General features: G+C 39.9%; 1 protein-coding gene and 1 long non-coding RNA gene across 2 annotated transcripts; both read left to right on the top strand.

Annotated features, from left to right (window-relative positions):
- The first annotated feature begins 22,148 nt into the window (after nucleotides 1-22,148).
- On the top strand, nucleotides 22,149-29,222 carry LOC104094618 (calreticulin-3-like). Its single transcript, XM_009600582.4, has 14 exons — nucleotides 22,149-22,308; nucleotides 22,851-22,958; nucleotides 24,332-24,524; nucleotides 25,231-25,489; nucleotides 25,752-25,808; nucleotides 25,894-25,941; nucleotides 26,636-26,722; nucleotides 26,800-26,857; nucleotides 26,968-27,035; nucleotides 27,143-27,235; nucleotides 27,324-27,380; nucleotides 27,464-27,544; nucleotides 28,040-28,072; nucleotides 28,947-29,222. Exons 1-14 carry the CDS (start codon nucleotides 22,182-22,184, stop codon nucleotides 28,956-28,958), a joined length of 1,281 nt encoding a protein of 426 aa, XP_009598877.1. The 5' UTR covers nucleotides 22,149-22,181; the 3' UTR covers nucleotides 28,959-29,222.
- Nucleotides 29,223-29,941: 719 nt separating this feature from the next.
- Nucleotides 29,942-51,653, top strand: LOC104094617 (uncharacterized). The gene is made up of 2 exons (XR_011407936.1): nucleotides 29,942-30,997; nucleotides 51,333-51,653. It is a non-coding gene; the product is annotated as an uncharacterized lncRNA (long non-coding RNA).
- Nucleotides 51,654-72,089: the final 20,436 nt, after the last annotated feature.

Below are 72,089 nucleotides of genomic sequence, written 5' to 3' on the forward strand. Positions count from 1 at the left end.
TTGGAGAAACAAGTACATAGAGTACTTAAAGAACGGGAAGCTTCCATCAGATCCAAAGGAGTCGAGAGCTCTGCATACAAAGACAGCACAATTCACTTTGTTTGAAGACGACACACTGTTTAGAAAGACGTTCGATGGACCGTTGGCAATATGTTTGGGACCAGAGATACCGACTACATCCTACGGGAAGTTCACGAGGGCACTTGTGTAAATCATTTCGGTGCCGAATCGCTGGTCCACAAAGTAATCAGAGCAGGGTACTATTGGACCGATATGGGGAAGGATGCAAGGGAGTTCGTTCGAAAATGTGACAAATGCCAAAGGCATGCGCCCATGATTCATCAATTCGGGGAACTACTCCACTCGGTCCAGTCCCCATGGCCCTTCATGAAATGGGGAATGGACATCGTTGGCCCTCTCCCGTCGGCCCCAGGTAAAGTTCAATTTATTTTGTTTATGACTGATTATTTCTCTAAATGGGTTGAAGCACAGGCTTTCGAGAAAGTCAGAGAAAAGGAAGTCATAGACTTCATTTAGGACCACATCATATGTCGATTCGGGATTCCCTTTGAAATTGTATGTGATAATAGAAAATATTTCATCGGCAGCAAAGTAACTAAATATCTCAAGGATCACAAGATCAAAAGGATCCTATCAACACCTTATCATCCCACCGGGAATGGACAAGCCGAATCGACCAACAAAACCATCATCCAAAATCTTAAGAAGAGATTGACCGACGCCAAAGGAAAATGGAGATAAATACTACCCGAGGTTCAATGGGCATACCGCACATCATCGAAATCCAGCACCGGAGCAACACCGTTTTCGTTAGTTTATGGCGCCGAAGTTCTGATCTCGGTCGAGGTCAGAGAACCTAGCATCAGGTTTCGATATGCAACAGAGGAGTCAAATAACGAGACCATGAATACGAGCCTAGAATTGTTGGACGAAAGACGTGAAGCCGCTCTCGTCTGATTGGCCGCTAAAAAATAGCGGATCGAAAGGTAGTGTAATCGAAGAGCCAATCTTCGACATTTTAACATCGGGGACTTGATGCTAAGAAAAGTTACCCTCAATACCCGAAATCTGAATGAAGGGAAGTTAGGTTCGAACTGGGAAGGACCGTACCAGGTTCTCGAAATCATCAGAAAAGGATCCTACAAGCTCGGAACGATGAATGGAGAATAACTGCCGAGCAATTGGAACGTATCACACCTAAAACGATACTACTGCTAAGGTACGACCCCTTCCATTTTCATTTATATTTTAAACTAACCCTTACAGGTGTTCGACATGAAGTCTTTAGGTCTGAAAGCACGCGTTGCACTCTTTTTCCCTTAGACCAGTTTTTTCCCAAATGGGTTTTCCTGTGAGGTTTTTAATGAGGCAACCATTGATCATGCTAACTTAGAACAATTCAACAGTATCCTAGGTTTCTTTACAATCAACCTCGAATACTGGGGGGCATTGCCCTCGAATGTCAACTTTGATGAGAAGAAATTACTTCATGGTAGCAAGGTCTTGATAGGAAAAATTTGTAAGGGCCAAACGGTCAAACGAACCGTGCTCGCGTAGTTTGCTCGAGCCTTGGCACAGAACAAGTACGCATGTATAATCATTTATAAAGAGAAGTATTTTTCTTTGCCGATATCTCATGCCTTAGAAATTGTTTTCTACTTTACAATTTCATACTCTCGATATATTATGTAAACAGGATTAAGGGCCGACCATAACCAGAGTTCGGATAACCCACGCTCGGGGATTGCTGTCCGAAAAATAAACGAGATTGAATCATTAAAACTCCAAGATCATAAGACCTTTTAGGCAACCCTTGATTTTTATAGGCCAAGGCCACCCCAATCGGGGACAGACACTTCGGGCAAGCTCGAAGTAAAACGAAAAAATAAGCCCAAGGTGCAAATCCCAAACTAAAAAGGCTACGGCCGAATTAACACGGTTCGGAGACGTCCGAATTCTGTAACAAAATAGACCTTTAAATTCCCTCATAAACTGGTTAAAAGGGCTAACCCCGGCAAATTCATAAAAGGCTACGACAATATCAAGCCTCGAAAACTCTAATGAGTACAAAATTGTTCGAACTCCCGAACAGTTCCTTATTGCATGATAAGGCAGTACAAGTTTTGCAAATACAAATGATAAAAAACTTTTTCAAGCCAAAAAGGGGAGAAAGCCATAAACAATCTTTTTACAAAGGCTATATCGGCCTAATACAAAAGCCTAAGGGCTGTTTTTGCTTTGAGTTCGAGAGACCATCCTCACTCAAATAAAAAACCTAAGGGTTACCTTACTTCGAGTTCGATCAAGCACTCACTCGATCGTAAAGCCTAAGGGATATACTAGTGCGGTTTCAATCAAATTGTCTAAACCTCGGACCTTAGAATACAACTTCATAATTTCATAAGGCAGAAAGGAAGAAAGATTTTATATATATACACGTCAAAAATCATTTACAAAGGCAACATGGCTCGATGAAATTAAAGGACATAGTCCTTTCCGGGAGAAGCATCTTCGCCCTCGAGGCCTCCTTCGCTTTCTGATCCGTTCATACTCCCGGTATCATCATCATCAGGAAAGGCCAACATTCTGGCTTCGGCTTCAAGCTCCTTACCATTCTCGATCTCGACTGTAAGATCGAAGCCACGAGCATGGATCTCCTCGAGAGTTTCCCTCTGAGACTGGCATTTAGCATGCTTGGCAACCTAGTTTGCTCGAGCTTGAGAAACCTCGACAACCTCCTTTGCTCGAACCTGAGAAGCTTCAGCATCGGACCGGTAGACGGCCACCATTGCATCAGCATTAGCCGTGGCTATTTCAACCTCTGATTTGGCCGCTGCAAGTTCTATAGCCAGTCTCTCTCGATCAGAAGTTGCTGAGCCCAATCGAGACTAGAACTCCTTGATTTTCTTGGCTTGCAGCAAGGCTTTCTCTTTTAAGCTTCGGAGTTTGGTCTTAGTTGAGGCCAGTTGAGTTTGGGCAGCTTCTTTTTCTGAGGCAAGGCGGTCCGCGTTCTTTTTTCCCTCCTCGGCCTCCGCTTTCACAACGTCCACTTCAACACGAAGCTGCCTTATCACATCGAGCTTTTGCTGGACCTGTGGGACTGAACTGTTAGCCATCACGCCCGAGTCAGTGTCATTAACTTTAAGGATTCTTTTTACCTGCTCGGACAAATCGGTTTGTTCTCTCCGAGCTGCTTTTTGCTCAGCCCGAAGTCCTTTTGCTTCTCCTTCTCTCTACTCACTGAGAAGCTTGAAGGCATCTTTCTTCTCAGCAAGCCCTCAGATTTCGACTTCGTACCGGCTCAGCTCCCCTCGGGATCAGACAAACACCTCGTGATGAAGCACAGAGGCCTACAAAAATAAAAAGAAGGAATTATACAAGGAAAGAAAAATACAAGTATGAAAATTAACAAAGAGAAATGAAATTACCCGATTCAGGGCCTGTTGAGCTTCGTTGAAAAGACAAGAAACTCCCGCCTCGTCCGAGCTCTTCTTAGGAGCCTCCAAGTCACTCAGACCGGTGACATCTTCTACCCCAACAAAATAACCACAGAAAGGATCTTCCTCCTCATGGGCCCCCTCCCCATGACAAATCTCCACAGCTTGAGCATCACGTATCATCGACTAGGAAAATGAAGGAAACAAGGGGAAATCCCTGATCTCTATTACCCCAAGTATAGTTTTTGGGTACCGCCTCCCTCTCGACGAGCTTCAAGTCCGGTTTCTACATCGGCATCCACCGCCTCTTCAATGGTCTCTTCACCCCGAGGTAAAGTATCTTCGGTTCCTCTCAGTTCGGAAACTTGGGCCGAAGTCTCCTCTTTGACCCCGTCGAACTTAGACGAAGCAGTATCGACTTCCACCGGTTCCGAAGTCTTCTGAATATTGATGCTAGCTCGTGCACGGGCCACCAGCCCAGAATCACCTTCTTCTTATTCTTCTTCTTCCTCTTCTTCTTCTTCTTCTTCATCATCATCCCTTAGTCTTTGGACCAACTCCATAGTCAGTGGGATTGTGTTCCCCTTGGGTTTACGAGCCGTTCTTTTCTTGGGTTTTTGACCCTCGGAGTCCAAGGCCCTTTTTCTTTTAATCACCTTCGCCGGTTTCAAGATAAGCGGTAAGGCTTCTTCATCACCGAACGGGGGTCTCATAGCCACATCCTTTTCGAGACCTACAAAATGAGAAAGTAAGTAAACTCATGTTTGAAAAGATGCTTGAACGATAGGCAAATCGGTAAGCCAAGAAGAAGGCTTACTATGAGTACGAGCCTCCCACCGGCCCTTTGACAAATCGCGCCATGCACGCTCGGCGTATGTTGATGTCAGAACCAGGCTCTTGACCTAGTTCTCGAGGTGGGGAACCACACCCGGCATCTAAGTAACGCCTGCATCGAAAAAACACTGATAAGAATAGATGAAGCAGTAAAAATAACAAAAACTAAAAACGGGATCATACTTACATTTTTTATTCCCTTTTTCAGGAAATGGCATGCTCTCAGCCGGGATTAGGTCCGAGGTCTTCACCCGAACAAACTGGCCCATCCAACCCCGATTTTTGTATTCATCTATACTCAAGGTGAACGCCTTGGTGGCCCGGCGTTGAAGCTTTATTAGTCCACCTCGGTAGAGTCGAGGTCTATATAATCTTACGAGGTGGTAGATGGTGAAGGGAAGCCCGTCGATTTTGCTCACAAAGAAACAGAGCAGTATCACGATCCTCCAGAAAGAAAGGTGAATTTGTCCGAGGGTCACCTAGTATTTCTTGCAAAAATCGACGATGACCGGATCGAGGGGACCCGATGTGAAAGAATAAGTGTAAACACTAAGGTACCCTTCCATGTGGGTAGTGATCGCTTCCTCCGGTGCCGGTATCACAACCTCTTTGTTTTCCCAATTGTAATATTTCTTCACCAGATCAAGAAGACTTTTGGGTATCGAGCATATATATATCGATACCTGCTCGCATCGACCAGCAACCGATGAGGTTTTCTCGACCTTAAAATCGTAATCAATAACCCCCCCCCCCCTCGAAAATAAGTTCCTTATGGCATGGCTCCACCACTGGTTTCTCGCCGGCCGGCTAAAATGAGGAAGCAACCTCTTTCTGCGAAATGGTTTTAGATGTTTTTGCCATTTAGTTTTTGTGAACGAAGGAGAATGGAGATTGAAGTTTTTGGTGTTTTAAGAAGAACAAGCAAATAAATTTGAAAACATGGAAATAGGGAGCCTTGGAGAAGGCAAAAAACTATGAAGATAGGAACAGAAAAGTTTCGAAAAAAAAAGTTTGGAATGATGAAGAAAGGGGCTATTTATCGTTTTCACAACGACAGTTCAAAATTGGTAGTGGCCAACCGTCGACTGACGCGCATTAAATACCTAGGGAACTGTACCGACGAGACGTTTCTGTCACTTCTACTGCTTATGTCACGACGATTACGTCATGATCTAAGGCTCAAATCATTTCTTGTCATTACTCTCCAAAAAATGAGGGGACTATCTGTATACGGTCAAAATCGTGCTTGCCTGATTTTGTATGGTTAATCGAGACCAGGGTGGCAGACCGATGTTCAATCCCAAGTTATATTGGATCATTACATGAATAAATATTTCCTAGCTCGTGATTCAGGGATCGATCGAGATCGAGACCAGCTAATGTCGAGACCGAGAAGGATAGGGATCTAGCGAGATCGAAGGAAGCCTGCTAGGTCGAATAACAAAAAGCCGAGGAATTCGTGACCAGGCGAGGATTGTGGCGGATATATCAAGTCAAGACCGGTTGATTAGCCAATCAGAAGATTTTCTTCTGTATTTAGCATTCTACCATATGTATAACTCATATACTATATAAAGGGGGTTCCAATCATTTTGTAAAGACACGCATACAAAATAATATATTACGTTTTCTCTCTTAAGCTCTCTTGTTCAGTTGTTCAGTTCTTGCTTGTTAATAATATACTCAGTTGGTTCGAGGGCGACCTAGCTCGAGGGCCAATGTTGCACGTTACATTGGTCTGCTTCATTTTACAGTTAATTTCTAATTTTAATTCTTATATTTCTTAGTTTGTGCCAAGTGAAATCACATATCCTTAAAATCACTTACAAATTTAATTGTTATCCGATTTCAAGAGTAAACAAAAGTAGATTTGTTTGTTCCTCAATATAGTAATATAATACATACTAAGTCTAATTAAATTTAATATAGCTGAACGTCTCTTACTTATATAATTTTGCTTATTGCAAAACTTGAGTAGACCTAATGCCCCTGCCCCCACTTATCAGCCGGAAAGATAGTAGGGGTATTATACTTTTAGCCCACGTCAGAAACTATTTATATTCGATAGCCGAAAAAGTGTATAAAATTTATATAATTTTTGTATATAACATACATAATGTATACATATACAAAAAATACATATTTTTTTGGCTATATATATATATATATATATATATATATATATATATATATATATATTCGGCTATTATTTTGAGAGCGGCTATACAATATTATTTTCTCAAAAAAACCACCCTCCCAAGTAAAAAGAAGAAATAATTAATCTTTTTTATTTATTTTTCCTATCTTTAGAGGTGACTTTTCTTATAAGTTCTTTCCAGGAAACTTCTCCAAGTATGTTTTATTCACTCGTACTTCTAATTCATGCTAATCGCAGAGCCAGTAATAATATGAACGTGAATTCTGGCCTCGGTAAATTCAATTTTTAGCATTAAATTTATTACGTTTGAATCGAGTTTAGAAGTTGATATTTGTTCAAACTTTCATAATTTTTAAATATATATTTCTCGTACCAATATTAAATTTAGTTGAACCTATTATTGCTACTGCTCCCGATATATTAATGTCATAAAAAGTTGACAACAATTACAAAACAGATTTTAAAACAATTCTATAATTTATGCAATGTTATATATTCCTGTCAACAATTATAAGATACTTTCCTATGATGTTAGTTTCTTTTTGAGGTTGTGGTTCGGATTTGTTATGCCTTTGATTCAATAACTTTTTAATAATTTTGTTAATATTGTATACGGGTGAAATCGAGCTCACGGTGCATCCTAGTCTCTGACAAAATAATCCAGGCTCGAGACTTGGCAATAAGGGACCGAAATCGAGCCAAAATCTCATCGGGCCAGAATCCGGGGACATGACGCCTGCCTTCCAGAATATCGTGGCCATGGTCCCGGAATCGGTCTTAGCCTCGATCGACTTCGAAGGACATTGTCGGACAATCCAGCATAGCCGACAATCTCGGCACGTATCGGTGAGGTTTGACAATCAGTGAATTAGAAGATTTTTTACCTTTCATAGAGTTGAACCTAAAATAGGACTCCCCTACTATATAAATAGGATCTAATAATTCATGAAACACATTGTAACACAACTCAAAAGCAATTATATTATTATTTTCTTTGTCTCGAGCTCTTGTTCTTTTTCGTCTATACTGGTCTCAGTGAGCTCAGTTCGAGAGTGGCTATTTCATTAAGGTTGAAACTATCCAACTCGTATTATTTGAATTTATTTTGTCTTTGTTTATTCAATAGCAACTTAATTTATCGCTTTGTATCAAATTAATCTACGTATCCTTAAAATCACTTACAAATTTAATTGTTATCCGATTTTGAGGGTAAACAGTTTGGCACCCACCGTGGGGATAAGGATAATAGCGAAAATTTGATACTAATTCCCGTAACACACTCTATTTTACACTTGTTCTTTGAAATATGTTTGATTCCAAGTTCAAATCGAAATGTCAAACCCCCAGTCTACCCCTCTAAACATGGATGCAAAGTCCGGCCACCATGGCGAGAACAACAATGTAGCACCCGGTAACGAGGTGCCCCCAGTCAATCTCAGCGGAGTTTCGATCGCAGACCCTATTGACGCTAGTTCGCATGTGGCCATTAACACAAATTTTCCTACCGATCCCGAGAACATCATGCGTAGGGAAGTACGATCAATTGCCCAGAATACGCACAATGGTGAAAACGATGTGATCAATTTATTGGTGATCTTCGAAATGTTACAGGCTCAACAGACAGTGATAGCCCAGTTGGAGAATCAAAGCCGAGCGCCGAGCAGGGTTGAGCCCAAGCCATCCCGGGAAGTCGCCTGCAGAAATGAACAGATCACGGAGAGGCCGAATAAAAATTAATCGGGGACTAACCCCGAGATCATAAAAATGCTCGAGGAATTGACAAAACAGATAGAATCGGGGGAGAAGAAAATCGAAGCCAATGACAAAAGGGTGAAAACCTACAATTCTAGGGTTGACCAAATCCCAGGAGCACCTCCGATATTGAAGGGCCTGGATTCGAAGAAGTTTGTTCAAAAATCTTTTCCTTTGAGAGCAACGCCGAAGCCGATCACAAAGAAGTTTCGCATGCCCGAGATTCCTAAGTACAACATAACGACCGACCCAAATAAGCATGTGACTTCCTACACATGCACCATCAAAGGGAACGACTTGGAGGATGACGAGATCAAATCTGTCCTGTTGAAAATGTTCGGGGAAGCTCTGTCCAAGGGAGCTATGATAAAGTATCACAATCTACCTCCTAATTTTATTGACTCATTTGTTATGCTTGCATATTCCTTCGTAAAAGCACACGCTGAGGCTATCAAGGTTGAGACCAGGATGTCAGACCTTTTCAAAGTGAAGCAGATGGATAATAAGATGCTCAGGATATTCGTGTCCCGGTTTCAAATGGAACGGATGGACTTGCCTCCAGTCGCAGACGATTGGGCCGTTCAAGCCTTCACCCAGGGACTCAATGCTTGGAGCTCGTTGGCTTCACAGCAGTTAAAACAAAATCTGGTGGAGTATGCGGCCGTCACTTGGGCTGACATGCATAATTGGTATCAATCAAAAATCAGGGTCGAAGTTGATCAACTCGGGGGCCCTTCCGGGTCTGTTTATCCCGTCAAAACAGTTGACAGAGTCAGGAGATACATTGATCGTGAACCAAGAATGAACAGGGATCGATATCAGCCATACAATAGAGACCGAAGGGGTAGTGGATCTGGGCGAAACCCCGTGAAAAGTGAAATATTAAGTGATCGAGGTCAAAAAAACTGGGGACTCATGAGCAAAAATAGTTTCGACATGCCCATCAGGCCGAAGGAAGCACCAAGGCTATCGGAGTACAATTTTAATGTCGCCATCACCGCCATCGTATCCGCCATTGGACATATCAAAGACACAAAATGGACTCGACCCCTATAGTCCGATCCAGCCCAAAAGTAATCTTAACTTAATGTGCAAAGATCATGGCACTCACGGTCACATGACTGAAGATTGCCAACAATTAAGAGAGGAGGTAGCCCGACTATTGCCGACAATGAAGATTGCCGACTATTCAATAACGGGCATCTCCGAGAGTTCCTGAGCGATCGAGCCAAGAACCACTTTAGGAACAGAGATTCTGGTAAACATATCAAACAGGAGGAACCTCAGTACGCCATTAACATGATCATCGGTGGGGTCGACATTCCCCGGGGGTCAATGCTGAAGTGCACCAAAGTATCTATCACAAGGAAAAAATGGAGTCGGGATTATGTGCCGGAGGGAACCTTGTCCTTCAACGACGAAGACGCTGATGGCATCGTGCATCCCCACAACGATGCACTGTTAATATCAGTACTTATGAATAAATCTCGAGTTAAGCCTGTGTTAATTGATCCATGTAGCTCGGCCAACATCATCAGATCAAGGGCCGTGGAACAACTCAGCCTACAAGATCAGATCATGCCTATGGTACGAGTTTTAAACGGGTTCAATATGGCATGTGAGACCACTAAAGGGGAGATAACATTACCAGTGAACACCGCCAGGACCGTTCAGGAAACAAAGTTCTATGTGATCGTAGGGGACATGAGGTACAATGCTTTGTTCGGAAGACCATGAATTCACAACATGAAGGCGGTACCCTCGACTCTGCACCAGGTGTTGAAGTTCCCGACGCTGGAAGGAATAAAAATAGTTTACGGAGAACAACCGGCCGCAAAAGAGATGTTAGCGGTCAACGAGGTGGTCCCGATATCCACACTTTTGACACCGAAGGAGCTGGGTTCGGTCACCAAGGGAGAAACTAAATAGCAACTACTGACATCGACTCCGTCCCAACCGGAGAAGCAGGAGATGGATGAGGATGACGACTACGGGGTTCCCAGGTCTTTCATAGCTCCCGATAATTTTGACGCTACCAAATCAACGGTCGAGGAACTAGAGCACGTCGTACTGATCGAACGCTTGCCCGATCGAAAGGTATACATGGGCACAGGGTTGAATCCCGAGCTCAGGAAAAAACTCATTCAATTTCTTATAGCTAACAAAGATTGTTTCGTTTGGTCCCACTTTGATATGACAGGGATCCCGCCGGAAATAACCACTCACAGGCTAAGCCTGGACTCAAAATTTCACCCGGTCAAGAAGAAGAGGAGACCCCAGTCCGAGGTCAAACATGCTTTCATCAAGGACGAGATATCCAAACTCTTTAAAATAGGGTCTATTCGGGAGGTTAAATACCCGGACTGATTAGCAAACGTACTAGTAGTCTCCAAGAAGGGGGAAAAATTAAGAATGTGTGTAGACTATAAAGACTTGTATAAAGCATGTCCCAAGGACTCTTTCCCTTTGCCTAACATCGATCGCATGATCGATGCAATGGCCGACCACGAGATTATCAGTTTTCTCGACGCTTATTCCGGGTACAACCAAATTTGAATGGACCCGGGTGATCAGGAAAAAACTTCCTCCATCACCAAATAGGAAAACCAATGGAGGTTTATATTGATGATATGTTGGTTACGTCCCTGCGAGTAGAGGACCATTTGAAACATTTTCAAGAAACCTTCAGCATATTGAAGCAATACAATATGAAGCTAAACCCGAAGAAATGTGCATTTGGAGTCGGGTCCGATAAATTCCTCGGATTCATGGTATCCAACTGGAGAATCGAGATCAACCCCGATAAGATCAAGGACATTGAAGATATCACTTTTGTGAACAACGTGAAGGCCGTACAAAGGTTAACTGGATGCATAGCCACCTTGGGACGATTTATTTCGAGGTCATCCGACAAGAGCCACAATTTCTTCTCATTGTTGAAGAAAACTAATTACTTCTCATGGACCCCGGAGTGCCAACAGACCTTGGAAGAGCTCAAGAAATATCTATCGAGCCCACCACAACTTCACACGCTGAAGACAGGCGAACATCTATACCTGTACTTGGCAGTATCGAAGATAACGGTAAGTGGAGTACTAGTCCGCGAAGAGAAAGGTACGCAATTTCCAATTTACTATGTTCGCGGGACTCTTGGCGAGGCCGAAACTAGGTATCCTCACAATAAAATGTTGGCGCTCGCTTTGCTAAGTGCCTCTAGGAAGCTAAAACCATACTTTCAATGTCACCCCATATGTGTCGTAACCACTTACCCATTGAGGAATGTAATGCATAAACCCGAGCTCTCGGGACGGTTGGCCAGATGGGTCGTATAGATCGGTGGGTATGACATCGAATATCGGCCTAGTTCCGCCAGTAAGTCTCCAATTTTGGTAGACTTTGTGGTCAACTTTACACCGGCCCTAATACCCGAGGTCGAAGGAGAGTTGTTGTTGAACTCGGGGACTTCTTCGGGAATCTGGAGCCTCTTTACGGACGATGCCTCAAACGCGAAGGGGTCCGGACTTGGAATTCTCTTGAAACCACCCGCAGGTAATGTAGTTAGACAATCTATTAGGACTATAAAATTAACTAACAATGAGGCCGAGTATGAGGCCATGATTGCAGGTCTCGAACTGGCCAAAGGATTAGGGGCAGATGTGATCAAAGCTAAGTGAGACTCCCTCCTTGTGGTGAACCAAGTTAATGGGATGTTCGAAGTCAGATAAGAACAAATGCAAAGATACCTATATAAATTGCAGGTAACGTTAGATCGGTTCAAGGAGTGGACTCTACAACATGTGCTCGGGTTCAAAACAGCGAGGCCGATGCCCTTGCTAACTTGGGATTGTCAGTCAATGACGATGAGTTCAACTTGGGGGCGGTCGTACAACTCATGAGATCGGTAGTGGAAGAAGGTCACGCCGAGAAAAACTCAACAAGCCTAACTTGGTACTGAAGAAACAAATATATAGAATATCTGAAGAACGGAAAACTGCCTTCGGACCCTAAGGAATCGAGGACTCTTCGTACGAATGCGGCCCGATTTAGCCCGTCCAAAGACGGTACATTGTTCTGGAGAATGTTCGATGGCCCACTCGCAATATGTCTAGGACCCGGAGACACCGAGTATGTTCTGAGGGAAATCCACAAAGGCACCTGTAGAAATAAGTCAGGCTCCTCTTTGAAACTTTTTATTTCTTACATTTGATCCCCTAAATACATCGAGCCCAAGGGCCACCTCACTCGGGGACTGCCTCCCAAGGCAGATTCGGATAGCTCGGGATAATGAAGCCTGGGGGCACAAAGTTTATTTGGAAGTGCCCGAACGTTAAAGGCTACGACCACCCCTATTCGGGAACGGTTATCTCGGCTAAGCCTGGATGACTTGGGCTAACAAGACCACTGGGCATTCGAACCTCCGAATAAGGCTACCCTCGGCGAATTATAATCTAAAAACTTCTAAGTACTTTGGGAAAAACTTTCCGTCATATCAATCCCCCCACGAGTTTTAAACAAAATAATATCGAGAGAAAGGCCTGTTCGAGCCTCCGAATAAGACCTAATTACTACGTGCTAAGGCATGCGTTATCTTTACAATCACAAGGAAAAAAGCAAAAGAAAACGAGCTTAAAAACTATCGAAGGGAAAAAGAGCCTTATAAATATATGAAAATATCTTTACAAAGGCCAAATGGCCTTGACAAAAAAGTACAAAAGTACAAAAACAAGATAAAATCTACAAGGTACTTAAACGACTTTATCTCCACAGGACCCCGCCTCGTCACCGAGACCATCAGAGTCTTCTACGCCCCTGGATCCTTCCGAACCCTTAAGATACTCTAACTTCTTGGCCTCAGCTTCGAGCCCCTTAGAATATTTGACCTCGGCCGATAAATCAAAACCTCGAGCATGAACTTCCTCGAGGGCCTCCCTTCGGGACTGCCACTTCACATACTCGACAATATCTTTCAGGCGGTCCTAAGCTACCTCGGCATCGGCTTTATACTGGGCCATCATCTCGTCAGCATCAGCTTTGGTTACTTCAACCACCGACTTGACCGCCTTAAGCTCCTTGGCAATGGTATCTTCATTAGAAACAACCGAGCTTAGCTGAGACTGGAGCTCCTCAATCGTTTGGGACCGTGCCTTAGCCTTCTCCCTCGTCGCTCGAAACTGTACCTCTGCTGAGGTCAACTGCTCCCGGGCAGTCTCCTTTTCCAAGGCCAGGCAGTCCATCCTACCTCTCTACTCTTCGGCCTCGACCTTGAATGCATCCATCTCGGCTCGGAGCTGGTCGATCCGATCAATCTTCTGTTGAACCTGCGGGTTCCGACCATTAGACACCGTATCTAGTTCATCGTCACTAACTTCAAAAAAATTTACTTGTTCAATCAGGTTGGCATGTTCTTTCTGAGCCGCTTCCAACTCATCTCAAAAGCTCTTAGCCTCTTCTTCACGCTGCTCGTTGAGAAGTTTGTATGTGTCTCTTTTCTCCGTAACCTCTCTGACTTCGGCTTCGAGTTGGCTCAGCTCATCCCGGTACCATAGGAAAGTTTCATGATAAAGCACCGAGGCCTACAAATACGAATAAAAATATTAGGATTATCAATGAATTAATTCAAGTATAAAAGGAAAAATTGAAATCATCGAGAGTTATCTAAAGTTACCCGGTTCAGCGCCTGTTGTACTTCGTTGAACAAGCAGGGCACATCAACCTCGTTCATTTTGGCCTGGTCCTCTTCGGTCACTAGGCACTAGAGGTAACTAACCACACCTACTAGGGCAAAAAGAACCCAAGCATCCTATGGAACGGTAATGACAATGGACCGCTTCCGATCAGGATCCACACTCAGGGCAGGGAACCGATTGACCAATTATGGGCTCGAGTTAGGCCATTCTGCCCCCGAGGTCGGACTCTTCCTCGGTACCTCTATGTCACCCAATCCGGTGACGTCTTTCGTGGTGGTGGAATCCACGCCATCAAAAAAGTAGCAGAGGGGGTCGTCCGCTCCGTGGGATCCTTCGTTGGGGCGCTCTTTCACCATTTGGGCCTCGTTGTACATGGACTCGGTGAACGAGGGTGACTCGGTGATGTCTATCACACTGAGTGCCTCCTTTGGGGTACTTCTCGTACCCCGGGAAGCCTCGGCCCCGGTCTCCTCATCGACCTCCCTGGCTTGAGGTAGATCTGCCTCACGGATCTCTGGTTCGGAGGCCCCCTTCTTTTCAAGCTGCGACGGCTTGCGGACCACTAGAACAAAAGGTTCTTCTTCTTCGGATTCGTCCCTCAACCGATAGAGCAAATCCGAAGCTGGTGCTCGGGCTCTGATTTTTTCTTTTGACTTGCACACCAACCTTCTCCTTATTTTCTTTTTCTCCAAGCTCGGGGAACTCGGATCCCTCTTCCTCTTCTTCTCTTCGGCATGTATCGAAATAGGGGACTTGGAAGAAAAGTCCTCTCCACCAACTGGAGGCCACAACTCGACATCCTTGGATAAACCTGCAAAAAGAAGTAAAAGGAGTAAGGACTTATCGTAGAAAGTAGAATCCTAATACTACCTACTTGGAAAAGAAGTCTCACCATGGGAACGGGCCTCCCAACGGCCCTTCAAGAGTTTGCGCCAAGAGCGTTCGAAGTAGGGCATCTATGATACGATACCCTCGACCGACTCCTTGAGTCGAGGGATAACATTTGGACCCGAGCGATGGCTGCACCACCACAAAGCACTTATAAGGAAAAAAGAAGTAAGAATGAAATCGACATTCGAAAGTAAGTTATACTTACGTGATGTATTCCACTTCTCGGAAAATGACCTACACTCAAATGGGATCAATTCTGAAGTCCTCACTCGGACAAAACGGCCTTGCCAGCCCTGAACCCGGTCCTAATCAATACTTGAAAACGGGGCTTTACTGGCCCGACGCATGAGCTTTATCAGCCCCCTCCCCCCGGAAGAACGAGCACCCATCGATTTTGTTCACAAAGAACCGAAGGAGGATCCCAATCCTCCACAGTGAAGGATGAATCTGACCAAGGTATACCTCGTATCTCTTGCAAAAATCTAAAATGACCGGGTCCACCGGACCTAGTGTAAAGGGATAAGTATAAACATTTAAGTATCCCTCGACATAAGTGGTAATGGCCTCTTCAGGGTCGGGGACCACTATGTCTTTATTGGCCCCAGTTCCAATCTTTTCGGACCATAGGGAGGACCTCTTCGGTGATCGAGCAGATGTATCTCGAGACCTCATCACACCGGCCATGTACCGAGGAAGGCTTTTTGACCTTGAAATCGACGTTGACCAAGCATCCCCCGGGATGAACATTTTCAAAGGGGGTTAGGGTATTGGTTTGTCGACGGCCGCGCGCGGAGCGGTCTCCTTGGCCTCAATAGACGGCCGCGAAGAAGGAGGAGTTTCTTTCTGGGGAACAGTTTTAGAAGTTTTTGCCATTTCTTTAGAGAATGAAAATGGAAGAAATTCTGAGAAAGGAGAAGAAAGAAAGGAAGTTGAAGGATTAGACTTTTTGGCTTGAGAATGAAGATGGGTAAAAGTTCTTGCAAAGGACCTCGAATAACTGGGATAAAAGTGCAAAAGAGTATTGAAATCTTAAAGGTACGAGGGTAAGATTTTAAAATCATTTAATATATTAATTATCTAATATAAATTATTTATTTATTTAAAAAATGTAATATAATTATAATTCTTTACATATTAACTTTGAACTATATATATGAGCCATAATACATTTGCATATCAAATTTGGGCTACTTTTCACGCAAATAATATTTTTTTACATAATGTTTGAAAACTACATTTACCAATTAGAACAAGCAACTATATATTTAAAAACATAAAAGATATAAAGAGATAGGGAGAAAGAGAGATTAGAAAAGTAGTTGGCAAGAGTCAATAACACTAATTATTCTACAAACACAAAGATTCAAAAGTGAAATATGATTATATTAGTTTTTTAAAACCTTTTAAACATATAATTCATAGTGGATAAAATTATAATTATAGTTAGATATTTATATCATGAGATGACCTTTAAGAATTTGAATCAATATTAAATACATTATTTTTGTTAATATTGATAATAAATAATCAAGTCTCTAAATTATATAACTAATTAGCAAAAGAATCCTATTCAATTCTTTTCTAAATTCATGAAAAATTAATTTTCAAGTTGACAAACTCTTAGTTAGGGTACATAAAGTTATTTTAATAGAAAGAACATTGGTACTAAAACCAATCAAAAAATAAAGCAAACCCAATTATAATTTAGTATTAAGAGTCTAATTGGTAAAATATAAACTTGAAGCAATAAAGATGAAATAACAAATGACAAGTTGTATTCTATTTTAGTTGACATAAATTAATTTTTCCTTTTTTCGCATTTGTTCCGGGAAATAATAGGTCTCTATATTTAGTTCATAATTATTTATTGTAAAATATTAACTAAACATTACTCATTTTTAGACTTTAGATTATCAGGTATCAAATTTTTAAAGAGCTATAAGCTAAACTTCACATTCCCGAATCTCTAAAAGATCAAAAAATTAAATTTTTTAATTTGTTTTATTTGTTAAATCTTTGAAGAATAACAATAACAATATTTGTATTATTTATTTTCAGTATTAAACCAATAAAATATCAACAATTTTCATAAAATATTCCCAGAAAAGTCCTCAAAATTACAATAAGGATTTGCGGACGTTAGCGAGACATGATTATTTCCTTTATTGAGCTAGCTAAATAGGGTCGACATTCATCATTTTTAGGAACTTATAATTTTTTTAAATTTTTTAACTTATAACTCTAACAAATTATATGATAATATCTAAGTGATTTTTAAACTTATTTACTTATTAATATGGGTACATGCGCAAAACGCATATTCTAAGACTAATACTATATTAAAAGCACGAAGCCCCTTAACAAAATATTATTATCTTTTTTTACCCTTCAAAAAAAGATTTCACACTAGACAAAATCATAATTTAATTTAATTTTCCTAATATTTAGGAATTTGATATCAAGTAAAATTTTAATTATTAAATTTTTTCTTATTTGAAAAATTAATTAACACCAAAAAAAGAAAAATATCAAGTTGACACCTAAATTAGATAAATCAAAGTAGGAAACTAAATATTGTGCACCTAGAACTCTATTAGGTTTAGGAGTCTTCATTATGAGTACAAGCGAATTGGATTTTAAATATTTTTCTTTTATGAAAAAAAATATCCTTTGAATTTTGGCAGGGTAGCTTCCGTTCCTTCTCCAAGGAAGTTCAACAAAGGTGGAACAAAAGGCCTTTTACAATATTAATTATAATAACAATTATCCTGAATTAAAAATTGCATCTTCCATAAGCTTTGATTTTTTTATAAGGTAAATAAGTAATTTTAATTTATGCATTATATTTAAAGATTATTACATTGAAATTTTATAATAATCGCTAGGCTACACGTGCAAAGCACGTATTCTATAACTAGTATATAAAAAAGTCACAATGAGCGTTTTGATCTAGTGGTCAATAAAGTAGGCGTAATCATTGGAAAACCAGATTAAAAATTTAACAAAAGTACTAGAGATTTCTTTTTAAGTCCGTTTGGCCAAACTACTAAAAACTGCTTATTTTGAGAAGTACTTTTGTTCAAAAGTATATTTTGAAAAAGTACTTTTGAAAAATAGTAGTTTGTCTTTGGCCAATTTATTTTAAAAGCGTTTTTTACAATATTTGATAAGCAAATTGTGTTTGGCCAATCTTTTCAAATAATACTTTTGAGTAACAAATTACGAAAAAGAATAATAAGTTTTTAATTTACAAATAGTATTATTTATAAAAGAGAATTGAATTTATAAAATATAAAGTAATATATATATTAAAAAATTTAATCAATATAAAATATAATTATTCAAAGAAATAATATTGGGTGTATGGTATTACTTATTATTTACATGATAATTTAGACATATCAAAATTACATCGTTCAATATAAATTAAAAATTTACACCATAAATTCTATACAAAAAAAGAGATCTATTTATAGAAGGGAGACTATTTCAAAGAAGAATAAGAGTAGAATAGAAAACAATGAAAAATAAGAAAAATAAAGAAATGGATGGTAGAAACAAAAAATAAAAAGAAATAGTTAAATTAATGATGAATAATTTGGAAAATATAATTTTTTTGTAAGAACACTTTTGTCTTGAAATCTGCATCTTGGAAGAAGTTAGAATTTGTAGCTTCTTCCTAAAAACAAAAAAATTACTTCTGGTGGTGCTCAAAAGCACTTTTCTACCTTGGCCAAACACTTTAAATTTCCAAAAACGTATTTTTTTTGACTAAAAAAGTACCCTCCTAGAAGCTTGGCCAAACATGCTCTTTATTTTCCGAAGTTCACTAGTGAGAAAAAGTAGGTATACGATAAAATAGAAAAGATGCGCGCAAACAGAGGCGGAGCTAGAATTTCAACCTTACGAAATTTAGAGTTTAGAATGACGACTTCAAGTGCTAATGAATGAGTTTTAATTGGGCAAGAGGGGGGGGGGGGGAGGCGGGACAGGGCAGGGTGACCCACTAAAGTTTTGGCCCGCCCTGCCCTACCTCGTTTAGCCTTCTTTCAAAATCTTGCCCTGCCCTGCCCTGCCCTGTCCCCGCCCTATTAACCGCTGCTTCGCCCTGCCCCATTTAGTTTTTTTCATTTTTTTTTACTCTTAACATTTTTTTGTATGTTGCTTAATCTTATTTTGTTTTATTTTTTCAATACTTATTGAAACACTTAAAATCAACGTGTCAACCAGAGTTGGGTGTATCGGTCGAAGAAGTATGGTTTTTTTTTTTAAAATGTTATATAGTTTATCAATTAGCAAAATTCCCCTGATATTAATGCTTCAACCCAAGTAATTAAAGGGAGAAATTCAAAAATAGCCAAATTTATAAGTGGTCATTCAAAAATAGCCAAAATTTCAAAAGTCATCGAAATTTAGCCACTTTTCATGTAAAGATAAATCTGAACGAAAACACTGTTCAAAATCCGGAAAATACTCCAGCATAATATACTGGAATTCCAGTATAATATACTGGAGTTTCAGCAAAGTATACTGGAGTATAATATACTAGAGTTCCAGCAAAGTATACTAGAACTCCATTATATTATATTGGAGCCAACAAAGTATACCGGTCCATCATAATATGCTGGAAGTTCATACACAAGTGCACCGAACTCCAGTATATTATGCTGGACCGGTCTCTGTTGCAGCAAAATAGTAGCTATTTTTCAATGACTTGGCAATCGCCGATTATTTTTGAATGACCAGTCCAAAAAATGGCTAGTCCGTTCTTTTTCGGGACACATAGGCTATTACAGATGCATCAAAATATACTTTTCGAAGCGCGGCTCGTGTCCGTCTCAGTCTCTGATTAGCGAGTTCAGTTGCTTGCTGGGCGGTAGAGTCGCTAGACTGAGACTCAAGCGACCAGCTCGGTGAAAACGAATCCCGTATTCCATGTGAGTCAGTTAACTTCGATTAGACCAGACCACCCCAGAGAGGAACGTGCCCACGATGGCACCACCAGATGTTGTAGATAAACCTACCTTCATAGCACAGTTTCGATAGTACAGTTCAATGTGCCGATAATTCATCTTCAAAAATTATTCTATCTCTGTTTGCCGCCTCAAGCGAGCACTTTATGGCCTTCTTTTGGGGAAAACGATTCATAAGCCTTCAACAGGATAAGAAACTTGAGAGGATCGACGAAGCTGAGAGCGGGATCCAGAATTTGAGGAAGCGACTGGAAGGGAAGCCCTCTAGTCCCGAGCTTGGTAAATAAGGCCGTGGGAAATTTTTTTTCTTCCGGCCTTTAAGTGATAGGGGGAGTCACTCTTGCGTTCTCTCTCTTAGGTAGGTCAGTCAGATCAGGTTAACTTGGCCGATAAAGCTTGTGTTCCAGGTCAATAAAGACAAACTAGTACTGCTAACAAGAAGCTAACAAAGCCAAGTTGCTAAAGAAGAGCTTGTTCCGACTCCGGATATAGCACGTAATTAAATGGCTAACTATTTAAGCCACTTAAGAATTTCAGTTTGTGAAGGGTCACATCAACGTACAAAAGAGAGAATCAAATATTCTTGTACGTTCAACAGGTAAATGTATTTTTGTTCTAGTCATTAGTAATTATGGATTATGTATATATGATATTGAATAGAACTAGAAAAGAAGAAGAACGTCTTGACTTAATTCTTATTATTCTGCATGTTGCAGGGTTAATTTCGATGATGATCATTGAACTATCTTCCAATTTCACTAATTGTTATTTAAAAGTAATTAAACTTTATCATTATTACTTAAAAATTATTTTGCCTCAAACCCCTACCATAAATATGACATGACATAAAATTTAATAAAAATAAATCCAAAAATAAATGTCACATAAGCTTAAATGGGTCATATTCACTTTAGATCCATGTCTCCCTTAATATAATTTGACCCAAAACCCAAATGGGTTTAATAAAAAAAATATTAAATTCCACATTAGTTTAAAATAATTATTCTATACTATAAAGTTTTTGCATAATGAACTTTCATAATTATTCTAGATTAAAATAATCTATGCTAGAAATAAAATAATTATGTGGCATAGATTATTTTAGTATAGAATAATTATTTTAGTACAAACAAAATAAGAATTTTCTAGCATAGATTATTTTACTATAGAATAATTATGAATGTGCATTATGTAACAAGAAAGGCAAAAACTTTGTAATATATGATAATCATTTTAAACTAATGTGGAGTTTAATAATTTTTTTTATTAAACCCATTTGGGTTTTGGATCAAATCATATTAAGGGAGACATAAATTTAAAGTGGGTATGACCCATTTAAGCTTATGTGACATTTATTTTTGGATTTTTCTTATTAAATTTTATGCCATGTTATATTTATGGTAGGAGTTTGAGGCAAAATAATTTTTAAGTGACAATGATAAATTTTAGTTACTTTTAAGTGACAAAAAATAGTTGAATGACTTTAGTGAAATTGAAAGATAGTTCAATGACCATCATCGAAATTAACCCGCATATTGCATGTATGCAATATTTTCCAGCAATATTTAAACAAAGGAAAGAACTCTACTAATTAGTTCTTGTTGAGAATGGAGTTGCAGATTTGTTGAAGAGGAGAGATGCTTGCGATAAATCCGTAGAGAAGAAGGGTTTCTTTGGAGAAGGTTGCTAGGCCTTCAAAAAATGTCGGATTCGAGTGCTGAGTAACCATTAAAATGCGGGGTTCATCCTTTTTTAACCCGATCTGGCTCCTAACCTGAATCTTGCCCTGCCCTATCTTATTAAAATTTTTCAAAAATTAAATTTTGCCCGTCCTGCCCTATTTAAATGATCCCCTGCCCCGTACTATTAAGAGATTACCCTGCCCCGTCCTGTCTTGTCCCACCCAAATTGTCATCCCTAAGTTTTGAATTTAATATTTATACATATTTAATGAATTTTTAAATATAAATATGTTGGTTGAGTATAAGCTATTACGTTCGATCTAACCTGAAGCTCAAATTCTGCCTCCCTGCGCGCAAGTTAACCTGAGACAATTAATATCCGAGACAATCATTGTAAAAAAGTGAGTATTACATAAAATTCATACAAATGATTCAAAAGATTGGAACTTTCTTAACAAATGGAGTTCCCACTATCAAAGTAGGACTATGAACCAAAAAGGTGGCACCAGAAGCAATTCTATTGGACGAAGCAACGTGCAAATCCATTTTTTATTGGAGTCTAAAAAGAAAAAATGAAAAAGAATATAAATTCTACTAAAAAATTAAAATAAAATAAATTCTATATAAAAATCAAAAAAGACTAACGACCTGGATATTACCGTAAATATATAAAAGTCAAGATCCAAAATGCAAAGCAACTTTCTATAAGTAGCCAAACGACCCCAAAATTTTCATAAAAAGAGCAGATGGCTCTCTCCGAGCATAAACCAAGTAGACTCCTATTCTCATTGGAAACTTTTCTACTAGTTTTGCTCTTCTTTACACTTGTCACTTCTTCAGTATCTGAAATCTTCTTTGAAGAAAGCTTTGATGGTAAATTCGTTATATTTATTTATTTATTTATTTATTTATTTATTTATTCTGAGTTTAATAGCATTTCTTGCTTCCAGTTTTTTTAGCTTTGAATTCTATATTATTTGAATTGTATGAAAAGAATTTATTTTTAAGTCACTTTCGGTTTGGGTGAGCTTGTGGTCGTGTTTTACTTGGAAGAATAGAATCTATTGCTGAGCTTTTCTTTTTGTGCTTTCTTCCATTTTCTTATGAGTTGACCCCAAAGGTTTATTGGATGAACTTAATTTCTGTACTTAAATATGCTTGGCTACTAAATACGTACATGGGTTGTATCTTCAGTTGAGCTAGACAGTATCTTTGAAAAATAGGTTGATTCTGGGTTTGCGGAATGGGATTTGTTTAGATAATTAGCAAGTCACTTTGTAATTGAACTGCTTAAATGTGTAAGTATTTGAAGTTGGTCTTTATGATGGATTGTAAGAGGAAGAGACCCAAGTGATCCTTTCAATTCTGATTATTATTGTTCTTATTTTTTTTTTTTTATATTGGATGTGGAAAAGATGGATGGAGGAGCAAATGGGTGAAGTCAGACTGGAAAATCAGTGAAGGAAAAGCAGGTTCATTTAAGCACACGGCCGGCACATGGGCTGGTGATCCTGATGACAAAGGTTTGACTTTTGGAAGTCTCCATCTGTATGCATAATGGGTTGTTTTATCAAAATATCCAATAGAAATTTGGGTAGAGTTATATTACTCTATATACAGTGATTGCGATATTTATGCTTTCAAATGGAACTGCAATATGCTAGGTTTATTGGTACTTGATGATTTGTTGCTAATATGTTATCATACTTTTCATGTGGGAACATAAAGTATATGCCGCTGACTTGCAGTATAAGATCACAAGTGTCAACAACTTAAAGTAGTAAAATGAAAGGGGTACATTCTCAAGCTTTGGAGTGTCTGTTAGATGGTTCTCATCAAAGGTTTTCCTGCTTTCGAACTTTAGAGTCAATTCCTGAATGCATTTGAGTAAGAATGTCGAAGGGCATTTGGTCACTTTTTCTATTTTTATTTTCTCTCCAAAGTGAGGTGCATTCGGTAGCTTATCTCGATGTTCAACTTTAACACAAATTGCAATCAGAGGCAAGGAAATACTGTGAACACTAGATTGACTTATCATGAGATGAGATGCACTTGCGAGAGGAAGTAGAGCTTTTATCATCGGGCTTTCCTACCTTTAAATCACCTGATATGGACAGGTGGCATTTTATGCTTGTCCAGCTTGTCAAAATGGTATCATTACCGAAGCACTTAATCCGGCTAATCAATTGTATCATCGGATTCGTAGCTTTGAATATTTTTTTTTTAAAAAACTTTCTGCTGCTTCATCATCTCTGCTTTGCTGCAAAACCATTTCACTTATACGCCATACTATAAATTTGTTGCATAGGAACGTGAAATACTAGCCATTCATTCCATTCATTGGTCTAACTGTAAATGGTATCTTCTTAGGATGGTATTTTTCTTTATTAAGTTTATGAAAGTTGACGGTTTAGTGTCTAGATATGCTAATGGTGAAATCTCCTGATAGTGTGTTGCTATCATAATTTGATTTGTAGGAGCAATCCACCTGTTTTACTGTTTCCTATTCTAACTCTTTAAAGCACAACAGATTTACAATGTTAAATGATTTCTAGTAATTGATTAAACCAATAAGGGGACCATCGAAGTTGATCAATCAAATAAAAATTTGAAGTCTTGGACTACATATATATGTTGTTTGAGACAGGTATTATATCTTTTTCAAGGAATCTTCATGATTATTTTTGTTTGCAGTTTCAAGCTCTTCAGATCCAGATAGCTAATTCCTATTTGATGAAGTAATAATTTGTTTGATGTCTCGTTACTTGATATAGTGAAAACAATGAAGTAGTCTCCTTACTTTGTAAATCTCTCATACTCAACCACAAGTCCTTGTGCTTTTGTTTGGCTGATGAAGAATTCAGTGGCAGATTTAAGATGACACTGATTTTTGCAGGTATCCAGACAACAAACGATGCCAAACATTTCGCGGTCTCTGCAAAGATACCGGAATTTAGCAATAAAAACAGAACACTGGTTGTACAGTATTCTATAAAGTTTGAGCAAGATATTGAATGTGGAGGGGGTTATATAAAGCTTCTCTCTGGATATGTCAATCAGAAGAAATTTGGGGGAGACACCCCATACAGGTCATTTCTTGTTATGTTCAGAATGTGAACTTCCTCTTTCTCCATTTAAGACATACCATAATCTGGATATTTTGTGATCTGCATAAGCATTGGTTTTAGTAGCATCTTTTCCCCCTTTCCTGTGAAGGATTTTTTTGACTGGGCACTACCTCTTTTCAAATTTTGAAATATGGGAATTATGCAGGAATTCTTAGTGCGAAATTTACATGTAATTTTGAAACACGCCAGCGATCTCCCTGATCCGATATCCCTTAGCAGCACAACCACTCTCTTTTTCTGGGTGTCTTACCTATGACCCTGATTAGTTAAGGATCGCCAGTTGGTTAAACATGCATTTTCATCAAATTCATGAGTGGAATTTGTACACTGAATATCTTAGTTCTAAGAGTTGCTGATAATCCAGTAAAAGAATCAGAGTCGAAAAGCAGTGCGAAGTAACAATGACAACATACCCACTGGAATCCCATAAGTGGAGTCTGGGAGGGTAATATGTACACAGACCTTACCCTTACCTTAGAGAGGTAGAGAGGCTGTTTCCGATAGACGAAAAGTAGTGCGAAGTAAAGAATGCAATTCCTTATATGTGGAAGGGAAGAGCTGCTCCTCTATTTTGCATATCCCCCAGTTTATTATTTGTGTCATCGTACTTTCTGACCTGGAAGCATCCTTTCTAAAATATGTTTGCTAATCTTTCTTGTTGCTGCAGTTTTATGTTTGGGCCAGATATCTGTGGTACACAGACGAAGAAACTTCATGTTATACTTTCCTACCAAGGCCAGAATTACCCCATCAAGAAGGAATTAGAATGTGAAACAGACAAATTAACACATTTCTACACGTTCATTCTTAGACCTGATGCATCCTACAGCATCTGGATTGATGGTCGAGAAAGAGATTCTGGAAGTATGTACACAGACTGGGACATACTTCCTCCCCGCAAAATCAAGGATGTAAATGCAAAAAAGGTATACCAACTTGAGGTTAGGCGGTTTTGCAAAACTTAGGAATACCTGCCAAGGCCTAACTTTATTTATTACGTTTGCACACTGGTCATAAATTTGGCTGAGAAAGAGATTCTCATTATAAGCTGATATTCCCTTTATCTCTTTCAAGTTGAGAGATTGGACAACTATTGTTTTTTAAACTGCCTTCTGTCCCTTTGCTACTTTACGAAGTTTTTGGTACTTCTCTGGTGTTTGCCCCCTCACTTATTTCCTTGCTTTATAGCCTGCAGACTGGGAAGACAGAGAATATATTGAAGATCCAGATGACATCAAACCTGAGGTAATTTATATTGTACGTGGTTAGGTTTCTGTAGTTTTTAGCTATTTGCCTTGATTGCAGACTTTCTTGGATCTTTTTACTCCAGGGATATGATTCTATTCCGAGAGAGATTCCAGACCGGAAAGCTAAAAAGGTTAGGTTTCAACTGGAACATAATTAAATGAAACCGTGTTCATTTCACCTGCATTGTTGATGAGGTTTTATGTACTCCTTTTCTGAGATATGGTCATTCTAGAACGGCTTTTCCATTTAGTTTTATAAGTTTCTATATGTTTTTGCAATCTCTCTCTCTGTTTCTCTCATATATATAACTGTGCCTATGTGAGCTTCCATCCTATTAAATTTTTTGTATTATTGGTTCCAATCTGCAAAAATTGTAAAATATAGTTGACCCTACTAGTTTGAATGAGGCATGCTAGTTGTTGTAGTGAAGGCCTCTGTCTCTCTCTCTCTCTCTCCATTATGTCCTTTTCATCTTTGCCCCACCTGCATTGCACTACCAATATTTTTTGGTTAGCACTTGAGGTAGGAAAAAGCAAGATTCAATCAGACAATGAAGTCTTATTCAGTCCGATACCACAAGATTTTCTTTCTTGTCATCTCTGTTTTAGTTGGATTCTTTCCATCTAGATCGCATCCCTATAGAAGAGGCTAAAGCTTCTTTGTAGTGACAGACGGAGAGAGGACACTGGACAGATAGTTTTCTGGTTGATATATTATCAAAGCGTAAGAAATTTGTCATATAAGATGCATGATATAAAGTGACGAGACTACATCTTCTAAGTTGATTAACCTATATATCAAAAATTTGCTTTTCTTTTGATCAGCCAAATAACTGGGATGATGAAGAGGATGGTATGTGGAAGCCACCCAAAGTACCTAATCCAGCATACCGTGGTCCATGGAAAAGGAAGGTATGTGAAAATCCTTTTGAATGGTTGGTTATTAAGCATGACTTGGAGTATCTACCGACTTTATTTTTATGATGCAGAAAATTAAGAATCCCAACTATAAAGGAAAATGGAAGATTCCTTGGATTGATAATCCAGGTAATCAATGTTTGCAATCATATCAAATTGAATTTTGATGCGTGTGACACTGCCATGAAGTTTTAGGAGATTATTGGAAAATAAACTCTGATGTTTCTCTTTGTTTCCAGAATTTGAAGATGACCCTGATCTCTACGTACTGAAGCCGATCAAATATGTTGGTATCGAAGTTTGGCAGGTAATATAGACCATCTTTACTTGGGCAATGTCATCTTCTCTAACAGCTAACTCTGCATTTTTTTAATTTATATTGTAACTAGTGGAATATAATATGTCGGAATGCAGGTAAAGGCAGGTTCTGTTTTTGATAACATTTTGGTGTGTGATGAGCCAGATTATGCAAAACAAGTGATTCAGGAAGTGTTTGCCAATAGGGAGGTCTGTACTTGATTCTCCATCTTTTACTGGCAATTTGCAGCTTGATTTCTCTTCTAGTGCTTAAGAATTTCTTAAACCATTCCTTCAGGCTGAAAAGGAGGCTTTTGAAGAGGCAGAGAAAGTGAGAAAAGCAAGAGAAGAAGAGGTAATGGTTCTTGCTTATCAGTAACATTGTGCGTAACCTTCTTTTGCTGAAGCATGAGTTCTAAAATGGTTGGAAATTCTCAGGAAGCTCAAAGAGCAAGAGAGGAAGGTGAAAGGAGGAGACGAGAAAGGGGTCGGGACCGACAACGGGACAGATACAAGAGGGTTAGTGTCTGTATATTCCGATTTTTAGATATGCTTTTACCAGTCAGTTTCCTTGCAATATTTTGCTTTTCATTTGCCTTGTTCATCTCTCCTTTTGTTCCTTAAGCCTTCCCTGTTAAAGATTTTAATGAAAAAGTTCAGTTAAAAGCTGCAATTCCATGACAACTTATTTCTGCATGCTGATTTTCTTTCAACGATCGAAACTTCAGAATTTGTTTGTCTATCGCTTTCTATACTAAATTGGATCTTTACTTCCTCGTGTTTCTGAAGCCTAATTTTGCAAATTAATTCCACCAGAAATACTTGAAGCTTCTGGCCTTTGGTTAAGTCAGTTGTTTTTGTAGGGAAAAAACCAAAAACCAATACAGTTTGTTTGATAAGTTCTTAAATAGGTGCCACTGTCAATAATTGTTTTGACATCCATGTCTCTTTGTTTTACTGTACATTTGTTTTGAAATTATAATTTCTAATTTTTGATGTTATACTTTTCTGCAGCGCTATCACCACGATTATATGGATGACTATCATGTAAGCTCAGATATCTTCTCTTCCTATCCCACCCCTGCCTCCCCTAATCCAAGATAACCAGACTATCATGTTATACTTATTGTTTATTGGCCCAAATAATGTCCACGTCACAGCCTATGAAGAAAATATTTTAGTTAATTCATTAAAAAAGATTGATTCTTTGAAATTTTTATGGAGTTCAAGTAATTAACTGTGAAGAAAATAATCACTCTGTTTTGGGCTTAAGTTTGAAATGTTGATGCTTTCAAATGGATAGATATATCCTTGATTTGTTATGTCAGAGCTGCAAATTGCACATTGCTGTTGCAAACAAAATTTCTTGCAGGACAAAACTTTAACTGGTTGTTGGAACCATACATTGTCAAAAACATTCTCTTAAATCCTTCATTTTGCATAATTTTTTTAATTTCCGTGATGAATAATCTAAGAAAGGCATACTTACAACTATTTCATCCATTATAGGAAAACCCAAGTTGTATTTTTCTTCCAATATCTCAAATATGTTGTAGTTAATAGATTTTTCCTGCAATGCACATAGTTTCAATATGGTGTAAGTAGAGGTTACAGTAATTAACGCAGTTAACACACATTAGTGAAATTCACAGTCATATCCAGTATAATTTGTAATTTTATATAGTACAACATGAAACAGAGGTTACTGAGACAAATTATAACAAGGCAAGTAAATTGTTTAATACTAGAAAAGATGGAACGATGAAGCGTAATGATCAACAATGTTTGAAAAGCCCTACTCGAAAGGTTGAAATTAATCTGGTGAATGAATTAGTGCTTGGTAGATGAATTTCTTGTTTTGTTGGGCATGTTATACCTTGCACTTTCAGTGACATTAGTTGCTCTTCTGCTGTTGTTGCAGGATGAACTTTAACTTGGTGTTAAGACCATACTACATTTTCCACTCCCAGAGATGGCGTTTGGATTTATGTGTTCCTCTTGTTGTATTTTGCTATTGTTGTATCTACATTCTTCATAATACAAACTCATTAGGCATAAGAAATGCATTTTGTATCTCTGAAACTAGTATGGTTTGTGTTGAGAGCTGTCAGCTGAGTGTCAAAGCTTGGTTAGCCTGACTATTCTGGAAATGTGCAACGATATTGAAATTGAAATTTCCGTCTCCTTAATCATGCAATTAACTGAGTGGATATGGTTCGGTTTGGATGCAGCTTAAGCTTAAAGATTTTGCTCATAGCTCTTTTGTTTCTATTGAAGGTTGAAAATTTGAGTAAATGAAGCAGGCATTAGACCATAAATACTATAGTGTTGATTGAAAAAGCTACGTTTGGCTCACTTCAAGGTTTTGGTCTAGTGGTAATAGCATAGTGTATGATGTACATCACGGCCTGGAATTTTTTTTATTTTTATTATTATTATTATTTTTTATTCCTTCCGTCCAAGAGTTTCCCACCTTGCTCTCGGGATGACTCAAACTCACAACCTATTGGTTGGAAGTGGAGGGTGCTCACCACTAGAGCAACCCACGACCAGGAACTTTATTGCAGACAAGAGCTTTTAATTGTAGAGGGACGAGTCAAGTATCTGCTCGTTTCAAACTTAGCACTACTCATGAAGATTTCTTGATTATTAGAAATAAAAAACAGAATAGGTTTAAATGTACCCCTCTACTATGGAATATTGGGTAAAAATACCTTTCGTTTGAGTATTGGAACGAAAAGACTCTAGGGCCACGTGGAGAGTATAACAATCCTTTAATTTCCTCTTGTGATTCAAGTTGTTCGCTTTTTTAATAGGAAAAAATAGTTTAAATTTTTTTTTCTAAAAAAGAAACCCAATATAGATAAAAAATGTATCATATATTACACAATACATACTTACTCATAGATACTATGCTCATAAAATCGAGTTCTGTCACATAGTTTTTTCTTTCACGCCGACAATCAAGATCGATCTAGAGTTTCCCCTTCAACCTCTGTATTTTAGGTTTCTTAGTGTAATTCTTTTCATTCAGCTACTATTCAATGCAATGAAGCAGAGTAGTATATTCTATAATCGTTGCTCTTTAGACACTGGTATTAGTTTGGGTGTTTGGGATTTAGGTTTCAGAGTTGACAAATGTTACGATCCACATTATCTTGATTTTCACATTTGTATCACTTTCCAGATTCAACTGTGAAATAAGTAGGAGTCACTATGAGGCGCACGTGTGCAGTGAGGCAGTTACGGAGCTGGAACCATCCGAAAGTTAATTATAGCTAACTCTCTTTCCCTTCGTTCCCATATAAGCTGAAGAATGAAGCTACGGTAATACACTATTGAATTGTCATTGATTTCAATAAAACTCTCTCTCTTCTCTATAAATTCTCAGACTCAACCCAGCTAAGGATCTGTTCAAGGAAAATTCTCCTAATTTTGCTCTTTAGGACACTTAATTCTTTCTTAATTATGTTAGCGTGTATCATTGGTATCAGAGCCGATCTTTCCTTGGGCATGCGAAGTTAAAAGTGGGGGAGCACAATACCAGAATTCAGGAACTTCACCGAGATTTGGATGGCCTTCGAGGTTCATTCGAAGGAATTGCTGGAACAATGGAAGAACTGCTAAGAACTATGGATGAAAGACTTGCACATTCGATGGAGGAACTCAAGAAGATTCTTCTGACGGGTGGGGGTAATCCACGACATGCAGAGGAAGGTGTAACAACTACAGAATCTAGGGCTCATCGAAAGGTGGAATATGAGTTTCCTACTAAGAGCCATCAATTTGAATTTCTCAAGTTTGATGGAATCGGGCTTCGCGATTGGTTGTATCAGTGCAGTTTTTCGAGGTAGACGAAACTCCTAAATAAGGGGCTGACCTAGTTGGGGAGACTATGTGAGATGTTTGTATGCGAGATTTGGGTCAGAACTATTCGACGATCCAATGAGCGATTTGAAGGACCTTAAGCAGGTAACTCCTATACAAGACTATGTGAATTTGTTTGATCAATTATTAACTAGAGTGGAATTGAATGAGGAATATGTTGCTAGTTGTTTTCTGAGAGGTCTTAAACCTGAGATTGGCTTACCAATCATGATGTTTGCACCTAGATCCCTATAGAAAGCCATTACCCAGCTAGAATTCAAGAACAGACCTTACTCATACAAAGACAAACCTTGAAAAATGTTCCTGTTCTTTCTACCCCTAGACCAACCCCACCTACTCACAGAACCCACACCAAAATTACTCTAAACCAAATCCATCTTTCCAAAAAATTCAGAGTTCTTATTTAGGAACCACTAAACCATCTTATACAAATTCAAGAATTTTGAGCCCTGCTGAGATAGATGAAAATAGGGCTAAGGGATTGTGCTTCCATTATGACGAAAAATATGTTCTAGGACATGTATGTGCAAAGAGGAGGCAATTATTTTCTATAGAGGTGGTAGAACTAGAGGAGCAAGAGAATCGTGATGAGGAAATTTTATTTGATCCTTCTGAGTTACTGAACGTGGAAGGATTTTCCTATGATGTCGACTCTAATGGGACTATCCTACCTCATGTCTCTATATATGCTATGTGTTGTTGCGGAAGCCAAATGTATATAGTGTGAATGAGTCACAACTACTATACCAAAAATTATGACAACCACTAAATAATAAACAAGACAATAAGACAACAATAAAAGAACACCAGAATTTACGAGGTTCGGCCAATTTTGCCTACTTCCTCGGACACAATCAATATTTTATTCCACTCCAAAATTACAAGTGAAATAATACTAAAGAGAGAAGATACAAATGCCTTAAGAAGATAAAAAGGCAAATGAGAGGTGTATTTAAATCCTAAACATTAGGCCTCCTTTTATAGGGTGAAATTCCCATTCAAAAATTGTCATCCACCGATGTAGGACTTTTGACAATTTTAACAAATCTCCACCTTGGCAAAATTCCACATCTTCAATTTTCTCTCAATAACAAATTTTGGTTGTGTCTTCATCTTCAATCTTTAGTGTTCAACAATGTTGATCAAATCCAAACAATGTTGAAACTTGACCGCAGTCACCACTTTTGTCAGCATATCAGCAGGGTTCTCCGTAGTATGAATTTTCTTCACCGTGACTCCACCTTCTTCTATGATTTCTCGTACGAAATGATACCGAACATCAATGTGCTTCGTCCTTGCATGATAAACTTGGTTCTTCGCTAATTGAATAGCACTTTGACTATCACAAAAAATTATAATATTTTTTTGTTCAATACCAAGCTCCTTTAGCAACCCCTGAAGCCAAATTGCCTCCTTCACAGCCTCTGTAATAGCCATGTACTCTGCCTCTGTTGTAGACAAAGCAACTGTTGACTGCAAAGTAGACTTCCAACTAACTGGTGCCTTTGCAAAAGTAAACACATAACCAGTAGTTGACCTTCGTTTGTCCAGATCACCCGCAAAATCTGAGTCACAATATCCAACTACAGACCGATTGCCTTCCTGCTCAAAAACTAACCCAACATCTACAGTACTATGAATATACCGTAGAATCCATTTCACAGCTTGCCAATGCTCCTTTCCTGGATTATGCATATATCTGCTAATAACTCCAACGGCTTGTGAAATGTCAGGTCTCGTACAAACCATTGCATACATCAAGCTACCAACAACATTTGCGTATGGTACCCTTGACATATACTCCTGTTCAGTTTCATCCTTTGGCGACATAGTAGTACTTAGCTTAAAATGGGGAGCAAGTGGCGTACTAATTGGCTTAGTCTTCTTATCTATGCCAAAACGCTTTAGTACTCTCTTCAAATATTCTTTCTGAGATAAACAGAGTTTCTTTGTACGTCTATCTCTTATTATCTCCATGCCAAGAATTTTCTTTGCCTCACCCGGATCCTTCATCTCGAACTCCTCCTTTATTTGAATCTTCAACTTATTAATTTCTTCCGAATTCTTGGAAGTTATTAACATATCATCAACATATAGGTGAAGATATACAAAGGAACCATCATTAAGTTTGCGCAAATACACACAATGATCGTATTTGCTTCTCTTGTACCCTTGCCGCAACATAAACTTGTCAAATCGCTTGTACCATTGTCTAGAAGATTATTTCAATCCGTACAACGATTTTTCAAGTTTGCATACCATATTTTCTTTTCCAGCAACTTTGAATCCTTCTGGCTGAGTCATGTAGATTTCCTCCTCCAAGTTTCCATGTAAAAATGCAGTTTTTACATCCATCTGAACTAGTTCCAAATCCAACTGTGCTACCAAAGCCAACATAATTCTAATGGAGGAATGTTTTACAACTGGAAAAAATACTTTATTGTAATCAATTCCCTCCTTCTGAGCATATCCTTTGGCCGCCAATCTTGCTTTGTAGCGAATATCTTCTTGGTTAGGAAATCCTTCTTTCTTTGCAAATACCCATTTGCACCCAATTGTTTTCTTTCCCTTCGGGAGATTGGCCAATTTTCATGTATGATTCTGATGAAGGGACTGCATTTCTTCATTCATGGAAATCCTCCACTTATCTTCTTCTGAACTTTGGATTGCATCTTTATAAGTGGTAGGAATACCATCAGCTACAATTGAGGTTGCGCAAGCAACCGTCTCTATGAGACGAACAGGTTTCGTTATTGTCCTTTTTGGCCTGCTGGTTGCTATTGATTCAAGTTGTTATCGAGGTTTCTGAGTTGGAATCTCCCTCTCTACTGGCTCTTCTTCCAGAGAGTAATCTTCATGAGTTTCCTCCTCTGTTTCTTGTGTAGGAAAAATAAATTTTCCCTCAAACTCCACCTGCTTTGATGCACCACCAGTTTGTTTGACATCTTCAACTGTCACCTTATCTGTTATGGCAGATTCATCAAAGGTAACATCTCTGCTGAATATAATATTTCTTGTCTCTGGACACCATAAGCGGTATCCTTTGACTCCAGAAGTAATCCCCATAAATATAGCCTTCTTTGTTCTCGGATCCAATTTTGACTCTTTCACATGATAGTATGCAATTGAGCCAAACACGTGCAAAGAGTCATAATCTACAGCAGGTTTTCCATACCATTTTTCAAATGGTGTCTTGCCATCAATAGCAGCAGATGGTAGACGATTAATGAGGTGGCATGCATATGTAATTGCCTCAGCCCAAAATTCTTTGCCCAAGCCAGCATTGGACAACATACACCGTACCTTCTCCAGTAAAGTCCGGTTCATACGTTCTGCCACTCCATTCTGTTGTGGTGTATGTCTGACAGTGAAGTGTCGGACGATGCCATCATTTTCACAGACCTTATTGAAATGATCATTTTTGTATTCACCTCCATTGTCTGTGCGAATACACTTGATCTTCCTGCCTGTTTGATTCTCCACCATCGTTTTCCATTTGAGAAAAATTCCCAACACTTCATCTTTCCTCTTCATTGTATAAACCCACACTCTTCGGGAAAAATCATCAACAAATGTTACAAAATAGTGCTTCCCACCCAATGAAGGTGTTTTGGAAGAACCCCAAACATCAGAGTGTACATATTCCAAAATGCCTTTAGTATTATGGATTGCTGTACCAAATTTAACCCTTGTCTATTTTCCTTTGACACAATGCTCGCAAAACTCCAAGTTGCAAGTCTTTACGCCTTTTAACAATCCTTGATTAGATAGAGCTTTCAAGGATTTTCCTCCAGCATGTCCCAAGTACATGTGCCATACCCTGGTTGCTTCTGCCTCTTTGTCATCACTGGATGTCACTGTTGCTGTCCCAATAACTGTACTACCACGATAGCAGTACATGTTATTGTTCTTCCGATTGGTCTTCATTACCACTAGTGCACCGGAGCATATTCTCATCACTCCATTTTCTACAATGATTTTGAACCCTTTTGATTCTAGGGCTCCTACAGAGATGAGATTCTTCTTCAAACCCGGTACATATCGAACATCTATTAATGTTCTGATCATTCCATCATGGCTCCTTAATCTTATTGAACCAATGCCATATGAGGTAAGAGGGCTGTTATCCGCTGTGTGGATGACTCCATATTCTCCTTCTTGAAAATTCATGAACCAGTCCTTGTTGGGACACATATGATAGCTACAAGCCGAGTCCATCAACCATATGTCTGATGATGTTGATAACTCTGTTGTAACTAATGAGAAGTCTGAATCATCACAATCAGCTACATTTGAATCCATAATGGCCTTTCCATTGTTATTTCTGGCCTTATTCTTCAACTTCGGACAGTCTTTCTTCCAGTGCCCCTTTTCTCGACAAAAGGCACATTCATCTTTGCTGGGTCTAGATCTCGACTTGGATCTTCCCTTCTTAGTCTTCGTTTGATTTTGAGGACGACCCCTCACAATTAGTGCTTCTCCTTCTCCGCCCTTCTGTTTTTTCCCCTTTCTTTGTTCATAGCTGTACAAAGCCGAACAAACTTCTCTGAGAGAAATTTCGTCATTTCCATAGAGTAGAGTAGTTTCAAGGTGCTCGTACTCATTAGGAAGTGACCCCAACAACATCAAGGCCAAGTCACCATCATCAAAAGTTGCATCCATATTTTGCAAATCTGTGACCAACTTATTGAAACTGGTGATATGTTCATTCATTGTGGTACCAGGAACATAGGTGAAGCGAAACAGTCTCTTCTTCATGTACAATTTATTTTGACTGTTTTTCTTCAAAAATTTATCCTCCAGTGCTTTCCATAATTTACTTGCAGAAGTTTCCTTTGTGTATGGATATTTCTGCTCTCTAGCAAGGTAGGATCGAATGGTACCGCAAGCAACACGATTGATAATTTTCCAATCTTCTTCTCCAATAACATCTGGCTTCTTTTCTTCAATGGCAAGATCTAGCCCTTGTTGAAAAAGAACATCTAGAACCTCGCCTTGCCACATCCCAAAATGTCCTGACCCGTCAAAAATTTCTACCGCAAATTTCGCATTTGACACAATTCTTGTCATAAGCGAAGATGCCAACGATGACGTATTATTGACACTTGATGTAGATTCTTCTTGTTTACTGTCTCCCATTTTGACACAAATATTATTTAGTAGCTGACGACACAAATCAAGATTATTTCCTTTCTGGTGTGGAAGATCAGACTAAGCTGCAACCACAGAGCATACTCAGACAGAACCTTGACTCAGTTACCAAGATAGATCTTTTCTGATGTGGAAGATCAGACTATGCTGCAACCACAGAGCATACTTAGACAGTACCTTGGCTCTGATACCAATTGTTGCGGAAGCCAAATGTATATAGTGTGAATGAGTCACAACTACTATACCAAAAATTATGACAACCACTAAATAATAAACAAGACAATAAGACAACAATAAAAGAACACCAGAATTTACGAGGTTCGGTCAATTTTGCCTACTTCCTCGGACACAATTAATATTTTATTCCACTCCAAAATTACAAATGAAATAATACTAAAGAGAGAAGATACAAATGCCTTAAGAAGATAAAAAGGCAAATGAGAGGTGTATTTAAATCCTAAACATTAGGCCTCCTTTTATAGGGTGAAATTTCCATTCAAAAATTGTCATCCACCGATGTGGGACTTTTGATAATTTTAACATGTGTTACATCCGGTGTTTTCGCGTTAGTATGCATCGTAAGTAAAGTAATGTAAGACGATGAGTCTAAGGCCCTATACTTGGTTAATAAAGAGTTTAGACAAGTATTAAGTAAGTCTCATAAGAGTTCGGGGCTAAACGAATAAAAACAAAATAAGCTCGTCGAATTCGGGCGAAAGGCAAGCAGTTTTGGACAGGATTTTGGCTCAACTTTATGGGATTATATCTCCTATTATATAAGGTGTTATGAGATTCATAACCTATATAAATTCAAGTTCATCGAGTCTAAGTTTCAACGCAATAAATCGTTCATTAATCGGAGCTATGTACAAAATGTTATGTTTGTTCTAAGATAACTACTGAAATCAACTACTTTTGAGACCACATAGTCGGTGGAAACTAATCCACTTGTTATAAATCGATTAATTCGTCTCCAAACCCCATTCTCGACCAAAGTTCCTACAGCTCCTAAGCTCTCTCCTAACATTCTCCCATGGTTCCTATGTAAACCCAAGGCCAAATCACCCAAGTCCAACACAAAAGTCTTGTAGATGTTGTGAAGATCACTTATATGATATTATTGATGAGTTGTGAGTCCTTTCAAGTTGAAGGAGAGTTTTTATTGGAGTTTTTCTTGCTATTTAATGGTAAGTTCTTCCTCTTCTCTATAGATTTGATCATATCTAAGTCCTAGATAAGTTGTTTGAACGGATAAGTGCTGGTATCAAAATGCAACGGAATTAAAGTGAGAAGGGGCACAAAGTACCTAAATGCAAGGGATTGTGTGGAAGTTGATATTCAGATAAAATAAGGAAAGCATTGTTATTTCTGCCTTTTGTAATCATAGAAATCCAATGAGAAGTACCTATTCCAACCCCCGATTTCCTAACGTCAACAGACATGATTTTAGAAAGAGGTGAGCTTTTGGGATTTAGTAAAGGGTAAGACAACTCTTGGCATGTGCAGTATTGAACAATAGTACCGACATGTCGATAGTACCTCTTTAGAAGATTTATACAATAGTACCGGAAGTTGTTAATAGGATATGAGATGGATGTTTCCCTCAGTAAGGCTCCTGTTTGATGTAAAGAGGAAATATTGCGTGCATGTAAATAAAGCCGATTGAAAGAGAAAAAGTTAAGGACGATGGAATGTTTTGTTATAAGTATCTAGACGAAGGTAGTAAGAGAAAGACGAGAAGATAAATGGGACACCTGAATAAATATGAGAAGTGACAGACAATTGTAAGATAGAGTATGGTAATGCGACAAGTTTGTAGGTGAGAAAAGCAAACCGGTAAAAAGGAATACATGTTAAGCTGAGAAAAAAAATGTATTATGAGAGCAAGTGTCTACTATGAGATTTGAATTGACAAAGGCCAATGGAATATATCAACTGCATGATTAGAAAGCATTGATATTGGACAGTACCTCAAGCTCAGCAGGATACGAGTCGGAGACTCGAGGGATGGTTATAACGAGAGATATTGCGAAGTTGCACAGTGAGGATAAAGCAATATAAGGATAAGCTACAAAAGAAGGACCTTTAAAGGTTATCCAGAAAGAGCCCCCTTCCCCTAAGACTAACGTCTCAATTAGAGGATGGAAAGTTTATCGAGATTGAGCGCGTCAGTTATGAACACGTGACATTCTATTCGTATAAACTACTTATTAGCCCTAGTAAGAGGAAATTTATCTGAGTAAAGGTGTAACTTATTAAAATATCGTAAAAGGTGTTGAGACAACAACATGACTTTTCAGGAAGGCCCCTAGAGCGCAAGGAGTGGATCTCCTCCCATATGGGAGATAATGCAATAAAGAATCGACATAGACTCGTATGATGGTTTAGTAAGAAAATAGAGGAGGAGCTTACAACACAAAGTATCAAGATGACTAAGATTGTGTTGTCCAGATTATACAGATTTATAATGACTATAAAATGATATGTAAGTGTCAATGATAAGAAAGGAGCAGTAGCAACCTTCTAAGCGACGCAAAGAACCGCTAGACATATGGGCTTAGAATGGAAAGCATGAAGTGTAATCAAGGACAGAAGCCTATGTAGGCCCAAGAGGGGTTATTCAGAATTAATGAATGAAAGGATAAGTCGATTTACGATGAAAGATAATGTATGTAGATCCTATAAGGCTAGTCAAAAGGTCGGACGAGCCATCAAACGATACAAAATTTTACAGTATAGAATGGTCCTAGAGCCTGAGGTTTCATGTTTCACAACAAGTAAGTGATCACAACTCTCATGAAGTATTCCAGAGAGAAAGTAACAACAAGAAGAAGGATTTAGCCTGAAAAAAGATCAAAGGCTAAAGAGATATGAAGCGTTGAAATAGAGGAAAACAGTTAAAGGTTGTACCCAGAATTAGTACTGGCAGAGCCGAAACGGAAGCAAAGGTAAGAAGGATAATGGCGGGTGGTTAAAGGTACCCAAAATCCCATAGGAATATATGACAATGTGCAGTTTGAGAATGAATGAGAATGTTTCATCTTGAAGAATATATTGCAGGATTATGCTAGCTTGGAGACAAGGAAGGAGAACCTATTCCAAATATGGTGATTTAAGTATGAGTGTGTATCCAACAAGGGATACGTCAACAATTTATTACCATTCATGATGGCTGAATAGAATGCCAAGACCTAAACCCAGAATAAAACTTAAGGCCAGGTATATAAAGAACCAAGATGATGGAGGTCGAAGTGAATTAATGCATTGTAATACGCATTTTCGGAATAAAAGAGTTGGGAAGCTAAGAAGGATTATGGACCCATGATTCAGGGTCAACAACAATGAATATGCGATTGAGATGTGGCGTAACATCTTCTATAACTTCAGGATCTCCAAAATACCTTCAGGAAAGAGTAGCTGAATGCAGAATGAGCCTTTCCTATTGATGATAAAGGCATCCTTCAGTACTACTTGTGATAGTACAGAGACTTGCGAGTTCTCTTATAGAGAATAACGGTTCTTGAGATTCAAAGCAAGTAAAGATAACTCAAAATGACATAATCTAATATGGTCCCACCCCCTCGAGTGGGAAACGGTTTAGAAGTTAAATTACAACGAATGTATCTCACGAAGGTGGTAAAAGAGCAAGAACATGGAATCGCTCCAGTTAGCCAGTTGAGAGTCAAGTTTTTGACCCAAAATATTACTGGAGTTACTATCCAGAACTCAGTAGTAACACTCTTAGGGATTAAAGTAAAAGAGTGATGATACAGGGATTCTATCCTATTACATTTTAAAGAAAATGTTCGACAGAACAAAGTGTCAGCCTTTAGGGCAGCATAAAACGAGATCTATAGTTAGTTTGGTTTACCTAAAGGCCGAAAAGAGAAGAGGTTAGACAAGAGCTCTACCGGTTAGCAAGCTTCCCCGACGAGGCTGGAGTTGTAATTCAGAATAAAGAAACATTGCCTCTTGAGACAATACAAAGAACCAAAGTCAGTATTATCGAAAGAGAAAGCATTATGGAAAGGAAGGCCAATGTTTGAATCTAAGGGAGACGAAGTTCTCTGATACTCAGGTTCATTGCATGTCCCGAATAGAGCTGGTTTATGAGGTAAGGTTACGACGGAGGTATGTTATTCTCGCTATTCTATTCATCTTAGTTATACAACACGCACCACAAAGGTTATGGCGGAGGTACGTTATTCTTGCCATTTAGGACATTTTATTTGATCATTCTGAGTTACTGAACTTGGAAGGATGGATCCCTGTCAGATAAGAACCCTTTGCATCTTCCAAATAAAAACCCTTTGTATCACTTTCCCATTTCAGCTGTGAAATAAGTAGGAGTCACGTGAGGCGCACGTGTGCAGTGAGGTAGTTAGGCAGTTAGGGAGCTGGAACCTTTTGGAAGTTAGTTATAGTAACCCCTTTTCCTTTGTTCCCAGATAAGCTGAAGATTGAAGCTATTGTAATACACTATTAAATTGTGATTGATTTTAATGAAACTCTCTCTCGTCTCTATAAATTCTCAGACTCAACCTAGCTAAGTGATCTGTTCAAGGGAAATTTTTCTAATTTTGCTCTTTAGGATACTTAATTCTTTCTTAATTCTATTAGCATGTATCAACAAAGTTAAGAAGAAAGACAATTGGGGTTGATTGCAAATGCTGGAGAAGAGTTTTTGACCTTTTTCATCCCCGTTATTTTACCTCAACTTCCACTACATCTTTATAATATCTGACTTCATAGAAAACATCCCTTAAAGTTTTCCAAGCTTAACCAAGAACATCCATCAATTAACCTTTTCATAACTTCCTAACAGAGCTTTTTTTTTTCTCACTTGCACAGTGCACTCTGATTTTCCACCATAGAAAGCTTTCTTGAAATGCAGTCTCTGAAGCATTCGTCCATCACAAATGCGTCAACTTTGTGTTATGCTAATTGCTGTACATTATCACTTTTGTGTTAAAGAAGGCATTAGTTAGCAAATAAGATTCAATATGTCAAGATTTGGGCTGGTTATAGAGATATATTGTCAACTCTTATTTTTATATGTAGATTGCCAAATTAGTTGTTCATAAAATACTTCACAGTCACCCAGTACTAATTTACTCCACTAAAAAATGTATATTCTTATTGAAGAAATTAACCTACTAATTAAACAACAGAAAATATATTGTACTTGATTATTGGAACTAGAGAACAAATCTCATATCATCTTCCCTGCAGGTTTTTGCTGTTCTCCTTCATCAACTGCATGTGATTCTTCTTCTCCACAACCCCCAAAACCTATCTCTCGTTCTCTCTCTTTATATATATATATAAGGAACCTAGTGATATGGGTTGAATCTGTGAGGTTTTTGAACATAAAAAGAAGGATAAATATTTTGAAAGGGTGATGTTGTTGGTCTGATGTCGTTCGACCAATTAGTCAATTATTTTTATTTACTTTGAACATCTTGTGGGAAGTTGTCAAAATAAAAAAAAGAAAAAAGAAGAAGCAATGCACATGAGAAAAAGAAAGCTCTGTTATAAGGTGATGAAAAAGTTAACAAGAGGATGTTCTTGGTTATGTTTGAAAAACCTAAGAGATATTTTCAGTTAAGTGGGAAATTATAATAATGTAGTAGAAGTTGAAGTGAAATAACATGGATGAAAAAGGTCAAAAACTCGCCGGAGAAGGACTAGGTAGAAGTTAAGAGTAACGAGGTTTTAATCTTTTAAGTGATGGGGTGTCACGATCCCAAAATCCCTCCGTAGGATATCGTGATGACACCTAGTCTCTAAGACTAGGTAAGCCGGTTACTATAACAATTAAACCAATTATTAACAATGCTAATTTGAAACAAAGTTTAATATGAATACCGATACAAGAGCGAAAAGAGCCTACACGACAATAATCATAACAACCTCCCAAGACTGGTAATACAGAGTCACGAACTCTAGTTAAGTACATGGAAATATCTCAAAGATCGAAATATAATACTATTCAAGTGACAATCTGACAATACAATATAAGGAAAGGACTCCAAGGGACTGTGACGACCAAGCAACTCAACCTTGAATCCTTGCGATCAACAAGCTAACTCCGCCCGAGTCCGATATCTTCAATACCGGCTCTGCACAAAAATGTGTAGAAGTATAGTATAAGTAAACAACGGTCGGTACCTAGTAAGTATCAAGACTAACCTCGGTAGAGTAGAGACGAGGTACAAGTCAAGACACTCACTATACAAAATAACATGTGCAGTATGGAATTATAAAGCTAATAATGGAAAGCAGGAATCAGTAAATGGCAACAATAATCAACATGTGATATAAACAGTAAGGCAATAGGAACACCATGAAAGTACCGTTGAAAACAAATAAGGAACACAATGACAACCAATAAATCAAGCCATTCTAACACAAGGTTCACAGCGAAATCACTCCGTAATACTTCATCTCTTAGTCACAAGTCACGGGTCTCAACCCACCATCATATACTCACAGCACATCGTGCCCACATCTCGAATCATAATCGCACGGACAACTCACGTGCTAATATCTCAATCTGCCCGGCATGATCACAGGCTCACATTCACAATCCGCCCGGCGTGGTCAGAGGCTCACAATCACAATCTGCCCGGTGTGATCACAGGCTCACAATCACAATCCGCCCGGCATGGTCACAGGCTCACAATCACAATCTGCCCGGCATGGTCATAGGCTCAATCACAACATGAAAATGGATAATACAAGAACACATGGGCATGATCAATAACAATAAAGTTTAATACTCCTGAGCTAGTATAAGTGGCATGCTACGGTGTGTTCTTGTGCGAGTGTACTACTGCAGCCCAAGTCAACAAGTAATATCAAAGACATCGAGTAGCTCATCGAAGCAACAAAACAAGTCACATAAGGTGTATGACATACACAAGGAAAAGCACACCCATCACACAAAAATCACCAACACAATGTCCCCAAGCCATCACACATCACTCTTAACATTGCCACCCTTATCTCTCCGATAGCCACCCGTATCACTACTCCCTGACATTATCATTAGCCACCCTTATCTCTCCGATAGACACCCGTATCACTCTGTATAATAGCCACCCTTATCGCTCCGCCCAGACAATAACACAATAGCCACCCGTATCACTCTGTACATTCAACAACAGTGAGATGCCACCCTTATGCTCCGCATAACAACAACGGTGAAATGCCACCATTATACTCCGCATAATAATAACCAAACCACACAATAATTCACATGTGCTATCATCACAACAACACAACATATCAACTAGTACCACAAGTGCCCATAGGCCACAACCTTTCCAAAGATCCAACGATATCAATATTTTCACAACAAATAGCTCACGGTTCAACACAACATATATAGAATCTCAATAACAACAAAATGAACGGAAAAGTGACTCAACAAGGAACAACACCCCCTTTAAACACAACTTCAATTAAAATAGATTAATGACTTCCGATAACCTCAATTTCAATTAATTGTTTAAGGATAAACTCAATAGTGAAAGTATTTCTATGAAATAACAAACTTCGGATTCTAGCGTATGAATAGGCTAAAAATGAAAGAGATAGAATGAACTAGTACTACATCTAAATGCATGCGAATAACCCGGCAGCAAAAGGATATCATGTAACAACAATCAACTAAGAATAACTCTACAATAAAAGAAATCACATAATGATAAACGTGATAATAACTTCAAATAAAGCATATAAGAGCAAACTCGACAAGTAAGGAATGTGACATGTAACGACAACTTCAAATAAAGCATGTGATAGTAGACATGACGAATACAAGATATAACATGTGCTAACAATTCCAAATAAATACGTGTGAAAAGCCTAAGAGTCTAAGCCGGTCAATTTTCCACATATAAGCCTGAGTACGTACTCGTCACCTCGCATACACGACTTTCACATAACACAATTAGCACAAACGACTCAAATCCTGAGGGGTAGTTCCCCCACCAAAAGTTAGGCAAGATACTTACCTCAAAAGCCCTCAATCAATACTCTAAAATAGCTTTTCCTTTACAATTCACCTTTGCTCGACTCAAATCTAACCAAAATCGACTTAATAACATCAAATAATGCAAGAGATATCAATTCCAATAAATAAAGCAATGATCTTTATACAATTTCTCAAAAGTCAACAAAAGTCAACACCGGGCCCGCTCGGTCAAAACCCGGGTCCAAGGATAGATTCTGACTACCCATAAAACCACGAGTCTATATATGTATTTTATTTCAAAATTCGAGTCCGATTCAACTCTCAAATCCCAAATTTTCATTTTTCAAAACATAGACAAAGTTTCTCAAAATTCCCCTTTGATTCTCATAATTTTGATGTTAAATCTCATTTATAATCATGTAAAATAGTTGAAAATTGATCAAAATCATTTACCCAATGATTGCAGATGAAAATCCCCCTCCAAATCGCCTCCTACCGAGTCTAGGGTTCAAATATGAAAGAATGAGCTAAAATCGCGAAATTCCAACTCTTAACCAGTTGCAGATGTCGCATTTGCTACCAAAAGTTTGCAATTGTGGTTGTTCGCATTTGCGACCAAAAGTTCGCAATTGCAGACTTTGCAAATGCGACCAAGGTTCTCAATTGCGACCAAAAGTTCGTAATTGCAGACTTCGCAATTGCAACAAAAAGTTCGCAATTGCGAAGTACCAGCAACCCCAAACTTCACCGAAATAATCCGAAACCACCATATATGATTTTCAATCATAAAATATGCTACGAACCTGCTCGCATACTCAAAACACTGAAAAGAGGTCGTCTTGACCCGATATTGACCATGGTCAAACTCCATATTTCTTAACTTAACTAGTCTCTCAACCAATGATCCAAAATATACCCAAGCCCCTCGGGACCACGTCAAATCATACAAACAAGTCCAAAAACATAACACGAACCTACTCGAGGCCTCAAATACCGAAACATAACATCAAAACCACGAATCGCACCTCAATTCAAGCTTAATGAATTATGAATTTTCAACTTCTACAACTCGCGCCGAATCATATCAAATCAACCCGGAATGACATCAAATTTTGCATGCAAGTCCCAAACAACACAACGGAGCTATTCAAACTCCTGGAATCGTAATCCGAACCCGATATCAATAAAGTTAACTCCCGGTCAAACCTCTTTACTTTCCAAACCTTCAACTTTCCAACTTTCGCCAAAATATATCAAATTAACCTACGGACCTCCAAATCCAAATCCGGACACACGCCTAAGTCCAAAATCACCATACGAAGCTATCAGAATCATCAAAATACCATTCCGGAGTCGTCTTCACAAAAGTCAAACTCCGATCAACTCTTACCGCTTAAGCTTCTAAAACAAGAATCATCTTTCCAAATCAATCCCGAATCATCCGAAAACTAAACCCGTCCACACACGCAAGTCATAATACATAATACGAAGCTGCTCGAGACATTAATCCACCAAACAAGACGCAAATCCTCAAAATGACCGATCAAGTCGTTATATGGGGTTATATGTATTGGATAATGGGTGGGTGTATTATTTGTATTATAAGCCCTCCACGTATCCCCTCTATTAGGTTTCAAAAGTATAACGGTAAGGGTCTTTCTGTGCCAATACTCAAAGGTAAGGTATCTTGAAACAACAAGAAAAACATTCACCAATACTTATAATGGTATATCACAACATAAGTTCTAATAATACTCACCCGAAGCTAAAGTCCAAATAACTATATTAATCTGTAATTCCCAAGCTCAAACTTCAAAACCTCTTCAGTGGTAGACCAATTTGTTTTTTCGATTATCAACCATCAAATCTGTACTATAATTATGATTTTAGCTTCATACAATAGCACCCAAATGATTTAATAATAACAGTTGAAGTATAAGGAATTACTGTATATTATATATTATTATTATTATTATTATTATTATTATTATTATTATTATTATTATATACTATTGTAGTATACTATTCAGAGGTGTATGCACTTGTAGTATATCATTGTAGAGTTGTACTATTGAAATATACTATATATGTAGCAATATACTTTTATAGTATATTGTATATTGCTATGGTATACTGTTCAGGTAATTGTTTCTTCTTCAATTTTCAGTTCAAATATTTGATCCCAAGCATCTTAAATGTCACAATTTAAAATTTTATCAAGATCGTGATGTCACCTAATCTAACCCGTTAGGCGAATTAACAAATATTGTAACGACCCGACCAGTCGTTTTGAGTATTTAGACCCATTTCTCCTATTTGATGCTTTACATATGTGTATTTGTAGTTATATGACTTATCGGGATGGTTGGTTTGGTTTCAGGGAAGTTTCAGAGTAAATTGAGCCACTTAGTCTCAAGGTTGGAAGCTTAAGTTATAAGAGTTTATCGGAGTTTGATTTTTGTGCAGACGACTCCGGAATAGAGTTTTGATGGTTCCAATAGCTTCGTATGGTGATTTTGGACTTAGGCGTATCTCCGGATATGGATTTGGAGGTTCGTAGGTAGGTTTGATGCGTTTTTGGCGAAAGTTGAAAAGTTGAAGGTTTGAAAGGTTGTTAGAGTTGATCGAGAGTTGAATTTATTGATATTTGGTTTGGATTTTAGTTTTGGGAGATGGAATAGGCCCGTTGCGTCATTCGGGACTTGCATGCAAAACAGGAGGTCATTTCGAGGTGTTTAGGCATGTTCAGCGTAAGTTTTGAATTTTGAAAGTTCATTAGTTTTCTTAGGCTTGAATTGGGGTGCGATTCATAATTTTGATATTATTTTGTGTGATTCGAGGCCTCGAGTATGTCCGTGTTATAATTTAGGTTTGGGTGGTGTGATTGGATAGGGTCCCAGGGGCCTCGGGTGTGTTTCAGATGGGTTTCGGGCTATTTCTCTATGTGTTGAATTGCTGTTTCTGATGTCTGGTACTTTTATCATCGCGATCGCCACATTGATGTTGCGCTCGCGAATGGCTTTTTGGTGGTAGGCATTTTTGTTCTTCGCATTCGCGAAGACAGGACCGTGTTCGTGGTGCTTTGGCGAGGTAGTGCTTCGCGATCACGTGCATGTCTCCACGTTCGTGTAGAAGGGGAGCCTGGAGGAGGTTAGTCATATGTAAGTCCTCGCATTCACGGGAGAGGGGACATATTCACGTAGGCATAGTGGTGTTGGTCATCGCGTTCGGTATCAGGATGTCGCATTCATGAAGAAGGTTTTGGCAATGCATTTCCGCGATCGCGAAGGGTAGGCCTGTGCAGAATGTTTAAATACTCTATTTCGAGGGTTTTGGTTATTATATCATATTTTTAGTAAAGAGCTCGATTTTAGGCAATATTTGAAGGGATTTTCAATATTTGAATTGGGATAAGTATTTTTGACTTGGATTTATTTATATTCCATAATTATATCCTTGGTTTTAGCATTTAATTGGTGAAATTAAGTGAGAAATTGAGAATTTTAGTAAAAACTTTTCTAAATGAAATTTGATGATTTGAAGGTTGATTTGAGGTCCTAATTGGATTAAATTTGTATGGTTGGACTCGTAATTGAATGTGTGTTTAGAATTTATGAGTTTTGTCAGATTCTAGGGTGCGAGCCCAAGGTTGACTTTTTGATTTTAATAAAATCGAAGATTTATTGTTTGGGGTTGTTTCCTACGACATTATTTGATGATATTAGGTTGTTTGTGACTAGATCCGAGTCTTTCGGAGGCCAATTAGCGTGGGAAGGGATTTTTGGAGTATTGATTTGCACGTTTTGAGGTAAGTAACATATCTAAACTTGAATTTGAGGGTAAATATCTCTGAAACTATGTTATATGAGATGTGTTGGGGTGACACACTCACTAGGTGATGGACGTGTGTGCGTGCACCAGAGTATTTATGATTTAGGGTGGCTTTTAGACTATTATAGGATTTGTTTTGCTATCATGGCTCGTTATTATAACGATCTGACCGATTGTTTTGAGAATTAGCATTTCTTTCGGTAGCTTAAGGTCTCGAGTAGCTTCATATTGTGTATTATGACTTGCATGTGTAGTCGGATTTGGTTTTTGGATTATTCGGGATTGAATCGGAAGAATGATTCTTGTTTTAGAAGCATAAGTGGTATGAGTTGACTGGAGTTTGACTTTTATATAGATGACTCCAAAATGGTATTTTTATGATTCCAATATCTTTGTATGATGATTTTGGACTTAGGCGTATGTCCAGATTTGGATTTAGAGGTCCGTAGGTTGATTTGATGCATTTTGGCGTAAGTTGGAAAGTTGAAGGTTTGGAAGGTTGAGAGGTTTGACCAGGAGTTGACTTTATTAATATGTGGTTCGGATTATGATTTCGGGAGTTAGTATAGCTCCGTTGTGTCATTTGGGACTTGTTTGCAAAATTTGAGATCATTCCGAATTGGTTTGATATGTTTCTGCATTAGTTTTAGAAGTTAGAAGTTCATTATTTCATTAGGTTTGAATCGATGTGTGAATCATTGTTTTGATGTGATTTGAGGTCTCGAGCATGTCTGCGTTATGTTATGAAAGTTGTTGGTATGTTTAGACAGGGATCTCGGTGGCCTCGGGTGTGTTTCAGATGGGCTACGGGCTATTTCCTCCCATTTTTGATTGCTATTATGATATCTGGTGTCTTCTTAATCGCGTTCGAGTATGTTACTCCGCATTCGCGTAGCGTGAATCACACATTTTGTTCTTCGCGGTTGAGAAGAGGCGACCGCGTTCGCGAAGCAGGGAAGATTGTGCCTTTCGCGTTCGCGTAGCATGTATCGTGATCACATATAAGGAAAAGCTGGAAGGGGCATTAAGTGTTTGTTATTCGCGATCGCGTAGTGTGATGGAGGTTGTGAGTCGCGTTCGCGAAGGACATTTGGTCAACTATTATTTTGTTTCCAAGATCGCAAAGTTAATTCCGCGATCGCGATGTGTAAATATCTGTGCAGAATATAAGAGTACTCTATTTCGAGGGTTATGGTATTTTTATCACTTTTTGGGTTAGAGAGCTCGGTTTTGAGCGATTTTGGAGGGGATTTTTACCATTTGGATTGGGGCAAGTATTCTTGACTTGGATTTGGTTATATTGCATGATTCCATTTTTGTTTTATAATTTAATTAGTGATTTAAAGTGGAGAAATTGGAAATTTTTGTAAAAACTTTCTAAAATGAAAAATAAGGATTTGAAGGCTGATTTGATGTCGGAATTGGATAATTTTGATATGGTTAGATTCGTACCGGAATGGGTGTTTGGATTTTGTGAGTTTTGTCGGGTTCCGATGTACGGGCCCGAGATTGAATTTTTGGTTTTCATTAAAGATCGAAACTTTATTATCTGAAATTATTTCCTATGGCTTTTATTTATGATATTCAGTTATTTTGACTAAATTCGAGCTGTCCGGAGGTTGTTTCACACAAGAAGGTCATTTTAGAGTTTTGATTAAGCTTCTTTGAGGTAAGTATCTTGCCTAAGTTTGTGTGGAGGAACTACCCCTTAGGATTTGGGTTGATTGTATTATTTGAATTATGTGAAAGACATGTACGCGAGGTGACATGTGCGTACTCGAGCTTATATGTGGAAATTGATCGGTTTAGACTCTTAGGCTTCTTTCATATAATTATTTGAAGTTTTTAGGACATGTTATATCTTTTATTTGTCATGTTTACTCTCACATGATTTATTTGAAGTTGTTAGCGTATGTCATATCTTTTACTTGTCGACTTTACTGCTATATACTTTATTTGAAGTTGTTACCTCTTTATTTGTAATGTGACCCCCTTTATTGTTGAGTTATTCCTAAATGAAATTGACGTTACATGATATCCTTTCATTGTCGGGTTATTCTCTTGTATTTAGACGTAGTTGCTAGTTCATGCCATATTTTTCATTGTTAGCTTATGTCATACACTAGACTTTGAAGTTTGCCATTTCATGAAAATACCTTAATTATTGAGTTTACTCTTAAGCAAATAATTAAGTTGAAGTTATTGAAAGTCTTTAACCTATTTTAGTTGAAGTTGTTATTTAATGGGGCATTGTTCATTGTTGAGTTACTTTCCCCGTTCATTTTGTTACTATTGAGATATTGTACACATTGTGTTGAGCCGTGGATTATGTGTTGTGGTGATGTTGGTATTGTTGTTTTAAGAGGTTGTGGTCTATGGGAACTTGTGGTACGAGTTGATATGTCGTAATGTTGTGATGTTAGCACACACGAATTTGTTGTGTGGATTGATTGTCGTTATGCGGAGCATAAGAGTGGTATCTCACTGTTGATGATTGTGCGTAGCGATACATATGGCTAATGATATTGTCATGGCGGAGTGATACGGATGGCTATCAGAGTGATAAGGGTGGCTAATATGTTAAATGTCTGGGCAGAGCGATAAGGGTGTCTATTATGATATTATCAATGCGGAGAGATAAGGGTGGCTATGTCAGGGATGATATATGATGGTCTGGGGGCATTATGTTGATGATATTTATGTGATGGTGTAATTTTCCTTGTGTATGTCATGTACCTTACGTGACTTGTTGTGTTACTTTCAATGAGCTACTCAATATCTTTGATATTACTTGTTGACTTGGACTATGATAGTACACCTGTACAAGCGTATACCATAGCATGCCACTTAAACCAGTTCAGGAGTATGAAACTTGGCATTCATTGATCATGCCTATGTATTCTTGTATTATCTACTTCCATTGTGATGTTGAGCCTATGATCATGCCGGGGGGATTTTGGTATTGAGCCTGTGACCACACTGGGCGGATTGTGATTGTGAGCCCGTGATCATGCTGGGTGGATTGAGATATTGGCACGTGAGATGTTCGTGCAGTTGTGATTAATAATGTGGGCACAAGGTGCCATGAGCATATGATTGGTGGTTGGAGACTCGTGACTTGGTTTTATAAGATGAGGTATCTCAGAGCAATTATGTTGTGAAATTTGTGTTAGAACGGTTTGAGTATTCGGTTGTCATTGTTTTCCCTTAATTAGTTTTACTGGTACTTAACAGTGTTCGGATTACTTTTACTGTTATATCACATGTTTATCCCTTGTCGTCATTTACTGCTTATTGCTTACATTATTAGCTTTATACTTATTTACTGCACATGTTATTATGACTAGTAGGTGTCTTGACTTGTACCTTGTCACTACTCCACCGAGGTTAATCTTGATACTTATTGGATGCCAATCGTGGTGTACTCATACTACACTTCTGCATATTTTTGTGCAGATGTAGGCATTGGAGATATCGGACTCAGGATGAGTTAACTTCTTGATCGCGAGGATGCAAGGTAGAGCTTCTTGGTCGTCACAGTCCCTTGGAGTCCTTTCCCTTTTTATTGTATTGTCAGTTTGTTATCCGAACAGTATTGTATTTCGATTTTTGAGATTTTTCTATGTATTCAGCTAGAGTTCGTGACTCTGTATTACCTAGTCTTGGGAGGTTGTTGCAATTATTGCCGCGTAGGCTTGTTTAATTTTTATTTCAAGATTTATATTAAATTCTACTTTTAAAATATCATTGTTAACCCGGCTTAATTGTTATAAGTTATCGGCTTACCTAATCTTAGAGACTAGATGCCATCACGAAGCCTATGGTGGGATTTTGGGCCGTGATAGTTATATCCATGTTTTCTAAACCTGTATGATTATTTGAATTCTGATTCATGTTTGAAGTCATGTCTTGGCTATGTTCTTATTTGTTTGAGACATGATAGGTCTATTCTTGCTATTTCTGAACTATTTGCCTTAATTGCACACATACTCTCAGTCATGATGCTATATCCGTGTATGATATCTCTGTCTCAGCACTTTCTTATTTGATTCCTCACATGTTGTTGATGCCTCATATGTGTAACACTGTTGAATTGAGTACTGTAGGATGTGGTTAACTGAGACTTGAGCGGTTGATGACTTGTTACACCGTATATTTTCGTACATAAAAATGCATCGTAAGCAAACTAATGTAGGACCAAAAATGAGATAATATTTAAAAGTATATAAATTAATTTAATCATGTTACCTCTGAGGTTACAAATATTGAAGATCATGAACAACAAGTACAAATAGGGTTGGACGGTTCAGAAGATAAAGCAATTGAAGAAAATAATGTTTCGTCGAAAGTCGACAAGTTGGGAATGTTATAACATATACCTTTGGGGTGAGACTAGGGTGCTTAACATGATAAGGATATTATGTTATGATTTATATTAGTCGTATGACATCCGTGTGTTATGTTTTGAAGTCAAGAGAGTTGTGGAACAAAAGTCGATGAAAGTCATCACAAGTTACATTCATAAGTTTTACTGAAACTTTGGGTCAAATGTAACTGCAATTTTCTCCCAATATACTTAGAGTTATGGGGTGTTCCACCCATCAAATTAAAGATCTATGAGTCTATTTTCCAACGCATTAAACCATTTGTCAATACGACATCGGAGTAGAGAGATATGTGCATTTTTGCGATACTGCGCAAGCTGCTAGGTGACAAGTAGGTGTGTCACCTACTTGCTTAAATGAGAGCCCAAAAAAGGGGCCATTTCGGGTCGTCCAAAGAGGCCTTTTAAGGGCCTATTTTCTTCATATATTAGACTTAAAATAGAGCATAATAACCAGACATAAGCTCTGCAAAGAATCCTCCCAAAATTTCCCACAAACCCTAATTGATTTTCTCTCCCTTTCAAGTTTCAATTGGAGGTAAAACCTAGAGTTTGAAGAACCAAGATAAGAGCTGAGTTATCCAACAAATAAGGTGAGTTTACTTCTCTCTTTCATCCAATTTTTCTTCTGTAAATTCATGGTAAGTCGTTCTATACTTGTAAGAACTCACGGGACGGTGATCGGAAGCCGTGAGTTCGAGTTATTCACTTGTAGCGGACTGTTTTGTGGACTGTTTTGTGTTGCTGTTGGGCTGCGTGTTTTACTACTATTTTGTGGAGTTTTGGAGGAGGAAGTGGGTTTATAAACACCATATAAATGTAGGGTGGTTGGCTGGTCGTTCGTCATAACATTTTTGGGTCGTTTGACACTACTACAGTGGTCGTTTTGTGTACGAAGAGATTGGGGTGTGTTGGGCTGTTTTGTTGTATTTGATGGTGTATATAGGGCTGGAAAATGATGTATATATGTTGTTATTGTTCTGTTCTTGTATTGTTGGTGTTATCTTGAATTTGGAGGAAGTAAGGATTATAGGGGAGATGCTGCCCGTTTTAATACAAAATAGGTTTGTCGTTCGTTGTGCGATAGTTATACCTTTCGTAACTTAACGATAGTATTATTATCATTCTTGTAGATTAAGGTGCGAAGAGGTGAGTTCAACTTGGTGATTGGAAAGATTGTGATAAGGTATGTTAAGGCTAAGCCTTCCTTCATTTTGGCATGATCTCGTAGCTACATGTGTTAGTAATGAGACAAAAAGAGAAGTTCATATTCATGAATTTATTCACACTATTCTAGTCTCATAAGTTACAATATTATTCCTTATCGAGACTCTATATTCAATTTTAGTATTGTCTTCTTCCAGTCAAGAGAGCAGCAAGCCTATATATACAGTATTACAGTATTTTTATTACCATCGAGCTATAATCGATGGGCAGGCCCCTATTGGGCAACCTCTGATCAGATGGAAAGTTATATACCGAGCCTACTGTGGCCGGGCGCCTATGAGCGAGCCCAGCATGGTCGAGATACATAGCCTAGTATGGCCGAGCGCCTATGAGCGAGCCTACTATGGCAGAGCAGTTATATATACCGAGCCTTATAAGGCCGTACAATTATTTTACTTACTATATTGAAGGAGTTGAGTCAGTATCAGCAGGTAAGTATATCTCCAGATCATCTTTGACTCCCAGTTACTTCCAGTTATTATATTATCAGTTCAGTTTCGATTTTCAGTTATGTTATTGCCTTACATACTCGGTACATTATTTCGTACTGACGTCCCTTTTCCGGGGACGCTGCATTTCATGCATGCAGGTTCAGATAGACAGACGAGTAGATCTCCTCAGTAGGTGTTTCCCGAGTTCAGCCTGATCGGTAAGCTCCACGCCTTTCGGAGTTGCCAGGTCTAGAGTGTTGTGTACATCTTATGTATATCTGTATATATGTTATGGGTAGGTCGGGGCCCTGTTCCGATCATAGTACATCTATCAATAGAGGCTTGTAGACATATCCTGTTGGTTAGTGCAGTATGTTGGGTTTGTAGGCCTGGTATGTATAATTTGGTGGTTTGTCAGCTATAGTAGCTATGACGGCCTTTTCAGCCTAGCTTTATATTGATGTTTAGTTAGCGCTAGTTTCCATTCAGTTTTATATTTTGCTTCGCAAATTGTCTTGCAAGGTGGCCCCATAGCCAAAGTATGACATTATGTGTTCAGAGTCCCTTAGTCGCAATTTGGTACGCCAGGTTAGGTGAGGCATCGGGTGCTTGTCTCGCTCCTAGGTTCGGGGCGTGACAATATTGGTATCAGAGCAGTTCTATCCTAGGGAGTCTACAAGCCGTGTCTAGTAGAGTCTTGTTTATAGATGTGTTGTGCACCACATTATATAAGCAGGGCACTACAGGGCATTTAGGAGTTGGTTACCCTTCTTTGAAATCTAAATCGTGCTACAGAACTGAGTTATAGGAAATTTGAATTAAACTTATGTGTTGGTGTTTGCATGCACAGATGACGGTGACTAGGAAGACTACGGCTAGCCAAAGGAGAGATACAGCAGTAGGTGAGGGGACCAGCAGGGTACCCCCAGTAGATGGGGCCCAGTCTGAGGCTCAAGGCGAGACCCCTACTCAGCCATTACCGGCTCCTCCACCAACTACGGAGATTCCTAGGGAAACCGCACATCCAGTTCCCCCTCCACTTCCATCAGATCAGGACTTGAGGAGTGCGGTGCATTTGTTGACACAGTTGGTAGCTACCCAGCAACAGGCTAGGGCATCAGCTAGTGCAGGAACTTCTGAGGGGTCTGGGAGTTCAAGGGTCCGAGAGTTTATTGCTTTGAGTCCCCCAGAGTTCACGGGGACAGATCAGAGGGAGGACCCACAGGATTTCATAGATCAGCTTCACAGGATCTTTCGTGTTATGCATGCCACGGAGAAAGAGGCAGTTGAGCTAGCAGCTTTTCGACTCCGAGATATAGCCATCCTTTGGTACGAGGGATGGGAGAGGTCCAGGGGACGTGATGCACCTCCAGCTATTTGGGAGAATTTTTCAGATGCCTTCCTTGACCAGTACTTACCACGGGAGATCCGACAGGCTCGAGTCGATCAGTTTCTAGCCCTCAAGCAGGGTAATATGAGTGTTCGAGAGTATAGTCTCCGTTTTGACTCATTGGCCAGATATGCACCATCCATAGTTGCTACTATGCGGGACAGGATTCACAGGTTTATAGCAGGGTTAGCCCCAGAGTTAACCGAGGCATGTGCCACCGCTGCATTGCAGGATAGTATGGATATCTCCCGGATTCAGGCATTCGCCCAGAATATAGAAAGGGGCAGGCGTCGGCAGCAGGGTACAGAGAGGGCTGAGCAAGGGCAATGTAAGAGGATGAGATTTCCCAGGTCTCAGGAGGAATATCAGGGTAGTTATAGGACCCAGTACTTCGGACGGCCACCTAGGCCTCCGCCACCTCAGTTACAGGGTTACAGGTATGACCGCTATACTCAGTCAGGACCAGGTGAGAGCTCATGGGCATCGGGTTTGCAGCGACAGCGAGGATCTGCGCAGACATGGTCATTTCCTCCACGGTGTGACATCTGTGGTAGAGGACACTTGGGCCAATGCCGAGCAGGTTCTGATGCTTGTTATACATGTGGGCGTCCAGGGCATATGATGCGGGATTGCCCAAATAGAGATTCGGGGGGAATGGCACAACCAGCGAGTTCAGCAACAGGATCATCTATGTCCGTGCATCCTTCAGGGCGTGAGTCTCAGTCTTCGGCTGGTAGAGGTCGGGGCAGAGGTAGAGGTTCCAGTTCAAGTGGTAATCAGAACCGTATCTATGCTTTAGCAGGTCGACAGGACCAAGAGTCTTCACCAGACGTTGTGACAGGTATATTAACCATTTGCTCTCACGATGCTTATGCTTTGATAGACCCAGGATCTACTTTATCGTATATTACCCCATTTGTCGCGAGGAAGTTTGGTATAGTGCCTGAAATACTAAGTGATCCTTTTGCGGTATCTACACCGGTCGGAGAATCGATTATTGCTAGACGGGTTTACCGAGGTTGTACGGTGACAATTTGTAGTCGTCAGACCTCAGCTGACCTAGTTGAGCTAGAGATGATGGATTTTGATGCTATCATGGGCATGGACTGGTTGGCAGCTTGCTATGCCACAGTTGATTGCCGAGCAAAGGCAGCCAGATTTCATTTTCCGGGTGAGCCAGTCCTTGAATGGGTAGGTAATACACCAACACCCAGAGGTAGGTTTATTTCCTATCTGAAGGCGAGGAAAATGATCGCAAAAGGGTGCATTTATCATATTGTGCGAGTTAGAGATGCAGATGCTGAGATACCTACACTTCAGTCTATTCCCGTAGTCAAAGAGTATGCAGATGTGTTTCCAGATGAGCTTCCAGGTATTCCTCCAGAGCGAGAGATTGATTTTAGCATCAATTTGCTTCCAGGAACTCAACCAATATCCGTCCCTCCGTATAGAATGGCACCTGGCGAATTGAAGGAGTTGAAGGAGCAGTTAAAAGATTTGTTAGAGAAAGGTTACATCAGGCCCAGTACCTCACCTTGGGGTGCACCAGTACTATTTGTGCGGAAGAAAGACGGCTCGCTGAGGATGTGTATCGATTATAGGCAGCTGAACAAGGTAACTATTAAGAATAAGTATCCACTTCCAAGGATCGATGACTTGTTTGATCAGTTGCAGGGGGCTAGATGCTTTTCAAAGATAGATTTGAGGTCGGGGTACCACCAGGTCAGAGTTCGGGAAAAAGATATTCCGAAGACAGCCTTCAGGACCCGATATGGCCACTTCGAGTTCCTTGTCATGTCCTTCGGGTTGACTAATACACCCGCTGTATTTATGGACTTGATGAATACCCTATTCCGACCATGTTTAGATCTGTTCGTGATAGTATTTATTGATGATATTCTGGTTTATTCCCGTTCAGAGGATGAGCATGCGGACCACCTGCGAGCGGTACTCCAAACCCTCCGTGATCGTAAGTTGTATGCTAAGTTTTCTAAATGTGAGTTCTGGTTAAAGTCTGTAGCATTCTTGGGGCATATTGTATCAGATGAAGGGATAAAGGTGGACACTCAGAAGATTGAGGCCGTGAAATCTTGGCCTAGACCTACCACTCTGACAGAGGTTCGTAGCTTTCTAGGCTTAGCAGGATACTATCGGAGGTTCGTAGAGGGTTTTTCTTCCCTTTCGGCACCATTGACGAAGTTGACACAGAAAGAAACTAAGTTTCAATGGACAGAGGCTTGTGAGCGGAGTTTCCAAGAGCTTAAGAACAGGTTGACCTCAGCTCCAGTTCTAACACTTCCAGAGGGTCTAGAGGGTTATGCCGTGTATTGTGATGCATCAGGTGTCGGGTTAGGATGTGTCCTGATGCAACATGGGAAGGTAATTGCGTATGCTTCAAGGCAGTTGAGGAAGCACGAGAGGAATTATCCGACCCACGACCTCGAGTTAGCTGCGGTTGTCCATGCACTTAAGATATGGCGGCATTATTTATATGGTGTTCATGTTGATGTATTTACTGATCATAAAAGCCTACAATATATCTTCAAGCAGAAAGAGTTGAATTTGCAACAGAGGCGATGGCTTGAGTTATTGAAAGATTACGATGTTAACATTCTCTACCATCCAGGGAAAGCTAATGTTGTAGCAGATGCCTTAAGTCGCCGATCTATGGGTAGCTTAGCACATGTAGAGCCCAAGAAAAGACAATTAACTAGAGAGATTCATCAATTGTCTTCGTTGGGGGTTCGGTTAGTAGATTCTGAGGATGGTGGAGTTGTACTCCAAAACACTACAAAATCATCCCTCATAGCGAAAGTCAAGGAAAGGCAGTACGAGGACCCAGAGTTGGTCGAGCTGAGAGAGCGAGTTCCGCAGTAGAAGAAGCCACTGTTAGAGCTAAAGGGAGATGGGGTTCTCAGATATAGGGGTCGTTTGTGTGTTCCAGATGTAGCAGGGCTACGAGACAGGATTATGTCAGAGGCACATTATTCATGGTATTCCATCCATCCTGGGTCGACGAAGATGTATCATGACATTAAGGATGTGTACTGGTGGAATGATATGAAGAAGAACATTGCTGAGTTTGTCGCCCAATGTACTAGTTGCCAGCAAGTGAAGATAGAGCACCAGAAGCCTGGAGGGCTAATGCAGACTATAGAGATCCCGACATGGAAATGGGAGGCGATAAACATGGACTTTATCACGGGTTTACCTCGTTCTAATCGTAAGTTCGATTCCATATGGGTGATAGTCGATAGGCTCACGAAATCAGCTCACTTCCTACCGGTCAGATCTACATATACAGCAGAAGATTATGCAAAGTTATATATTAAGGAGATAGTGCGGCTACACGGAGTACCAGTTTCTATTATATCTGACCGTGGGGCTCAGTTTACAGCACATTTTTGGAGGTCATTTCAGAGAGGTCTAGGGACTCAGGTGAATCTCAGCACAGCTTTTCATCCACAGACTGATGGACAAGCCGAGCACACAATTTCAGACGCTCGAGGATATGTTACGAGTATGTGTGTTGGATTTTAAAAGAAGTTGGGATGAACATCTACCTCTTGTCGAGTTTGCATATAATAACAGTTACCACTCCAGTATTCAGATGGCTCCGTACGAGGCTTTGTATGGGCGTAAGTGCAGATCTCCTATAGGGTGGTTTGATGTTGGGGAATCTGGGTTATATGGGCCAGACCTGGTTCAACAGGCCATAGAGAAAGTAAAGCTTATCCGGGAGCGACTGTTGACAGCTCAGAGTCATCAGAAGTCGTATTCTGACGTGCGGCGACGAGACTTAGAGTTCAGGATTAATGACTGGGTATTCTTAAAGGTATCACCTATGAAGGGCGTGATGAGGTTTAGCAAGAAAGGCAAGCTTAGCCCACGGTATATTGGGCCTTATAGGATCATTCGGAGAGTGGGCCAAGTAGCTTATGAGTTAGAGTTGCCCTCAGAATTGGAGTCTGTCCATCCGGTTTTTCACGTATCTATGCTACGGAAGTGCATTGGCGATCCTACCCGAGTGGTGCCCACGGATGATGTACAGATTACAGAGGACTTGTCATACGAGGAAATTCCAGTTGCCATCCTAGACCGACAAATCCGCAATCTACGAAATAAGGAGGTAGCTTCCGTAAAGGTTTTATGGAGGAGCAAGAATGTAGAAGAGATGACGTGGGAATCAGAGGAAGAAATGAAGTCTAAATACCCCCACCTATTTCAAACTGAAGATATGGCTCGAGAAGGGATGCTACAACATAGCTCTATTCAGGCTAGCAGGTCAGCAGGTAAGCTTTTATTTTTCACTTTTTTTATTTATTATTTACGGTTGGTGAGGCAAAGTGTTGCTATTTATAAACATTGGCAATGTGTGGCATGCATAGTATGTTTTCTAGCTACGTACAGGTTGGTTTTAACCTAGTGTACGAAGGATACTCTGGCAAAAGTTTCCAAAGTCTCTAAGAGTAAACATTCGAGGACGAATGTTTCCAAGGGGGGAATGATGTTACACCCTATATTTTCGTACATAAAAATGCATCGTAAGCAAACTAATGTAGGACCAAAAATGAGATAATATTTAAAAGTATATAAATTAATTTAATCATGTTACCTCTGAGGTTACAAATATTGAAGATCATGAACAACAAGTACAAAGAGGGTTGGACGGTTCAGAAGATAAAGCAATTGAAGAAAATAATGTTTCGTCGAAAGTCGACAAGTTGGGAATGTTATAACATATACCTTTGGGGTGAGACTAGGGTGCTTAACATGATAAGGAGATTATGTTATGATTTATATTAGTCGTATGACATCCGTGTGTTATGTTTTGAAGTCAAGAGAGTTGTGGAACAAAAGTCGATGAAAGTCATCACAAGTTACATTCATAAGTTTTACTGAAACTTTGGGTCAAATGTAACTGCAATTTTCTCCCAATATACTTAGAGTTATGGGGTGTTCCACCCATCAAATTAAAGATCTATGAGTCTATTTTCCAACGCATTAAACCATTTGTCAATACGACATCGGAGTAGAAAGATATGGGCATTTGTGCGATACTGCGCAAGCTGCTAGGTGACAAGTAGGTGTGTCACCTACTTGCTTAAATGAGAGCCCAAAAAAATGGGCCATTTCGGGTCGTCCAAAGAGGCCTTTTAAGGGCCTATTTTCTTCATATATTAGACTTAAAATAGAGCATAATAACCAGACATAAGCTCTGCAAAGAATCCTCCCAAAAATTTCCCACAAACCCTAATTGATTTTCTCTCCCTTTCAAGTTCCAATTGGAGGTAAAACCTAGAGTTTGAAGAACCAAGATAAGAGCTGAGTTATCCAACAAATAAGGTGAGTTTACTTCTCTCTTTCATCCAATTTTTCTTCTGTAAATTCATGGTAAGTCGTTCTATACTTGTAAGAACTCACGGGACGGTGATCGGAAGCCGTGAGTTCGAGTTATTCACTTGTAGCGGACTGTTTTGTGGACTGTTTTGTGTTGCTGTTGGGCTGCGTGTTTTACTACTATTTTGTGGAGTTTTGGAGGAGGAAGTGGGTTTATAAACACCATATAAATGTAGGGTGGTTGGCTGGTCATTCGTCATAACATTTTCGGGTCGTTTGACACTACTACGGTGGTCGTTTTGTGTACGAAGAGATTGGGGTGTGTTGGTCTATTTTGTAGTATTTGATGGTGTATATAGGGCTGGAAAATGATGTATATATGTTGTTATTGTTATGTTCTTGTATTGTTGGTGTTATCTTGAATTTGGAGGAAGTAAGGATTATAGGGGAGATGCTGCCCGTTTTAATACAAAATAGGTTTGTCGTTCATTGTGCGATAGTTGTACCTTTCGTAACTTAACGATAGTATTATTATCATTCTTGTAGATTAAGGTGCGAAGAGGTGAGTTCAACTTGGTGATTGGAAAGATTGTGATAAGGTATGTTAAGGCTAAGCCTTCCTTCATTTTGGCATGATCTCGTAGCTACATGTGTTAGTAATGAGACAAAAAGAGAAGTTCATATTCATGAATTTATTCACACTATTCTAGTCTCATAAGTTACAATATTATTCCTTATCGAGACTCTATATTCAATTTTAGTATTGTCTTCTTCCAGTCAAGAGAGCAGCAAGCCTATATATACAGTATTACAGTATTTTCATTACCATCGAGCTATAATCGATGGGCAGGCCCCTATTGGGCAACCTCTGATCAGATGGAAAGTTATATACCGAGCCTACTATGGCCGAGCGCCTATGAGCGAGCCCATCATGGTCGAGATACATAGCCTAGTATGGCCGAGCGCCTATGAGCGAGCCTACTATGGCAGAGCAGTTATATATACCGAGCCTTATAAGGCCGTACAATTATTTTACTTACTATATTGAAGGAGTTGAGTTAGTATCAGCAGGTAAGTATATCTCCAGATCATCTTTGACTCCCAGTTACTTCCAGTTATTATATTATCAGTTCAGTTTTGATTTTTAGTTATGTTATTGCCTTACATACTCGGTACATTATTTCGTACTGACGTCCCTTTTCCGGGGATGCTGCATTTCATGCATACAGGTTCAGATAGACAGACGAGTAGATCTCCTCAGTAGGTGTTTCCCGAGTTCAGCCTGATCGGTAAGCTCCACGTCTTTCGGAGTTGCCAGGTCTAGAGTGTTGTGTACATCTTATGTATATCTGTATATATGTTATGGGTAGGTTGGGGCCTTGTTCCGATCGTAGTACATCTATCAATAGAGGCTTGTAGACATATCCTGTTGGTTAGTGCAGTATGTTGGGTTTGTAGGCCTGGTATGTTAATTTGGTGGTTTGTCAGCTGTAGTAGCTATGACGGCCTTTTCAGCCTAGCTTTATATTGTTGTTTAGTTAGCACTAGTTTCCATTCAGTTTTATATTTTGCTTCACAAATTGTCTTGCAAGGTGGCCCCATGGCCAAAGTATGACATTATGTGTTCAGAGTCCCTTAGTCGCAATTTGATACACCAGGTTAGGTGAGGCACCGGGTGCTTGTCTCGCTCCTAGGTTCGGGGCGTGACATGACTGTGCTTGGGTCAATTTGGTATTGATTTTGAGGTGACGTATACGTCAGGGTCATATTGGGCTAAGTGGTACTGGTTTGGGGCGACGCATGCACCAGGCCCCACGGCTATGTGAATTTGATTATTGCTTGGGCCAGGATCCTCCCCTCCGGAGTCTGATACTTACAGTGAGCGCAGGCACAATGATATATACACGTACTTTGGTGCAGAGCATTTATGCCAGGCACTTGTATAGTGCTGAGTGTAATTGTGTGTGATGGTGAGGGTCCTTGTGCCAGGCACAACGTGTTAAGTGTGGTTATTCTTGATGGTTTCACTATGATGATATTGAATTGACATATATATTTGACATGTAGTCATAGAGATGTAGTTTCCTCATGCTAGCTGGTAAATGAAATGTTTTATTCATGTTGGGCTTTAACTATTATACTTGGAAAACATGTATAAATTCCTTTAATGTGAACGAGCTGGTTATGATATCATTGAGTTATTTACTTACACTGTTTCCTTTATATCATGAGCTATGTTTTGATTATTGATATTGGTCACTGACTGTTTCTTCTGAGCTCGTCACTACTTTCAATTTAAGATTAAGTGTGTTACTTATTGAGTACATGGGATCGGTTGTACTCACACTACACTCTGCAATTCATGTGCAGATCCAAGTACTTTCGGACGTGGTGATTGCTAGAGTTGTGTTGGTACAAGCTTGTAGGGGACTACAAGGTAATTGCTGTGTCATCCGCAGACCTTGAAGTTCTCTTTTAATTTATCTCTGTTATTACTATTCTATTGTTCAGACAATTATATTGAGGATTTGGCCTTATATTTTGATATTCAGTAGTGCTCATGTATTCGTCGACTCCAGATCTTTGGGATGGTTGTAGTAGTATTATTGTTGTTTTTGCAGTTATTTCATGATATTTCCGTTGTTGAATTTATTAAATTCTATTTTATTGAATTTGCTGTTATTGTGAAATTGTTGGCTTGCCTAGAAAGTAGTGTTAGGAGCCGTCACGGCTCCGTTGGGAGTTAGGTCATGACAAGCTGGTATCAGAGCACTAAGTTGCCTAGGTCTCACAAGTCATGAGAAAGTTTAGTAGAATCTTGCATATCTGTATGAAGACGTCTATACTTATCTTTGAGAGGCTACCAAACTATTAGGAAACTTCACTTCCTTGCATTCTTGTCGTGCTAATTTATTAATTCCAAAATCTAAATCTTTACTCTTCTCTTCTCTCATAGATGGTGAGGACATGTTCAGACGGATCAGGCGGACATGCACCAGTACCACTAGTTAGGGCCGGGAGACGTCGGGGACGAGGTAGAGGCCGAAGTGGGTTCACAATGCATTTAGAGCAGCACATGTGGAGCCACTAGTTGCTCCAGTGGAGGAGCAGGTTCTGAATATTATTGAGCCGGTGGGACAATCTCAGACACCGGCGATACCTATTATTATACCTGGTCTTCAGGAGGCATTAGCTTAGATCTAGAGAATGTGCACGATCCTGGCTCAGGAGGGTACGGTACTAGTTGCACCAGTTATCTCATAGGTTGGGGTAGGAGCCAAGACTCCCGCCGCCCATACACCAGAGCAGCAAGCTCAAAGATATCAAACACCGGGGGTGTTACCAGTTCAGCCAGTTATTGCTGTTCGGGCCGAGGTTGGCCTACCTATATCTGATGAGAAGCAGAAGAGGTTGGAGTGGTTTAGGAAGCTTGATACACCCGAGTTTAGTGGAGGAGAGTAAGAGGATCCTCAGGATTTTCTAGAGCGGTGCCATCAAACTCTTTGCACCGCGGGTATTTGGACACCAGTGGAGTTCCTTTTACTTCCTTTTAGCTGACAGGGGCAGCTTACAGATGGTGATAGACTTATGAGTTGAGTAGGCCAGCTGGCATAGCCCCACTTACATGGCATGAGTTTTCAGTTCTCTTTTTAGAGAAGTTTGTTCCACGGACTCGCAAAGAGGAGATGCGTAGAGATTTTGAGCAGCTATGCTAGGGAGATATGAATTCGTAGATTTGTCCCGTCATTCCATATGGTTGGTTCCCAATCAGAGATAGAGAGAGAGAGAGGATCAGAAGGTTCATTGATGACCTAAACTATGGTCATTGTTACAGTTTGGCTCGAGAGGTAGATATGAAATCTAGGTTTGACTAGGTGGTCAAGATTGCTAGACATTTGGAGCAAGATTTTAGTCTTGAGTGTGAGGAGCGATAGGGCAAGAGGCCCCGTGGTTTAGGTGGTACCTCGTCTAGAAGTCAGTCACATCATTGCGGGATTCGTCCTTTTAGGCTCGCTCAGGAAGCTCATCAGATTCCTCGTGGTTCGTCAGTTAGCCATAGTTTATACAGTGCTCGCCTAATTCAGTCATCATTCAGTGCACTCCCAGCTCATAGCTTGTACCGTACTCCATTAGTTTAGGGTTCGTCCGCACCGGGTGCTACCAGTGGTTATTCTAGCTCTTGGGGTATGATTTACGCCCCACAGTCATTCCTAGTTTGAGGTTGCTATGATTATGAGGAGCTAGGGCATATGAGGAAGTACTGCCCCCGTCATTACAAAGGTCCAGTGCAACAGGGAGGCCAGACTATGACTCCCGTACTAGTTGCTACACCGCTAGCTTAGCCAACTCGGGGTGGAGGTCGTACGGGTCGAGGTTGCCCTAGAGGGGGAGGTCAGTTAGGCGGTGATTAGGCTCATTCTTATGTATTTCCCACCAGACCAGAGGCAGTTGTTTCCGACGCTGTTATCACATGTATTGTTTCAGTGTGCCACAGTGATACTTCAGTGTTATTTGATCATGGTTCTACTTATTCATATATTTCATCATACTTTTCTCGTCATTTGGATATGCCTCGTGATTCTTTAGTTATGTCTATTCATGTATCTACACTGGTAGGTGATTCTATTGAGGTGGACCATGTAAATCGGTCTTGTGTTGTGACCATTAGGGGTTATGAGACCATAGTTGATCTTTTACTGCTTAGCATGGTTGAGTTTAACTTGATTTTGGGCATGGATTGGTTGTCGCCTTATCACGCCATTCAAGATTATCATGCTAAGACCGTGACATTGGATATGCCAGGGTTGCCGAGGTTGGAGTGGAAAGGCTCATAGATCATGTTCCTAGTACAGTAATTTCTTATTTGAAGGCTCAACGGATGGTTGAGAAATGGTGTTTGATATATTTGGCCTTCGTGAGTGTTGTTAGTGCTGATACTCCTACCGTTGAGTCAGTTCCGGTTGTAAAGGACTTCCCAGATGTGTTTCCTGCACACTTGTCAGGCATGCCACCTGATAGGGTTATTGATTTTGGTATTCACTTGGTGACAGGCACTTAACCCATCTATATTCAACCATATCGCATGGCACCGGTAGAGTTTATAGAGTTAAAGGAACAACTTTAGGAGTTGCTTGATAAGGGTTTTATTATACCGAGTGTCTCGCCTTGAGGTGCTCCAGTCCTATTTGTTAAGAATAAAGACGGATCTATTAGGATGTGTATTGACTACAGGTAGTTGAGTAAAGTTACAACAGTGAATAAGTACCCACTACTGCGTGTTGATGATTTATTGATCAACTTCAGGGTGCTAGGGTGTTCTTGAAGATTGATTTGAGATCGGGGTATCATTAATTGAAGATTCAAACTTATGATATTTCGAAAATGGCCTTCATGACCCGCTATGGCCACTATGAGTTTCTGGTGATATCTTTTGGGCTAACCAATGCCCCAGCAGCCTTTATGCACTTGATGCACATTGTGTTTCAGCCGTATCTTCATTCCTTCGTCATAGTTTTCATTAATGATATATTTTTGTATTCATGCAACTGGAAGGATCATGAGCAACATATAAGGATTGTGCTCCAGACTTTTAGGGAGAAGTAGTGTCCATTGAGGGAATTAAGGTAGTTTCGAAGAAGATTGAGGCAATTTAGAGTTGGCTCAGACAGTGTTCTGCAACTGAGATCCGGAGTTTCCTTGGTTGGGTCGGGTATTACCGCAATTTTGTGGATGTGTTTTTGCCAAGACCCAAACTAACCCTCTGTAAGTTGTCGTGATGGCACCTAGTCTTTACTACTAAGTAAGCCTAATATTACGAAAAATATAAAGAAAACACAACATTTTAAAGATAAACATCATATTATGAATCGCCAAGAGTAGTACCACTCGGCATATACAAAATAGTTTCCCAAGACCCGGAATATCACTAAGTCACAAGCTGCTATAATCTATATAGCTCTATACAAAAGTTTGAAGATAATAAAGAAAGTTTATAGGCTAGGGAGTAGAAGGGGACTCCGAAGATCTGCGGACGCAAGCAGAAGTACCTTGAAGTCTCATAGAATCAGCAGCACGCACTAACCTCGAGGCTGATAGCTCACACCTGGATCTGCACACGAAAACATGTGCATGAAAGGGCATGAGTACACCACAATGGTACCCAATAAGTGCCAAGCCTAACCTCGGTCGAGTAGTGACGAGGTCAGGTCAAGGCCCTACCGGAGTAAATATAATAAATTAAATAGTATAAGATATCAGTAAAATTTATGGCAACACAGTTAAAGAGATTCTCAAAAACCTTTAACAGTTAAGGGAGCCCTCGGCTCATAACAAGGTAATCACGGTGGGAAATCTCCCGTAGCTCCGAATGAATATGCAGTACAGGGGGATCTCCCGGAATACATCCGTAGTCCCAAAGTAAATATGCAGTGCTAGGGGATCTCCCGGAATACGTCCGTACTCCCAAAGTAAATATGCAGTGCTGGGGGATCTCCCGGAATACGTCCGTAGTCCCAAAGTAATTATGCAGTGCTGGGGGATCTCCCAGAATACGTCCGTAGTCCCAAAGTAAATATGCAAGACAGGGGGATCTCTCGGAATACGTCCGTAGTCCCAATTTAAATATGCAACGCAAGATGAAATGACAGGTATGGCATCGAGTTATACAGTTTATACTGAATACAGATAAGGAAAAATAGGGATTTAACTAGGCATGGCATACAGAATGTCAAATAGGCAGTTAAAACACGTAAGCATGCTTTTCTAGTCTAAACTAAACAATTAAGCATATTAGTGCAATTTAATAAGAGAAACAATTTATGATTTAAAAAGGATAAACGGAATTTTTGCAATAACAACCCGTGTACTCACTTGTCATTTATGTACACGGTGCTCACACACCAAATAATATCGAAATATCCTAAGGGGAAAGTCCTCAACACAAGGTTAGGCAAGCCACTTACCTCGAACCGCTCAAATCAACTCGATATCACGTTCTTGCCACGAGTATCCGACTCCAAATGGCCCGAATCTATTCAAAGTAATTGCATAATATAAATATAACTACAAGTAACTAATTTAACTAATTAATTCGAAGCTAAAACGTGAATTTAGGAAAAACGCCCAAAAGGCCTCCCCAGGCCCACATCTCGGAATCAGGTAAAAATTACAAATTATGAACACCCATTCACTCATGAGTTCACTCAAACAAAAATCATCTAAATCTGACGTCAAATTCCCATTCAAATCTCAGATTTTCAATTGGGGAACCTTTTCCCCCATTTCCAAACTTTTACCCTCAAATTCCTTAATTAGACTAGGAAAACAACAATAGATTATTGTATTATGATCAAAATCGAGTAAGAATTCGATACCCAACAGTGCTCCTTCAAAATCCCTCGAGAAATCGTCTCACACCGAGCTCCAAATTGAATTTTGTGTTATGAAATTTCAAACCCTCGAAATCCCCTTTTTTGCCCAGCGATTTCCGCATCTACGATCATAGGGCCGCATCTGCGGTCTCGCGCCTGCGGAATAATCAATGCAGGTGCGGAAGTCACTTATTGGGCTGGGTCCGCATCTGCGACCCCTGGGCCTCATCTGTGGACGACCCACCGCACCTGTGAGCCCAGTATGCCCTATCCATTTCCGCATCTGCGAACTCTCAAGCGCACCTGCGAGTCCGCACCTGCGGACTCCCCTCCGCAGGTGCGAAACAGTAAAACCAACAATGCACCAGATTTTCCTAAGTCCAAATTTCTTCCCGTTAAGCATCCGAAACACACCCGAGGCCCCCGGGACCTCAACCAAACATACCAACCAATCCTAAAACACCATACGAACTTAGTCGAGCCTTCAAACCATGTCGAACAACACCAAAATCATGAATTAAGCACGGATTCAATCCTAAGAATTTAAAATTTTCCAAATGCTACAAACGATGCCGAACCACATCAAATCTAGTCCGAATAACCTCAAAATTTACACATAGGTCACAATTGACACTACGAACTTGCAGCCACTTTCGGAATTCCATTTCGAGGTCGATATCAAAATTTTCACTATCGGCCGAAAACGCCGAAATACTAACTTTCGCCAATTCAACCCGAAATCTACTACACACCTTCAAATTACATTCCGAACGCGCTCCTAACCCAAAAATCACTCAACGGCGCTAACGAAGTCAATAGAATTCCTTTCCGGATCCGTCTTCACACAGTTTCAAATACGGTCCAAATTCTAAGACTTAAACTCACAATTAGGGACAAAGTGTCCCAAAATTCTCTTAATTCCATAACCAATCACTCCGGCAAGTCCCAAAAGTAGAAACAAATATGGGGAAAGCAGATATTAGGGATTGGGGCTCTAATTCTCAAAATGAATGGCCGGGTCGTTACATCTTCCCCCTCTTAAAACAATCCTTCATCCTCGAACTGTAAAAAGATGAGGGTACTGGCTGCGCATATCCTGCTCGGTCTCCCAAGTCGCTTCCTCGACCGGCTGACCCCTCCACCGGACCTTTACTGAAGCAATATTCTTTGACCTGAGCTTTCTAACCTGCCTGTCCAAAATGGCTACTGGCTCCTCAACATAAGAAAGATCCTTGTCCAACTGGACTGAGCTGAAATCCAATACATGAGTCGGATCACCGTAATATTTTCGGAGCATAGACACGTGGAATACTGGGTGAACTCCTGCTAGGCTAGGAGGCAAGGTAAGCTCTTAAGCAACCTCCCCAACTTGCCGCAATATCTCAAATGGACTAATGAACCTCGGGCTCAGCTTGCCCTTCTTCCCGAACCTCATGATGCCCTTCATAGGCGATACCCGAAGCAAGACCCGTTCTCCAACCATAAATGCCAAGTCACGAGCCTTCCGATCCGCATAACTCTTCTACCTGGACTGGGCTGTGCGAAGTCTCTCCTTAATCACCTTCACCTTATCCAGGGTATCTTGGACCAAATCTGTACCCAACAATCGGGCCTCACCCGACTCAAACTATCCCACTGGGGACCGGCACCACATACCATACAAAGCCTCATATGGTGCCATCTGAATGCTGGACTGATAACTGTTGTTGTAAGCAAACTCTGCAAGTGGCAAGTATTGGTCCCATGACCCTCCGAACTCCATCACACAGGCACAAAGCATATCCTCAAGAATCTAAATCATGCGCTCGGACTGCCCGTCCGTCTGAGGGTGAAAGGCTGTGCTCAGCTCCACCCTAGTACCCAACTCCTGCTGTACGGCTCTCCAAAACTGGGATGTAAACTGTGTACCTCTGTCTGAAATGATGGATACTGGAATACAGTGAAGGCGGACAATCTCTCTGATATAAATCTCATCCAACCTCTCAGAAGAATAAGTGGTCAACTCTGGAATAAAATGAGCTGACTTGGTCAGCCGCTCCACGATCACCCAAATAGCATCGAACCATCTCAAAGTCTGTGGAAGTCCAACTACAAAGTCCATGGTGATCCTCTCCCACTTCCACTCTGGGATCTCTAACCTCTGAAGTAATCCACCTGGCCTCTGGTGCTCATATTTGACCTACTGACAGTTGAGATACTTGGCCACAAACCCAACTATATCCTTCTTCATCCTCCTCGACTAGTAGTGCTGTCTCATATCCTGATACATCTTTGCGGCACTGAGATGAATGTAATACCACGAGCTGTGGGCCTCCTTGAGAATCAACTCATGAAGCCCATCTACATTGGGCACACAGATCCGTCCCTACATCCTCATCACACCATCATCACCAATATTCACATCTCTGGCATCACCTCGCCGAACCCTGTCTTAAAGAATTAGAAGATGAGGATCATCATACTGGCGCTCCCTGATACGGTCATAAAGAGAAGACCGAGCAACCACACAAGCTAATACCCGGCTAGGCTCTGAAATATCCAATCTCACAAACTGGTTGGCTAAGGCCTGAACATCCAAGGCTAAGGGCCTCTCAGCTGCCGGAAGATATGCCAAACTCCCCAAACTCTCTGCCCGGCGACTCAAGGCGTCGGCCACTACATTGGCCTTCACCGGGTGGTATAATATAGTGATATCATAGTCTTTAAGTAGCTCCAACCACCTCCGCTGACGCAAATTAAGGTCCTACTGCCTGGACTAATACAGCAAACTCCGATGGTCAGTGTAAATCTCACAGGGAACACCGTACAAATAATGATGCTAGATCTTGAGGGCGTGAACAATAGCTGCTAACTCGAGATCATGAACTGGATAATTCTTCTCATTCACCTTCAATTGCCTAGACGCGTAGGCAATTACCCTACCGTCCTACATTAATACCGCTCCAAGGCCAATCCTCGAGGCATCACAATAGATAGTGTAGGACCCCGAACCTGTAGGCAATACTAATACTGGTGTTGTAGTCAAAGCTGGCTTGAGCTTCTGAAAGCTCTCCTCACACTTCTTGGTCCACCTGAACGGAGCACCCTTCTGGGTCAGCCTGGTCATAGGTGCTGCAATGGATGAAAATCCCCCCACAAAGCGACGATACCACCCCGCCAAACCAAGGAAACTGCGGATCTCTATAGCTGATGACGGTCAGGGTCAACTCTGCACTGCCTCCACCTTCTTCGGATCTACCTTGATCCCAGACACTATGTGGCCCAAGAATGCCACTACATCAAGCCAGAATTCACACTTAGAAAATTTTGCATACAATTTCTTCTCCCTCAAAGTCTGAAGCACGGTCCTAAGGTGCTGCTCATAATCTTCCCGAGACTGGGAATATACCAGGATGTCATCAATAAATACAATGATGAAGGAATCAAGATAAGGCCGGAACACACTGTGCATCAAATGCATAAAGGCTGCTAGGGCATTGGTCAGCCCAAATGACATGACAAGAAACTCATAGTGACCATATCTGGTCCTGAAAGTAGTCTTCGGGATGTTCGGCTCCCGAATCTTCAGCTGATGATAGCCAGAACGCAAGTCAATATTGGAAAACACCCTGGCACCCTGAAACTGATCAAATAAATCATCGATGCGTGGCAATGGATACCTGTTCTTCACTGTAACCCTGTTCAACTGCCGATAATCAATACATAAACGTATAGAACCATCCTTCTTATTCACAAATAAGACTGGAGTACCCCAAGGTGATACACTGGGCGTGATGAATACCTTATCAAGCAACTCTTGCAACTGCTCCTTCAACTCCTTCAACTCAGGAGGAGCCATACGATATGGAGGAATAGAAAAGGGCTGAGTGTTCGGTAACAAATCAATGCCAAAATCAATATCTCTGTCGGGCGGCATGCCCGGAAGATTAGCTGGAAACACATCTCGAAAGTCCCTCACTACTGGAACTAACTCAACTGCAGGGGTATCAATACTGACATCTCTCACATAGGCCAAATACGCATCATACCCTTTCTCAACCATTCGCTGCGCCTTAAGAAATGAAATGACCC

This window comes from Nicotiana tomentosiformis, chromosome 5 (genome assembly GCF_000390325.3).
Source record: "Nicotiana tomentosiformis chromosome 5, ASM39032v3, whole genome shotgun sequence".
Taxonomy (NCBI): domain Eukaryota; kingdom Viridiplantae; phylum Streptophyta; class Magnoliopsida; order Solanales; family Solanaceae; genus Nicotiana; species Nicotiana tomentosiformis.

Bases quoted from the DNA above. Each gene is read 5' to 3' on its own strand.
- LOC104094618 (XM_009600582.4), top strand. From the start codon at position 22,182: ATGGCTCTCTCCGAGCATAAACCAAGTAGACTCCTATTCTCATTGGAA. The intron at 25,809-25,893 runs GTAATTTATATT...TTTTTACTCCAG, and splicing joins CAGATGACATCAAACCTGAG to GGATATGATTCTATTCCGAG. The intron at 26,858-26,967 runs GTAATCAATGTT...CTTTGTTTCCAG, and splicing joins TCCTTGGATTGATAATCCAG to AATTTGAAGATGACCCTGAT.